This window comes from Rhipicephalus microplus, unplaced genomic scaffold (genome assembly GCF_043290135.1).
Source record: "Rhipicephalus microplus isolate Deutch F79 unplaced genomic scaffold, USDA_Rmic scaffold_499, whole genome shotgun sequence".
NCBI classification, from domain to species: domain Eukaryota; kingdom Metazoa; phylum Arthropoda; class Arachnida; order Ixodida; family Ixodidae; genus Rhipicephalus; species Rhipicephalus microplus.
Genome location: NW_027465060.1, coordinates 1 through 63,370, shown reverse-complemented (window position 1 = coordinate 63,370; position 63,370 = coordinate 1). Strand labels below are relative to the sequence as shown.

Below are 63,370 nucleotides of genomic sequence, written 5' to 3'. Positions count from 1 at the left end.
ATGCACTGTCGACCCGCCGAACATAGTCAGTAATCTAAAACAAAGCGGAAATAAACGGTGCGTCCGCTCATTCATTTAAGGTAAGTTTCCCACCACATTCCGAATGGAACGTACCACTCATTTGTGCCTAGCACAGGCGCATTTGTTCTTTCGAAGAGAACACAGTGTTCCGCTACACCGTGTGATTATGTAAACGTCAAGCCGAGCAGTGTCGTTTGCTGGCCGGCCTGGCTATGTTTCTTTCGGCGACGCGCAAACGGAGCACTCGGTGCGAAAACGGGAAATGCCCATACCTCGTGTCGACCGCCTTTCTTTACTGGATTTCGTACTTCTTTGTGCACTATATAAATCACCTGCGTGGTACCCCTGTCATGCGTACGCACAGTTTTGTTTTTTCCTTCACTCGGGCTGTCGATACTTTGCTTTCGGACAATAATTAGCATGCAGTCCGCCGCCACGCTTTTCTGCTTCTACAGCTATTGTCACATGCGTCTATATATTTCTCCCCTATCTTTTCTTGCATCAATGCTTCCGCACATTTTTCACCGCGCCACGCACTTTAAGCTACATTCACTCCTCCTACAGTCTCGAAACGGGCCTGCCCTGCGCTCTCAAGAAATAAATGCCCCAATTTCGTAAACAAATGAATGGCGTGGCAGAGAAGGAACTCTGCGCTGTCTGATGAATGTGGCTGTACCCTTCACATCGGGCGGCAGCTATCACCACCTAGCCATAATGCTGACCTAACAAACAGCTACATTTATCTTGTTTTTTTTCTCTCTTTAAATAGTGAAGTATAGGACCGCGGTGCTTTGCAGTGAATGGTTTAGTTTTCACTCTTGCCTTGACTTTAGCCACCAATAAGATAACCACCTTCTAGTTAATTCTACCCGCCTAAAGTCTATTTTGCCCTCCCCCGTCTCTAAACCCCGGTGCTTTTGAAAAACTCTGCGCCATCATTCTAAACTATAAGGTGAAGCCCTTTACATAGCATTATCAAGTGTTCGGCAGTTTCCTTCTCTCCGCATGCACTGCATACCGTGTATACCCCTTCATATTTGGCCCGACATGTCGGAGTTGCTCGGGCAAGCGCTGACGCGAGTTTCCTATTCTATCATTTCCCAAGAGCTGAACACACTCGAGTTCATGTTACCTTTTTTTGAGAGAAGCGGCCACCTTCCCCCTGTTTTTTTTTTTTTTTTTTTAATTACCACGCTCCTGGTTTTGTTTTCCCTCCATTACCGTACTTGTGGCACTTTTCTCCGCGCACTCGGTCTTCTCTAATTTACCTGTTCAACCTCCCCGAGCACACACGTCGAGCGCGGCACACCAACGCTCCTGCTAGCGGTGTTCAACAGAGAGAAGAGGATGGATTCGGAGCCGAATCTCTCAGCACAACCCCTATGCCGACGCAGACAATTTGGGTGGCTCTGAGAAGAGCCGTTGATTTGTCGTTGCTCGCTGTGGCCCACGACGCACGCCTACTTGGAGCTGGTGTACTTGGTGACGGCTTTTGTACCCTCGGACACCGCGTGCTTGGCCAGCTCTCCGGGCAGCAGCAGGCGCACCGCGGTCTGGATCTCCCGGCTCGTGATGGTCGAGCGCTTGTTGTAGTGAGCAAGGCGTGACGACTCGGCGGCGATACGCTCGAAGATGTCGTTCACGAAGCTGTTCATGATGGACATGGCCTTGCTGGAGACACCAGTGTCGGGGTGCACCTGCTTCAGCACCTTATAGATGTAGATGGAGAAGCTCTCCTTCCTGCGGCGCTTCTTCTTCTTCTTGTCCGTGGCGCGCACATTCTTCTGCGCCTTGCCGGCCTTCTTGACGGCTTTGCCAGACGGTTGGGGAGGCATGATTTCACACAACACGCACGCGAGACCAGAGTCGAATGCGCGTGTCCCCCCGTCTCGCCGCGCTTAAATATGAGCGAGGGGTGTTGACGAGATCAGCACAACGCGCGCGCCCCATTGGTTCGCACGGCTTCTCTCTCTCACACTCTCATCCGTTCCCCGCGAGCGGCGGCGCGCGATGGTGGCAACGGAAACCATTCGAGGATTCGCTCGCAGGATTTCAAGCTGGACGGTTGTGCCCTCGCGATCTCCGACTTCAGCGTAGCTCCCGCCGACTGGTTCGCCCTCCGCGGTCTCCTGATGCCGTGTAGCTCTCGCATTGTGGCACCCCGCCCTTGGACTGCTTCGACCGGATCCCCACTTTCCTATCTCCTTCTTTTTCCTCTCGTTGGCTGTCTTCTTCTGCTTCTACTTTCCTTCTATTCTTTTTATCCCTCCTTCCCCCCACCCCTATAAGGCACTGCGCCGTGTCGCCTGAAGGCAGACAGAAATTAGGTGCCTTTTTCCTCTTCATTGTAACCACTACCACCACCACCATTCGAGCACGGCTCTCATCTCAGAAGGCAGCAGCTTTCTTGTTTTCGGCAACCGGCGTCGTACCAAGCGAAAAGCAACACCATGTCCGGACGTGGCAAGGGCGGCAAGGCGAAAGGCAAGAGCAAGACCCGTTCTAGCCGCGCGGGGCTTCAGTTCCCCGTGGGCCGTATTCACCGCCTCCTACGCAAGGGAAACTACGCCGAGCGCGTCGGAGCTGGCGCTCCGGTCTACCTGGCTGCCGTACTCGAGTACCTGGCCGCCGAGGTGCTCGAGCTGGCGGGCAACGCCGCTCGTGACAACAAGAAGACCCGGATCATCCCCCGTCACTTGCAGCTCGCCATCCGCAACGACGAGGAGCTGAACAAACTGCTTTCCGGCGTCACCATCGCGCAGGGCGGTGTGTTGCCCAACATTCAAGCCGTGCTTCTTCCAAAGAAGACGGAGAAGAAGGCGTAAGCGAGCACCCCTTCCGCGCGCTCGCCGCATTCCCCAAACGGTCCTTCTAAGGACCACCCAAACAGGTGACGCGGCCGTGTTTCGCTTCGCAGTCACGATGGCTCTGTTCGTACCCTCAAGCGTGTTTGTTTTTCTATACTTTATATATATTTCCTCGCGACATCAGTTAGCCACAAGTGCGCGACGCCAAATGCTGCAAAGAGACAACCAAATCACGCAGCTCGGCACCGAAAAAGACAGAAAAGAGCATGTAAGCGTTGTCATTTCTCATTAAAAAAAAAAAAAAAAAAGCTCCACACGTAACCGTCTATCCTTACGATGACACCTGAACGGGTCAGCACAGGGACAGAGTAAATTTAATACCTTTGAATAGAAAAACAAACGTAAGGTAAAAAAAAAAAAGAGAGAGAGAGAGAGAGAACCCGCCGTTAGCGCATTCCATTTGGTGCTTCTAACACAATTTATTTCGTCTATCTTGCTAGGCAGCGCAGCCACTATTACACAGAACACACAACACAAGCGCTTAACTTCAACTAAACGTTTATTGCAAAAAAAAAAAAAAAAATTGTCCAGAATATGGCACAAAAACTTGTTCAGCTTCAAAAGAAATGAAAGGAAATGACACGCGATGATTTCGAGTGTGTTAGTGCACTCTCTATCGCGCTCACGCGGAAAGAACTGTTTTTTGGATGGGGTGATAGAGAATAACAGACAGTAATGTGCGGGACTGGCACGTGTGCTTTTTGTTGTCTACCTTTTACTATTCTTTTTCTCTGTTCACCCCCTTTATAAACTCTGACGTTTGCAATGAAAGTTCAGTTGAAGTTAAGCGCTTGTGTTGTGAGGTCTGTGTAATAGTGGCTGCGCTTCCTAGCGAGATGGATCCTTACCAACTGGCCCGATACAATTGTTTATTTCGTCTCTCGGTAAAACTTCATCACCTCCTACGAGTGCACCCAAAAGTTGCGCCGGGGTCCAGCAGCCCAAGTCACCATGGCGTTACGCAAACAGAAGCCCTCAAAAACACCTTACAAGCGGCGGGCAAAAAGGTAAACACATAAATGAAATTGACACACCACAGGGTCGCAGCACGGCTGCTGCACACACACCGACTGAAGCTAGCCTACCTTTTCTCTGTCTACTCATAATGATACACACTTTTACCTTGAATTTGTCAAAGCTGAGCCATTTCTTCGTAATAACGACGCGCCGACGTTCCGTTCTTCCGCGCGCTAGACAACGGCAGCCACGTACGTACAAAACATGACAGCAAAAGAGGGTGCGGCCGGAGTACGTGGCCTGGAGTGGTCTCGTAGCCAAAGCAGACACGTTGGTGGTCCTGAGAAGGACCGTTTGTTGTTGCTTGCCTGTCGACCGAAGCGCAGGGAGCAGCCCAACTTAGGCGCGCTCACCGCGAATGCGCCGAGCCAGCTGGATGTCCTTTGGCATGATGGTGACGCGCTTAGCGTGGATGGCGCACAGGTTGGTGTCTTCGAAAAGACCAACGAGGTAGGCCTCGCTAGCTTCCTGTAGGGCCATCACGGCAGAACTCTGGAAACGGAGGTCCGTCTTGAAGTCCTGAGCGATTTCCCGCACCAGGCGCTGAAAGGGAAGCTTGCGGATCAGCAGTTCGGTCGACTTCTGGTATCGGCGAATTTCACGCAGGGCCACGGTTCCAGGCCTGTAACGGTGAGGTTTCTTCACCCCGCCTGTGGCAGGGGCACTCTTGCGAGCAGCCTTGGTAGCAAGCTGCTTACGCGGAGCCTTGCCTCCAGTACTCTTGCGCGCGGTTTGTTTAGTTCGGGCCATGCTGCGTGCGTCCGATCACCTCGACTGACGGAGCGAAACTGCGCTCCTGCCGGAGATCGGCAAAAGCGGCTTCGCCGCACGACCCATCTCTCTCCCTCCCATTGGCCGAAGCGTGAGAACCCGTCCGCGTGCGAGCGCGGAAGCGTACGCCAGGATGCTGGCTGGCGCTCATTTTCGGGCAACCGTGCAGTTCGCGGCTGCAAAGAGGTACACCGAAACGAAACCACTACCGCTGTACAATACAGCCTGCTGCGCATTTCTTTCGCCTTCCAGGCAACACATCAATCGACGCTGTAGCTCGTCGCTTCCCGAAGCGGCGCGACGGAGTGCGAGACGCCACCATTCACGCCAACAGCGCGCATCGCACTAGAGCGCCTCGCATCACCGAGGGCAAATGCGCACTGCCACGCCAAAAAAACTTGCTCCTTGCGTTGTCGCTTATTTGCGACCATTACGTAGATGGGCGAAGACGACGAGAGACCACCGGCAGTGTTGGTATATGCATACACGTCCGCGCAACGACAAGGAGTAAAACGCAACAAAACATTCTAACACAAACACCCCGTACATCCAACTGCCACTGAGCGCGCCTACTTGCTCAATCGCAGACAGTAACGGGACTCAATTTTATCTTCCTTTCCCTCTTAAGAATCACTCATACATACTTGCCAAACTACTAGGTGCGCTCAATGGCGGTTGGATGTACGGGGTGTTTGCGTTCGAATGTTTTGTTTCATTTTTACTCCTATTCCCTCGATATGTCGTCTCACTCTGGCTTCCCTCATGTCTCTTTCTCTACACTTTTATTCCCACCCTTTTAATCCCCCCTCACCCCCCATCCCTTGTGAGCTACCGCTGAGGTGTCGCATCCTGATGCAGACAGTTTCGGGGCTCACTTTCCTCTTCTTTTCCATCTTACACATCAGCAATCCCCCCCCCCCCCCCCAACCTCTAAGTGCTAAATATGTGGCACAAAAAGCAGGAAATGGACTCAATGAAAGGGTGAAAAATAATAATCATAATAGAAACGAAGATCAACACGCGCCTCAAAAAGCCCCATTCACTCCTCTTTCACATTTTCACGAGAAAATGAAGGTACACACATGGAGAACAATTTTTGTTATAGGTAGGCTTTGCCTGAGCAGAACCACTGTCGTGCGCCTTGGTTACACATTCGACACGCCTCGTCCTGTGCGGAGGTGGGTGGGAAACCAAGGGTGCACTTGAAAATGCAATGCTCGTGGGTTGGTGTCGCCATCTGACGGCAGGCTCACGCGAGCGCGCCTTGCTTTCGAATTTCCCGCGCTCGAACCTCTCGCGTTTACATCATGGGCTAGTCCCCCCCCCCCCCCCCCTCTCGCGTGGGCGGCGAAGCCAGCCTCCCTAGAGTGACCACCTCTGCCGGCGAAATGGAAACACTTGTTGCGTAGCTGTCCGTCCAAGTAAAGCTTTCACAACTGCAGTGTTCGCAGCACCAGTACAGTACATGAGTGCCACTTCTATCAAGTGCAGCTTCCCTCAGCACGCTGCATGGGCAGCGCTTATTGTGTACTTGCTTCTGACTTGCGCAGAAATTCTGTTTAAACATCCCCTTCCACTTTTCTTTCTTTTTTTTTGTATTTTGCAGCTCGGCAGCGCCAGGTGTGAAAAAAAAAAAACAAACAAAAATTATTAGGCGTGACAATGTACACAATGTGTTATTGAATGGGGCACTTCTGAGTGCACAGCGGGCGCGGTAAACACGACCAACCTGTCACAATCAATTTTTTCATTTGTAAGTACACATCCCTTCTTCGTCTGGGTGCCCCACGGTAGAACATAGTGCGTTTTTATTTATTTTGACACAACGTGACGCGATCGTGTAGTGGGCATTCCAAAGAAAAAAGCGAGTTCGTGCTTCCTGAGCATAGTCGTGTCTCCAAGAATGCAGTGACCAGGGTAGAACGCTGCGCTCGGCTTCTTCCTTCGCGCGATAAGGTAACTAGGCGACGTTCGCTTGACGGGCCCGTTTTAGCAGCTTGGCTTGCAGGAAGGAGAGGAAGAACTCGCAGATGCGGCGATTGATTCGTGCATGCAGACCCAGGAGAAAGACGACGACGCGAACGAAATGCGGTGAACGTGACAAGTACCCAGCGCGATCAAGCTACTACTACACGAGGTGCTGCTCACCTGAGCGATGACGCAATGATATTGCAAAGAGGGACGGACGGGTATGGCGAACCGCTGGGATCACACTGCCGAAGCATCAAGTGGGTAGCCCTGAAGAGGGCTGTTGTGTTCTCGTTGGCTGGCTGCAGGCGACGCCGCTGGCTTCTTAGCCTCCGAATCCGTACAGGGTGCGGCCCTGACGCTTGAGGGCGTACACGACGTCCATGGCTGTCACGGTCTTCCTTTTGGCGTGCTCGGTGTAAGTGACGGCATCGCGGATCACGTTCTCGAGGAACACCTTGAGAACGCCGCGAGTTTCCTCGTAGATGAGGCCAGAGATGCGCTTGACACCGCCACGGCGCGCCAGACGACGGATGGCCGGCTTGGTTATGCCCTGGATGTTGTCACGCAACACCTTTCGATGACGCTTGGCGCCACCCTTCCCCAGCCCTTTGCCACCTTTGCCACGGCCAGACATGACGGCTTCCGAAGTTTCTGCTTCTGCTTCGAAACGCGCCCGGAAAGCGAATGGTGGTGGTGGTAGTGGTTACAATGAAGAGGAAAAAGGCACCTAATTTCTGTCTGCCTTCAGGCGACACGGCGCAGTGCCTTATAGGGGTGGGGGGAAGGAGGGATAAAAAGAATAGAAGGAAAGTAGAAGCAGAAGAAGACAGCCAACGAGAGGAAAAAGAAGGAGATAGGAAAGTGGGGATCCGGTCGAAGCAGTCCAAGGGCGGGGTGCCACAATGCGAGAGCTACACGGCATCAGGAGACCGCGGAGGGCGAACCAGTCGGCGGGAGCTACGCTGAAGTCGGAGATCGCGAGGGCACAACCGTCCAGCTTGAAATCCTGCGAGCGAATCCAAGCGAATGCTCGACACGATCGAGTCGCGGTGTCGGCGCCGGCCCGCGAGACTGAGGAGGAAGGCGAACGGCGCACGCCGGTTGGTCGGCGGCCAGCTCGTCTCTCTCTCCCTCTTTTCTTCGCGAGGAGCGCGTTGGCCGCGCAGGTTGCTGCACTGACTATTTTTCTGCACTACAAGATTGAATATACACGGCAAACATGCTTTCGTTTGTTTGTTTGTTTTTAATTCTTTTCTCGTTACTGTTGCTAAGTTTCTTGCCCATTCATTCACGCACCCTTCACTGCTGCAAAATGGCGTATCAGTCGTATCAGCTGCCCCAGCGGCAAGGAGACATCAAACCGAGTAAGCGACAATTCATGTACGCGTACGTACAAGCCCAGCGGATACAACGCGTTCGCTAAAAAACGTTTCATCGTGTCCACTGAACATGACACACGCAATATTTGTCAAAACTCACAGCTGCAACAGCTCACCTGTGTGCCGCACGTAAATAAACTGCACACTTAACACTTTGCGACTACTCGTCCCCGGCGTGTGCCCCCCCCCCTCTTTTTTTTTTTTCTTTTCTATGTTCTCGCTTTCTCTCTAATCACATCAATGCCTCATTTGCACGCACGAAACCCGTTTCACGGCGTCACTTTGACGCCATCCTTGTCGCCAAACCAAGGGACTAACACACGCGGTCCGGGCACGGCCTCATGGCCGGAAATTTCTAAACAAAGCGTGCTCGCGTTGTTGTGGACGCCGGCACGTGAAATTCGGCAAAGTAACAGCACCTTTGGCTGGCTACGCGTGTCTCAAATTTTACTGTGGCAGCTCCACTACATATCGCGATACGGCAGTTTCACCGAAGCCACGCAACGCGACCGCGCTCATTTCAGCATTCACGGGGACGGCAGAGAGTGAGAGCGCACCTCCTCTCGGGCGCGCCTCTCCTCCCGTAAACACGGACTGTCAAGCGGTCCGGTCGCAGCGAAGTTTCCCCATCTCCTTGCGGGGTGGTTCAACACCTGCCCGTTTCAAGTGCACGGTTGCACTGTGAGGAACCCTGCAAGGGTCACGCAATTACAGGCAAAACAGCCCTAACTCTAAAGCGCCTTACATAGGACGAGATTGGAGCGTAAAATGCACCACCCTTTATGCATTCTTTCTTCTTTACAGCGTTGGAAGAGTGTTCGTTCGCTGCATGTTTTACGCATGCGTACTTTCGCTTACATAATACCTTCGGAGGCTGACAACCTGTTAAGTAATCTATCAACGACTATCCGGACGGCATCAGCTGTGCAAAGAAGATTTGCAGTTGGCCTTCCAGAGCCGTCCAGAGCACACAAAGTAGGTCTACACATCGTGGCAACCAATATTTCGAAAAAAGTGAATTGCGTAGTATTATAAAGAATACAACTTTCAGAATGAGCAAAACTGCTTGGTTTGACCAAAGTACAAAGAGGTGCGATTTATACCACATCGATCCATTTATTGAATTAAAAATTACGCTGGCATTAGATAGAATATCGGAAACTCTAATTGACCGATTGAGGCTAGGCACGGCATACACAAAAACATTTGTTTTTTTTTTTTCTTTGCACAGACACGGCAGAGCTGAAAGTCCCGAATGCGAATGCGGATTGATAGATGAAGACGTATGTCACCTTCTCGTAGACTGTCCACATCACGAGACGCCGTCTTAAGTCCGAACAGTTGGCATTAGACCGCAGACCGTTTAACATGAAGAAACTTCTGGGTCCGTGGCCTACTCGAGTTTTACAGTCGCACGCTTTAAAAGCATCAACACGTTCTTTACAAGACAGCGGGATTGCTGATAAGTATTAAGAAATAACGAACTTTCATTTGTAACAAATGTACTTATTATGTACAGTATCACGTGACTCTCATCATGTGTGTGTTGTGAAATGAATGACGTGTCGACAATTATGTACACACGAGCGAATGCATCTTTATACGGACCAGACGTGTGCTCTACTGTTTTGTGCTGGTGGACCGAATATTATCGAGGGACATTATATCAGAGACTTCATTCATTGACTTTCGAACATTTACTTACCATTGTGTTCTGATATGTGCGTATAAGTGTAAGTGTGTCTTTGCATATCTCTGCCCGAGTTTTCTACTTTCCATGCACTGCTTTGTACGTTTTGCTTCAAGATACGTGTTCAAGTTTAACTCAACGGCCAAGGAGTAGCCGGCGCCATAATGGTGCGCCGACATCTCCTTACATATCATATCAATAAGAAAAAAAGATGCGCGCCAATGCCCATCTATTGTATTCCCTTCTCACGTGCCCCAATACCAAACTGCGCGTGCCATTTCTGTGGTGCAAGTGTGTTTAAGTAGTCGCAGTTTCATCTTTCACAATCATGAGGGTTCCCATATTGAAAGTATTCCTTCCCCGAACTTGTGGCAGGGACGCACGATGCGAAATTACAAAATGATCGCGCTTGAAAGCTTCATACAAATGCACTGTCGACCCGCCGAACATAGTCAGTAATCTAAAACAAAGCGGAAATAAACGGTGCGTCCGCTCATTCATTTAAGGTAAGTTTCCCACCACATTCCGAATGGAACGTACCACTCATTTGTGCCTAGCACAGGCGCATTTGTTCTTTCGAAGAGAACACAGTGTTCCGCTACACCGTGTGATTATGTAAACGTCAAGCCGAGCAGTGTCGTTTGCTGGCCGGCCTGGCTATGTTTCTTTCGGCGACGCGCAAACGGAGCACTCGGTGCGAAAACGGGAAATGCCCATACCTCGTGTCGACCGCCTTTCTTTACTGGATTTCGTACTTCTTTGTGCACTATATAAATCACCTGCGTGGTACCCCTGTCATGCGTACGCACAGTTTTGTTTTTTCCTTCACTCGGGCTGTCGATACTTTGCTTTCGGACAATAATTAGCATGCAGTCCGCCGCCACGCTTTTCTGCTTCTACAGCTATTGTCACATGCGTCTATATATTTCTCCCCTATCTTTTCTTGCATCAATGCTTCCGCACATTTTTCACCGCGCCACGCACTTTAAGCTACATTCACTCCTCCTACAGTCTCGAAACGGGCCTGCCCTGCGCTCTCAAGAAATAAATGCCCCAATTTCGTAAACAAATGAATGGCGTGGCAGAGAAGGAACTCTGCGCTGTCTGATGAATGTGGCTGTACCCTTCACATCGGGCGGCAGCTATCACCACCTAGCCATAATGCTGACCTAACAAACAGCTACATTTATCTTGTTTTTTTTCTCTCTTTAAATAGTGAAGTATAGGACCGCGGTGCTTTGCAGTGAATGGTTTAGTTTTCACTCTTGCCTTGACTTTAGCCACCAATAAGATAACCACCTTCTAGTTAATTCTACCCGCCTAAAGTCTATTTTGCCCTCCCCCGTCTCTAAACCCCGGTGCTTTTGAAAAACTCTGCGCCATCATTCTAAACTATAAGGTGAAGCCCTTTACATAGCATTATCAAGTGTTCGGCAGTTTCCTTCTCTCCGCATGCACTGCATACCGTGTATACCCCTTCATATTTGGCCCGACATGTCGGAGTTGCTCGGGCAAGCGCTGACGCGAGTTTCCTATTCTATCATTTCCCAAGAGCTGAACACACTCGAGTTCATGTTACCTTTTTTTGAGAGAAGCGGCCACCTTCCCCCTGTTTTTTTTTTTTTTTAATTACCACGCTCCTGGTTTTGTTTTCCCTCCATTACCGTACTTGTGGCACTTTTCTCCGCGCACTCGGTCTTCTCTAATTTACCTGTTCAACCTCCCCGAGCACACACGTCGAGCGCGGCACACCAACGCTCCTGCTAGCGGTGTTCAACAGAGAGAAGAGGATGGATTCGGAGCCGAATCTCTCAGCACAACCCCTATGCCGACGCAGACAATTTGGGTGGCTCTGAGAAGAGCCGTTGATTTGTCGTTGCTCGCTGTGGCCCACGACGCACGCCTACTTGGAGCTGGTGTACTTGGTGACGGCTTTTGTACCCTCGGACACCGCGTGCTTGGCCAGCTCTCCGGGCAGCAGCAGGCGCACCGCGGTCTGGATCTCCCGGCTCGTGATGGTCGAGCGCTTGTTGTAGTGAGCAAGGCGTGACGACTCGGCGGCGATACGCTCGAAGATGTCGTTCACGAAGCTGTTCATGATGGACATGGCCTTGCTGGAGACACCAGTGTCGGGGTGCACCTGCTTCAGCACCTTATAGATGTAGATGGAGAAGCTCTCCTTCCTGCGGCGCTTCTTCTTCTTCTTGTCCGTGGCGCGCACATTCTTCTGCGCCTTGCCGGCCTTCTTGACAATTTGCCAGACGGTTGGGGAGGCATGATTTCACACAACACGCACGCGAGACCAGAGTCGAATGCGCGTGTCCCCCCGTCTCGCCGCGCTTAAATATGAGCGAGGGGTGTTGACGAGATCAGCACAACGCGCGCGCCCCATTGGTTCGCACGGCTTCTCTCTCTCACACTCTCATCCGTTCCCCGCGAGCGGCGGCGCGCGATGGTGGCAACGGAAACCATTCGAGGGATTCGCTCGCAGGATTTCAAGCTGGACGGTTGTGCCCTCGCGATCTCCGACTTCAGCGTAGCTCCCGCCGACTGGTTCGCCCTCCGCGGTCTCCTGACGCCGTGTAGCTCTCGCATTGTGGCACCCCGCCCTTGGACTTCTTCGACCGGATCCCCACTTTCCTATCTCCTTCTTTTTTCCTCTCGTTGGCTGTCTTCTTCTGCTTCTACTTTCCTTCTATTCTTTTTATCCCTCCTTCCCCCCACCCCTATAAGGCACTGCGCCGTGTCGCCTGAAGGCAGACAGAAATTAGGTGCCTTTTTCCTCTTCATTCTAATCACTACCACCACCACCACCATTCGAGCACGGCTCTCATCTCAGAAGGCAGCAGCTTTCTTGTTTTCGGCAACCGGCGTCGTACCAAGCGAAAAGCAACACCATGTCCGGACGTGGCAAGGGCGGCAAGGCGAAAGGCAAGAGCAAGACCCGTTCTAGCCGCGCGGGGCTTCAGTTCCCCGTGGGCCGTATTCACCGCCTCCTACGCAAGGGAAACTACGCCGAGCGCGTCGGAGCTGGCGCTCCGGTCTACCTGGCTGCCGTACTCGAGTACCTGGCCGCCGAGGTGCTCGAGCTGGCGGGCAACGCCGCTCGTGACAACAAGAAGACCCGGATCATCCCCCGTCACTTGCAGCTCGCCATCCGCAACGACGAGGAGCTGAACAAACTGCTTTCCGGCGTCACCATCGCGCAGGGCGGTGTGTTGCCCAACATTCAAGCCGTGCTTCTTCCAAAGAAGACGGAGAAGAAGGCGTAAGCGAGCACCCCTTCCGCGCGCTCGCCGCATTCCCCAAACGGTCCTTCTAAGGACCACCCAAACAGGTGACGCGGCCGTGTTTCGCTTCGCAGTCACGATGGCTCTGTTCGTACCCTCAAGCGTGTTTGTTTTTCTATACTTTATATATATTTCCTCGCGACATCAGTTAGCCACAAGTGCGCGACGCCAAATGCTGCAAAGAGACAACCAAATCACGCAGCTCGGCACCGAAAAAGACAGAAAAGAGCATGTAAGCGTTGTCATTTCTCATTAAAAAAAAAAAAAAAAAAAAGCTCCACACGTAACCGTCTATCCTTACGATGACACCTGAACGGGTCAGCACAGGGACAGAGTAAATTTAATACCTTTGAATAGAAAAACAAACGTAAGGTAAAAAAAAAAAAGAGAGAGAGAGAGAGAGAACCCGCCGTTAGCGCATTCCATTTGGTGCTTCTAACACAATTTATTTCGTCTATCTTGCTAGGCAGCGCAGCCACTATTACACAGAACACACAACACAAGCGCTTAACTTCAACTAAACGTTTATTGCAAAAAAAAAAAAAAAATTGTCCAGAATATGGCACAAAAACTTGTTCAGCTTCAAAAGAAATGAAAGGAAATGACACGCGATGATTTCGAGTGTGTTAGTGCACTCTCTATCGCGCTCACGCGGAAAGAACTGTTTTTTGGATGGGGTGATAGAGAATAACAGACAGTAATGTGCGGGACTGGCACGTGTGCTTTTTGTTGTCTACCTTTTACTATTCTTTTTCTCTGTTCACCCCCTTTATAAACTCTGACGTTTGCAATGAAAGTTCAGTTGAAGTTAAGCGCTTGTGTTGTGAGGTCTGTGTAATAGTGGCTGCGCTTCCTAGCGAGATGGATCCTTACCAACTGGCCCGATACAATTGTTTATTTCGTCTCTCGGTAAAACTTCATCACCTCCTACGAGTGCACCCAAAAGTTGCGCCGGGGTCCAGCAGCCCAAGTCACCATGGCGTTACGCAAACAGAAGCCCTCAAAAACACCTTACAAGCGGCGGGCAAAAAGGTAAACACATAAATGAAATTGACACACCACAGGGTCGCAGCACGGCTGCTGCACACACACCGACTGAAGCTAGCCTACCTTTTCTCTGTCTACTCATAATGATACACACTTTTACCTTGAATTTGTCAAAGCTGAGCCATTTCTTCGTAATAACGACGCACCGACGTTCCGTTCTTCCGCGCGCTAGACAACGGCAGCCACGTACGTACAAAACATGACAGCAAAAGAGGGTGCGGCCGGAGTACGTGGCCTGGAGTGGTCTCGTAGCCAAAGCAGACACGTTGGTGGTCCTGAGAAGGACCGTTTGTTGTTGCTTGCCTGTCGACCGAAGCGCAGGGAGCAGCCCAACTTAGGCGCGCTCACCGCGAATGCGCCGAGCCAGCTGGATGTCCTTTGGCATGATGGTGACGCGCTTAGCGTGGATGGCGCACAGGTTGGTGTCTTCGAAAAGACCAACGAGGTAGGCCTCGCTAGCTTCCTGTAGGGCCATCACGGCAGAACTCTGGAAACGGAGGTCCGTCTTGAAGTCCTGAGCGATTTCCCGCACCAGGCGCTGAAAGGGAAGCTTGCGGATCAGCAGTTCGGTCGACTTCTGGTATCGGCGAATTTCACGCAGGGCCACGGTTCCAGGCCTGTAACGGTGAGGTTTCTTCACCCCGCCTGTGGCAGGGGCACTCTTGCGAGCAGCCTTGGTAGCAAGCTGCTTACGCGGAGCCTTGCCTCCAGTACTCTTGCGCGCGGTTTGTTTAGTTCGGGCCATGCTGCGTGCGTCCGATCACCTCGACTGACGGAGCGAAACTGCGCTCCTGCCGGAGATCGGCAAAAGCGGCTTCGCCGCACGACCCATCTCTCTCCCTCCCATTGGCCGAAGCGTGAGAACCCGTCCGCGTGCGAGCGCGGAAGCGTACGCCAGGATGCTGGCTGGCGCTCATTTTCGGGCAACCGTGCAGTTCGCGGCTGCAAAGAGGTACACCGAAACGAAACCACTACCGCTGTACAATACAGCCTGCTGCGCATTTCTTTCGCCTTCCAGGCAACACATCAATCGACGCTGTAGCTCGTCGCTTCCCGAAGCGGCGCGACGGAGTGCGAGACGCCACCATTCACGCCAACAGCGCGCATCGCACTAGAGCGCCTCGCATCACCGAGGGCAAATGCGCACTGCCACGCCAAAAAAACTTGCTCCTTGCGTTGTCGCTTATTTGCGACCATTACGTAGATGGGCGAAGACGACGAGAGACCACCGGCAGTGTTGGTATATGCATACACGTCCGCGCAACGACAAGGAGTAAAACGCAACAAAACATTCTAACACAAACACCCCGTACATCCAACTGCCACTGAGCGCGCCTACTTGCTCAATCGCAGACAGTAACGGGACTCAATTTTATCTTCCTTTCCCTCTTAAGAATCACTCATACATACTTGCCAAACTACTAGGTGCGCTCAATGGCGGTTGGATGTACGGGGTGTTTGCGTTCGAATGTTTTGTTTCATTTTTACTCCTATTCCCTCGATATGTCGTCTCACTCTGGCTTCCCTCATGTCTCTTTCTCTACACTTTTATTCCCACCCTTTTAATCCCCCCTCACCCCCCATCCCTTGTGAGCTACCGCTGAGGTGTCGCATCCTGATGCAGACAGTTTCGGGGCTCACTTTCCTCTTCTTTTCCATCTTACACATCAGCAATCCCCCCCCCCCCCCCCAACCTCTAAGTGCTAAATATGTGGCACAAAAAGCAGGAAATGGACTCAATGAAAGGGTGAAAAATAATAATCATAATAGAAACGAAGATCAACACGCGCCTCAAAAAGCCCCATTCACTCCTCTTTCACATTTTCACGAGAAAATGAAGGTACACACATGGAGAACAATTTTTGTTATAGGTAGGCTTTGCCTGAGCAGAACCACTGTCGTGCGCCTTGGTTACACATTCGACACGCCTCGTCCTGTGCGGAGGTGGGTGGGAAACCAAGGGTGCACTTGAAAATGCAATGCTCGTGGGTTGGTGTCGCCATCTGACGGCAGGCTCACGCGAGCGCGCCTTGCTTTCGAATTTCCCGCGCTCGAACCTCTCGCGTTTACATCATGGGCTAGTCCCCCCCCCCCCCCCTCTCGCGTGGGCGGCGAAGCCAGCCTCCCTAGAGTGACCACCTGTGCCGGCGAAATGGAAACACTTGTTGCGTAGCTGTCCGTCCAAGTAAAGCTTTCACAACTGCAGTGTTCGCAGCACCAGTACAGTACATGAGTGCCACTTCTATCAAGTGCAGCTTCCCTCAGCACGCTGCATGGGCAGCGCTTATTGTGTACTTGCTTCTGACTTGCGCAGAAATTCTGTTTAAACATCCCCTTCCACTTTTCTTTCTTTTTTTTTGTATTTTGCAGCTCGGCAGCGCCAGGTGTGAAAAAAAAAAAACAAACAAAAATTATTAGGCGTGACAATGTACACAATGTGTTATTGAATGGGGCACTTCTGAGTGCACAGCGGGCGCGGTAAACACGACCAACCTGTCACAATCAATTTTTTCATTTGTAAGTACACATCCCTTCTTCGTCTGGGTGCCCCACGGTAGAACATAGTGCGTTTTTATTTATTTTGACACAACGTGACGCGATCGTGTAGTGGGCATTCCAAAGAAAAAAGCGAGTTCGTGCTTCCTGAGCATAGTCGTGTCTCCAAGAATGCAGTGACCAGGGTAGAACGCTGCGCTCGGCTTCTTCCTTCGCGCGATAAGGTAACTAGGCGACGTTCGCTTGACGGGCCCGTTTTAGCAGCTTGGCTTGCAGGAAGGAGAGGAAGAACTCGCAGATGCGGCGATTGATTCGTGCATGCAGACCCAGGAGAAAGACGACGACGCGAACGAAATGCGGTGAACGTGACAAGTACCCAGCGCGATCAAGCTACTACTACACGAGGTGCTGCTCACCTGAGCGATGACGCAATGATATTGCAAAGAGGGACGGACGGGTATGGCGAACCGCTGGGATCACACTGCCGAAGCATCAAGTGGGTAGCCCTGAAGAGGGCTGTTGTGTTCTCGTTGGCTGGCTGCAGGCGACGCCGCTGGCTTCTTAGCCTCCGAATCCGTACAGGGTGCGGCCCTGACGCTTGAGGGCGTACACGACGTCCATGGCTGTCACGGTCTTCCTTTTGGCGTGCTCGGTGTAAGTGACGGCATCGCGGATCACGTTCTCGAGGAACACCTTGAGAACGCCGCGAGTTTCCTCGTAGATGAGGCCAGAGATGCGCTTGACACCGCCACGGCGCGCCAGACGACGGATGGCCGGCTTGGTTATGCCCTGGATGTTGTCACGCAACACCTTTCGATGACGCTTGGCGCCACCCTTCCCCAGCCCTTTGCCACATTTGCCACGGCCAGACATGACGGCTTCCGAAGTTTCTGCTTCTGCTTCGAAACGCGCCCGGAAAGCGAATGCTCGACACGATCGAGTCGCGGTGTCGGCGCCGGCCCGCGAGACTGAGGAGGAAGGCGAACGGCGCACGCCGGTTGGTCGGCGGCCAGCTCGTCTCTCTCTCCCTCTTTTCTTCGCGAGGAGCGCGTTGGCCGCGCAGGTTGCTGCACTGACTATTTTTCTGCACTACAAGATTGAATATACACGGCAAACATGCTTTCGTTTGTTTGTTTGTTTTTAATTCTTTTCTCGTTACTGTTGCTAAGTTTCTTGCCCATTCATTCACGCACCCTTCACTGCTGCAAAATGGCGTATCAGTCGTATCAGCTGCCCCAGCGGCAAGGAGACATCAAACCGAGTAAGCGACAATTCATGTACGCGTACGTACAAGCCCAGCGGATACAACGCGTTCGCTAAAAAACGTTTCATCGTGTCCACTGAACATGACACACGCAATATTTGTCAAAACTCACAGCTGCAACAGCTCACCTGTGTGCCGCACGTAAATAAACTGCACACTTAACACTTTGCGACTACTCGTCCCCGGCGTGTGCCCCCCCCCCCTCTTTTTTTTTTTTCTTTTCTATGTTCTCGCTTTCTCTCTAATCACATCAATGCCTCATTTGCACGCACGAAACCCGTTTCACGGCGTCACTTTGACGCCATCCTTGTCGCCAAACCAAGGGACTAACACACGCGGTCCGGGCACGGCCTCATGGCCGGAAATTTCTAAACAAAGCGTGCTCGCGTTGTTGTGGACGCCGGCACGTGAAATTCGGCAAAGTAACAGCACCTTTGGCTGGCTACGCGTGTCTCAAATTTTACTGTGGCAGCTCCACTACATATCGCGATACGGCAGTTTCACCGAAGCCACGCAACGCGACCGCGCTCATTTCAGCATTCACGGGGACGGCAGAGAGTGAGAGCGCACCTCCTCTCGGGCGCGCCTCTCCTCCCGTAAACACGGACTGTCAAGCGGTCCGGTCGCAGCGAAGTTTCCCCATCTCCTTGCGGGGTGGTTCAACACCTGCCCGTTTCAAGTGCACGGTTGCACTGTGAGGAACCCTGCAAGGGTCACGCAATTACAGGCAAAACAGCCCTAACTCTAAAGCGCCTTACATAGGACGAGATTGGAGCGTAAAATGCACCACCCTTTATGCATTCTTTCTTCTTTACAGCGTTGGAAGAGTGTTCGTTCGCTGCATGTTTTACGCATGCGTACTTTCGCTTACATAATACCTTCGAAGGCTGACAACCTGTTAAGTAATCTATCAACGACTATCCGGACGGCATCAGCTGTGCAAAGAAGATTTGCAGTTGGCCTTCCAGAGCCGTCCAGAGCACACAAAGTAGGTCTACACATCGTGGCAACCAATATTTCGAAAAAAGTGAATTGCGTAGTATTATAAAGAATACAACTTTCAGAATGAGCAAAACTGCTTGGTTTGACCAAAGTACAAAGAGGTGCGATTTATACCACATCGATCCATTTATTGAATTAAAAATTACGCTGGCATTAGATAGAATATCGGAAACTCTAATTGACCGATTGAGGCTAGGCACGGCATACACAAAAACATTTGTTTTTTTTTTTTCTTTGCACAGACACGGCAGAGCTGAAAGTCCCGAATGCGAATGCGGATTGATAGATGAAGACGTATGTCACCTTCTCGTAGGCTGTCCACATCACGAGACGCCGTCTTAAGTCCGAACAGTTGGCATTAGACCGCAGACCGTTTAACATGAAGAAACTTCTGGGTCCGTGGCCTACTCGAGTTTTACAGTCGCACGCTTTAAAAGCATCAACACGTTCTTTACAAGACAGCGGGATTGCTGATAAGTATTAAGAAATAACGAACTTTCATTTGTAACAAATGTACTTATTATGTACAGTATCACGTGACTCTCATCATGTGTGTGTTGTGAAATGAATGACGTGTCGACAATTATGTACACACGAGCGAATGCATCTTTATACGGACCAGACGTGTGCTCTACTGTTTTGTGCTGGTGGACCGAATATTATCGAGGGACATTATATCAGAGACTTCATTCATTGACTTTCGAACATTTACTTACCATTGTGTTCTGATATGTGCGTATAAGTGTAAGTGTGTCTTTGCATATCTCTGCCCGAGTTTTCTACTTTCCATGCACTGCTTTGTACGTTTTGCTTCAAGATACGTGTTCAAGTTTAACTCAACGGCCAAGGAGTAGCCGGCGCCATAATGGTGCGCCGACATCTCCTTACATATCATATCAATAAGAAAAAAAGATGCGCGCCAATGCCCATCTATTGTATTCCCTTCTCACGTGCCCCAATACCAAACTGCGCGTGCCATTTCTGTGGTGCAAGTGTGTTTAAGTAGTCGCAGTTTCATCTTTCACAATCATGAGGGTTCCCATATTGAAAGTATTCCTTCCCCGAACTTGTGGCAGGGACGCACGATGCGAAATTACAAAATGATCGCGCTTGAAAGCTTCATACAAATGCACTGTCGACCCGCCGAACATAGTCAGTAATCTAAAACAAAGCGGAAATAAACGGTGCGTCCGCTCATTCATTTAAGGTAAGTTTCCCACCACATTCCGAATGGAACGTACCACTCATTTGTGCCTAGCACAGGCGCATTTGTTCTTTCGAAGAGAACACAGTGTTCCGCTACACCGTGTGATTATGTAAACGTCAAGCCGAGCAGTGTCGTTTGCTGGCCGGCCTGGCTATGTTTCTTTCGGCGACGCGCAAACGGAGCACTCGGTGCGAAAACGGGAAATGCCCATACCTCGTGTCGACCGCCTTTCTTTACTGGATTTCGTACTTCTTTGTGCACTATATAAATCACCTGCGTGGTACCCCTGTCATGCGTACGCACAGTTTTGTTTTTTCCTTCACTCGGGCTGTCGATACTTTGCTTTCGGACAATAATTAGCATGCAGTCCGCCGCCACGCTTTTCTGCTTCTACAGCTATTGTCACATGCGTCTATATATTTCTCCCCTATCTTTTCTTGCATCAATGCTTCCGCACATTTTTCACCGCGCCACGCACTTTAAGCTACATTCACTCCTCCTACAGTCTCGAAACGGGCCTGCCCTGCGCTCTCAAGAAATAAATGCCCCAATTTCGTAAACAAATGAATGGCGTGGCAGAGAAGGAACTCTGCGCTGTCTGATGAATGTGGCTGTACCCTTCACATCGGGCGGCAGCTATCACCACCTAGCCATAATGCTGACCTAACAAACAGCTACATTTATCTTGTTTTTTTTCTCTCTTTAAATAGTGAAGTATAGGACCGCGGTGCTTTGCAGTGAATGGTTTAGTTTTCACTCTTGCCTTGACTTTAGCCACCAATAAGATAACCACCTTCTAGTTAATTCTACCCGCCTAAAGTCTATTTTGCCCTCCCCCGTCTCTAAACCCCGGTGCTTTTGAAAAACTCTGCGCCATCATTCTAAACTATAAGGTGAAGCCCTTTACATAGCATTATCAAGTGTTCGGCAGTTTCCTTCTCTCCGCATGCACTGCATACCGTGTATACCCCTTCATATTTGGCCCGACATGTCGGAGTTGCTCGGGCAAGCGCTGACGCGAGTTTCCTATTCTATCATTTCCCAAGAGCTGAACACACTCGAGTTCATGTTACCTTTTTTTGAGAGAAGCGGCCACCTTCCCCCTGTTTTTTTTTTTTTTAATTACCACGCTCCTGGTTTTGTTTTCCCTCCATTACCGTACTTGTGGCACTTTTCTCCGCGCACTCGGTCTTCTCTAATTTACCTGTTCAACCTCCCCGAGCACACACGTCGAGCGCGGCACACCAACGCTCCTGCTAGCGGTGTTCAACAGAGAGAAGAGGATGGATTCGGAGCCGAATCTCTCAGCACAACCCCTATGCCGACGCAGACAATTTGGGTGGCTCTGAGAAGAGCCGTTGATTTGTCGTTGCTCGCTGTGGCCCACGACGCACGCCTACTTGGAGCTGGTGTACTTGGTGACGGCTTTTGTACCCTCGGACACCGCGTGCTTGGCCAGCTCTCCGGGCAGCAGCAGGCGCACCGCGGTCTGGATCTCCCGGCTCGTGATGGTCGAGCGCTTGTTGTAGTGAGCAAGGCGTGACGACTCGGCGGCGATACGCTCGAAGATGTCGTTCACGAAGCTGTTCATGATGGACATGGCCTTGCTGGAGACACCAGTGTCGGGGTGCACCTGCTTCAGCACCTTATAGATGTAGATGGAGAAGCTCTCCTTCCTGCGGCGCTTCTTCTTCTTCTTGTCCGTGGCGCGCACATTCTTCTGCGCCTTGCCGGCCTTCTTGACGGCTTTGCCAGACGGTTGGGGAGGCATGATTTCACACAACACGCACGCGAGACCAGAGTCGAATGCGCGTGTCCCCCCGTCTCGCCGCGCTTAAATATGAGCGAGGGGTGTTGACGAGATCAGCACAACGCGCGCGCCCCATTGGTTCGCACGGCTTCTCTCTCTCACACTCTCATCCGTTCCCCGCGAGCGGCGGCGCGCGATGGTGGCAACGGAAACCATTCGAGGATTCGCTCGCAGGATTTCAAGCTGGACGGTTGTGCCCTCGCGATCTCCGACTTCAGCGTAGCTCCCGCCGACTGGTTCGCCCTCCGCGGTCTCCTGATGCCGTGTAGCTCTCGCATTGTGGCACCCCGCCCTTGGACTGCTTCGACCGGATCCCCACTTTCCTATCTCCTTCTTTTTCCTCTCGTTGGCTGTCTTCTTCTGCTTCTACTTTCCTTCTATCCTTTTTATCCCTCCTTAACCCCACCCCTATAAGGCACTGCGCCGTGTCGCCTGAAGGCAGACAGAAATTAGGTGCCTTTTTCCTCTTCATTGTAACCACTACCACCACCAAACCATTCGAGCACGGCTCTCATCTCAGAAGGCAGCAGCTTTCTTGCGCGTTGCGACTGAAGTTGCTCCGCCGGAGGGTAGTCCCTTTGTCGGGCCTCCCTGGCTTGTATGCCGGGAGGCAGGCCGCGTCTGTTGGGCGCCTGGCGCCGAACGGTGGCCCCCTTGCCAGGGCATGGCCGTCTGCCCGAAACAAATCTTCCCCCCACACAGCCCTGGGGGGAGGGAGAGCCGGGACAGACGTAGGATGATGATGGGTTGATGAGTTAAGTGTGACTCTGGGACAAAGCGTTTCGGCGCCGCGTCTCCTTCCTATCTGACAACGGCTCTCTTGTTTTCGGCAACCGGCGTCGTACCAAGCGAAAAGCAACACCATGTCCGGACGTGGCAAGGGCGGCAAGGCGAAAGGCAAGAGCAAGACCCGTTCTAGCCGCGCGGGGCTTCAGTTCCCCGTGGGCCGTATTCACCGCCTCCTACGCAAGGGAAACTACGCCGAGCGCGTCGGAGCTGGCGCTCCGGTCTACCTGGCTGCCGTACTCGAGTACCTGGCCGCCGAGGTGCTCGAGCTGGCGGGCAACGCCGCTCGTGACAACAAGAAGACCCGGATCATCCCCCGTCACTTGCAGCTCGCCATCCGCAACGACGAGGAGCTGAACAAACTGCTTTCCGGCGTCACCATCGCGCAGGGCGGTGTGTTGCCCAACATTCAAGCCGTGCTTCTTCCAAAGAAGACGGAGAAGAAGGCGTAAGCGAGCACCCCTTCCGCGCGCTCGCCGCATTCCCCAAACGGTCCTTCTAAGGACCACCCAAACAGGTGACGCGGCCGTGTTTCGCTTCGCAGTCACGATGGCTCTGTTCGTACCCTCAAGCGTGTTTGTTTTTCTATACTTTATATATATTTCCTCGCGACATCAGTTAGCCACAAGTGCGCGACGCCAAATGCTGCAAAGAGACAACCAAATCACGCAGCTCGGCACCGAAAAAGACAGAAAAGAGCATGTAAGCGTTGTCATTTCTCATTAAAAAAAAAAAAAAAAAGCTCCACACGTAACCGTCTATCCTTACGATGACACCTGAACGGGTCAGCACAGGGACAGAGTAAATTTAATACCTTTGAATAGAAAAACAAACGTAAGGTAAAAAAAAAAAGACAGAGAGAGAGAGAGAACCCGCCGTTAGCGCATTCCATTTGGTGCTTCTAACACAATTTATTTCGTCTATCTTGCTAGGCAGCGCAGCCACTATTACACAGAACACACAACACAAGCGCTTAACTTCAACTAAACGTTTATTGCAAAAAAAAAAAAAAATTGTCCAGAATATGGCACAAAAACTTGTTCAGCTTCAAAAGAAATGAAAGGAAATGACACGCGATGATTTCGAGTGTGTTAGTGCACTCTCTATCGCGCTCACGCGGAAAGAACTGTTTTTTGGATGGGGTGATAGAGAATAACAGACAGTAATGTGCGGGACTGGCACGTGTGCTTTTTGTTGTCTACCTTTTACTATTCTTTTTCTCTGTTCACCCCCTTTATAAACTCTGACGTTTGCAATGAAAGTTCAGTTGAAGTTAAGCGCTTGTGTTGTGAGGTCTGTGTAATAGTGGCTGCGCTTCCTAGCGAGATGGATCCTTACCAACTGGCCCGATACAATTGTTTATTTCGTCTCTCGGTAAAACTTCATCACCTCCTACGAGTGCACCCAAAAGTTGCGCCGGGGTCCAGCAGCCCAAGTCACCATGGCGTTACGCAAACAGAAGCCCTCAAAAACACCTTACAAGCGGCGGGCAAAAAGGTAAACACATAAATGAAATTGACACACCACAGGGTCGCAGCACGGCTGCTGCACACACACCGACTGAAGCTAGCCTACCTTTTCTCTGTCTACTCATAATGATACACACTTTTACCTTGAATTTGTCAAAGCTGAGCCATTTCTTCGTAATAACGACGCGCCGACGTTCCGTTCTTCCGCGCGCTAGACAACGGCAGCCACGTACGTACAAAACATGACAGCAAAAGAGGGTGCGGCCGGAGTACGTGGCCTGGAGTGGTCTCGTAGCCAAAGCAGACACGTTGGTGGTCCTGAGAAGGACCGTTTGTTGTTGCTTGCCTGTCGACCGAAGCGCAGGGAGCAGCCCAACTTAGGCGCGCTCACCGCGAATGCGCCGAGCCAGCTGGATGTCCTTTGGCATGATGGTGACGCGCTTAGCGTGGATGGCGCACAGGTTGGTGTCTTCGAAAAGACCAACGAGGTAGGCCTCGCTAGCTTCCTGTAGGGCCATCACGGCAGAACTCTGGAAACGGAGGTCCGTCTTGAAGTCCTGAGCGATTTCCCGCACCAGGCGCTGAAAGGGAAGCTTGCGGATCAGCAGTTCGGTCGACTTCTGGTATCGGCGAATTTCACGCAGGGCCACGGTTCCAGGCCTGTAACGGTGAGGTTTCTTCACCCCGCCTGTGGCAGGGGCACTCTTGCGAGCAGCCTTGGTAGCAAGCTGCTTACGCGGAGCCTTGCCTCCAGTACTCTTGCGCGCGGTTTGTTTAGTTCGGGCCATGCTGCGTGCGTCCGATCACCTCGACTGACGGAGCGAAACTGCGCTCCTGCCGGAGATCGGCAAAAGCGGCTTCGCCGCACGACCCATCTCTCTCCCTCCCATTGGCCGAAGCGTGAGAACCCGTCCGCGTGCGAGCGCGGAAGCGTACGCCAGGATGCTGGCTGGCGCTCATTTTCGGGCAACCGTGCAGTTCGCGGCTGCAAAGAGGTACACCGAAACGAAACCACTACCGCTGTACAATACAGCCTGCTGCGCATTTCTTTCGCCTTCCAGGCAACACATCAATCGACGCTGTAGCTCGTCGCTTCCCGAAGCGGCGCGACGGAGTGCGAGACGCCACCATTCACGCCAACAGCGCGCATCGCACTAGAGCGCCTCGCATCACCGAGGGCAAATGCGCACTGCCACGCCAAAAAAACTTGCTCCTTGCGTTGTCGCTTATTTGCGACCATTACGTAGATGGGCGAAGACGACGAGAGACCACCGGCAGTGTTGGTATATGCATACACGTCCGCGCAACGACAAGGAGTAAAACGCAACAAAACATTCTAACACAAACACCCCGTACATCCAACTGCCACTGAGCGCGCCTACTTGCTCAATCGCAGACAGTAACGGGACTCAATTTTATCTTCCTTTCCCTCTTAAGAATCACTCATACATACTTGCCAAACTACTAGGTGCGCTCAATGGCGGTTGGATGTACGGGGTGTTTGCGTTCGAATGTTTTGTTTCATTTTTACTCCTATTCCCTCGATATGTCGTCTCACTCTGGCTTCCCTCATGTCTCTTTCTCTACACTTTTATTCCCACCCTTTTAATCCCCCCTCACCCCCCATCCCTTGTGAGCTACCGCTGAGGTGTCGCATCCTGATGCAGACAGTTTCGGGGCTCACTTTCCTCTTCTTTTCCATCTTACACATCAGCAATCCCCCCCCCCCCCCCCCAACCTCTAAGTGCTAAATATGTGGCACAAAAAGCAGGAAATGGACTCAATGAAAGGGTGAAAAATAATAATCATAATAGAAACGAAGATCAACACGCGCCTCAAAAAGCCCCATTCACTCCTCTTTCACATTTTCACGAGAAAATGAAGGTACACACATGGAGAACAATTTTTGTTATAGGTAGGCTTTGCCTGAGCAGAACCACTGTCGTGCGCCTTGGTTACACATTCGACACGCCTCGTCCTGTGCGGAGGTGGGTGGGAAACCAAGGGTGCACTTGAAAATGCAATGCTCGTGGGTTGGTGTCGCCATCTCACGGCAGGCTCACGCGAGCGCGCCTTGCTTTCGAATTTCCCGCGCTCGAACCTCTCGCGTTTACATCATGGGCTAGTCCCCCCCCCCCCCCCCCCTCTCGCGTGGGCGGCGAAGCCAGCCTCCCTAGAGTGACCACCTCTGCCGGCGAAATGGAAACACTTGTTGCGTAGCTGTCCGTCCAAGTAAAGCTTTCACAACTGCAGTGTTCGCAGCACCAGTACAGTACATGAGTGCCACTTCTATCAAGTGCAGCTTCCCTCAGCACGCTGCATGGGCAGCGCTTATTGTGTACTTGCTTCTGACTTGCGCAGAAATTCTGTTTAAACATCCCCTTCCACTTTTCTTTCTTTTTTTTTGTATTTTGCAGCTCGGCAGCGCCAGGTGTGAAAAAAAAAAAACAAACAAAAATTATTAGGCGTGACAATGTACACAATGTGTTATTAAATGGGGCACTTCTGAGTGCACAGCGGGCGCGGTAAACACGACCAACCTGTCACAATCAATTTTTTCATTTGTAAGTACACATCCCTTCTTCGTCTGGGTGCCCCACGGTAGAACATAGTGCGTTTTTATTTATTTTGACACAACGTGACGCGATCGTGTAGTGGGCATTCCAAAGAAAAAAGCGAGTTCGTGCTTCCTGAGCATAGTCGTGTCTCCAAGAATGCAGTGACCAGGGTAGAACGCTGCGCTCGGCTTCTTCCTTCGCGCGATAAGGTAACTAGGCGACGTTCGCTTGACGGGCCCGTTTTAGCAGCTTGGCTTGCAGGAAGGAGAGGAAGAACTCGCAGATGCGGCGATTGATTCGTGCATGCAGACCCAGGAGAAAGACGACGACGCGAACGAAATGCGGTGAACGTGACAAGTACCCAGCGCGATCAAGCTACTACTACACGAGGTGCTGCTCACCTGAGCGATGACGCAATGATATTGCAAAGAGGGACGGACGGGTATGGCGAACCGCTGGGATCACACTGCCGAAGCATCAAGTGGGTAGCCCTGAAGAGGGCTGTTGTGTTCTCGTTGGCTGGCTGCAGGCGACGCCGCTGGCTTCTTAGCCTCCGAATCCGTACAGGGTGCGGCCCTGACGCTTGAGGGCGTACACGACGTCCATGGCTGTCACGGTCTTCCTTTTGGCGTGCTCGGTGTAAGTGACGGCATCGCGGATCACGTTCTCGAGGAACACCTTGAGAACGCCGCGAGTTTCCTCGTAGATGAGGCCAGAGATGCGCTTGACACCGCCACGGCGCGCCAGACGACGGATGGCCGGCTTGGTTATGCCCTGGATGTTGTCACGCAACACCTTTCGATGACGCTTGGCGCCACCCTTCCCCAGCCCTTTGCCACCTTTGCCACGGCCAGACATGACGGCTTCCGAAGTTTCTGCTTCTGCTTCGAAACGCGCCCGGAAAGCGAATGCTCGACACGATCGAGTCGCGGTGTCGGCGCCGGCCCGCGAGACTGAGGAGGAAGGCGAACGGCGCACGCCGGTTGGTCGGCGGCCAGCTCGTCTCTCTCTCCCTCTTTTCTTCGCGAGGAGCGCGTTGGCCGCGCAGGTTGCTGCACTGACTATTTTTCTGCACTACAAGATTGAATATACACGGCAAACATGCTTTCGTTTGTTTGTTTGTTTTTAATTCTTTTCTCGTTACTGTTGCTAAGTTTCTTGCCCATTCATTCACGCACCCTTCACTGCTGCAAAATGGCGTATCAGTCGTATCAGCTGCCCCAGCGGCAAGGAGACATCAAACCGAGTAAGCGACAATTCATCTACGCGTACGTACAAGCCCAGCGGATACAACGCGTTCGCTAAAAAACGTTTCATCGTGTCCACTGAACATGACACACGCAATATTTGTCAAAACTCACAGCTGCAACAGCTCACCTGTGTGCCGCACGTAAATAAACTGCACACTTAACACTTTGCGACTACTCGTCCCCGGCGTGTGCCCCCCCCCCCCTCTTTTTTTTTTTCTTTTCTATGTTCTCGCTTTCTCTCTAATCACATCAATGCCTCATTTGCACGCACGAAACCCGTTTCACGGCGTCACTTTGACGCCATCCTTGTCGCCAAACCAAGGGACTAACACACGCGGTCCGGGCACGGCCTCATGGCCGGAAATTTCTAAACAAAGCGTGCTCGCGTTGTTGTGGACGCCGGCACGTGAAATTCGGCAAAGTAACAGCACCTTTGGCTGGCTACGCGTGTCTCAAATTTTACTGTGGCAGCTCCACTACATATCGCGATACGGCAGTTTCACCGAAGCCACGCAACGCGACCGCGCTCATTTCAGCATTCACGGGGACGGCAGAGAGTGAGAGCGCACCTCCTCTCGGGCGCGCCTCTCCTCCCGTAAACACGGACTGTCAAGCGGTCCGGTCGCAGCGAAGTTTCCCCATCTCCTTGCGGGGTGGTTCAACACCTGCCCGTTTCAAGTGCACGGTTGCACTGTGAGGAACCCTGCAAGGGTCACGCAATTACAGGCAAAACAGCCCTAACTCTAAAGCGCCTTACATAGGACGAGATTGGAGCGTAAAATGCACCACCCTTTATGCATTCTTTCTTCTTTACAGCGTTGGAAGAGTGTTCGTTCGCTGCATGTTTTACGCATGCGTACTTTCGCTTACATAATACCTTCGGAGGCTGACAACCTGTTAAGTAATCTATCAACGACTATCCGGACGGCATCAGCTGTGCAAAGAAGATTTGCAGTTGGCCTTCCAGAGCCGTCCAGAGCACACAAAGTAGGTCTACACATCGTGGCAACCAATATTTCGAAAAAAGTGAATTGCGTAGTATTATAAAGAATACAACTTTCAGAATGAGCAAAACTGCTTGGTTTGACCAAAGTACAAAGAGGTGCGATTTATACCACATCGATCCATTTATTGAATTAAAAATTACGCTGGCATTAGATAGAATATCGGAAACTCTAATTGACCGATTGAGGCTAGGCACGGCATACACAAAAACATTTGTTTTTTTTTTTTCTTTGCACAGACACGGCAGAGCTGAAAGTCCCGAATGCGAATGCGGATTGATAGATGAAGACGTATGTCACCTTCTCGTAGACTGTCCACATCACGAGACGCCGTCTTAAGTCCGAACAGTTGGCATTAGACCGCAGACCGTTTAACATGAAGAAACTTCTGGGTCCGTGGCCTACTCGAGTTTTACAGTCGCACGCTTTAAAAGCATCAACACGTTCTTTACAAGACAGCGGGATTGCTGATAAGTATTAAGAAATAACGAACTTTCATTTGTAACAAATGTACTTATTATGTACAGTATCACGTGACTCTCATCATGTGTGTGTTGTGAAATGAATGACGTGTCGACAATTATGTACACACGAGCGAATGCATCTTTATACGGACCAGACGTGTGCTCTACTGTTTTGTGCTGGTGGACCGAATATTATCGAGGGACATTATATCAGAGACTTCATTCATTGACTTTCGAACATTTACTTACCATTGTGTTCTGATATGTGCGTATAAGTGTAAGTGTGTCTTTGCATATCTCTGCCCGAGTTTTCTACTTTCCATGCACTGCTTTGTACGTTTTGCTTCAAGATACGTGTTCAAGTTTAACTCAACGGCCAAGGAGTAGCCGGCGCCATAATGGTGCGCCGACATCTCCTTACATATCATATCAATAAGAAAAAAAGATGCGCGCCAATGCCCATCTATTGTATTCCCTTCTCACGTGCCCCAATACCAAACTGCGCGTGCCATTTCTGTGGTGCAAGTGTGTTTAAGTAGTCGCAGTTTCATCTTTCACAATCATGAGGGTTCCCATATTGAAAGTATTCCTTCCCCGAACTTGTGGCAGGGACGCACGATGCGAAATTACAAAATGATCGCGCTTGAAAGCTTCATACAAATGCACTGTCGACCCGCCGAACATAGTCAGTAATCTAAAACAAAGCGGAAATAAACGGTGCGTCCGCTCATTCATTTAAGGTAAGTTTCCCACCACATTCCGAATGGAACGTACCACTCATTTGTGCCTAGCACAGGCGCATTTGTTCTTTCGAAGAGAACACAGTGTTCCGCTACACCGTGTGATTATGTAAACGTCAAGCCGAGCAGTGTCGTTTGCTGGCCGGCCTGGCTATGTTTCTTTCGGCGACGCGCAAACGGAGCACTCGGTGCGAAAACGGGAAATGCCCATACCTCGTGTCGACCGCCTTTCTTTACTGGATTTCGTACTTCTTTGTGCACTATATAAATCACCTGCGTGGTACCCCTGTCATGCGTACGCACAGTTTTGTTTTTTCCTTCACTCGGGCTGTCGATACTTTGCTTTCGGACAATAATTAGCATGCAGTCCGCCGCCACGCTTTTCTGCTTCTACAGCTATTGTCACATGCGTCTATATATTTCTCCCCTATCTTTTCTTGCATCAATGCTTCCGCACATTTTTCACCGCGCCACGCACTTTAAGCTACATTCACTCCTCCTACAGTCTCGAAACGGGCCTGCCCTGCGCTCTCAAGAAATAAATGCCCCAATTTCGTAAACAAATGAATGGCGTGGCAGAGAAGGAACTCTGCGCTGTCTGATGAATGTGGCTGTACCCTTCACATCGGGCGGCAGCTATCACCACCTAGCCATAATGCTGACCTAACAAACAGCTACATTTATCTTGTTTTTTTTCTCTCTTTAAATAGTGAAGTATAGGACCGCGGTGCTTTGCAGTGAATGGTTTAGTTTTCACTCTTGCCTTGACTTTAGCCACCAATAAGATAACCACCTTCTAGTTAATTCTACCCGCCTAAAGTCTATTTTGCCCTCCCCCGTCTCTAAACCCCGGTGCTTTTGAAAAACTCTGCGCCATCATTCTAAACTATAAGGTGAAGCCCTTTACATAGCATTATCAAGTGTTCGGCAGTTTCCTTCTCTCCGCATGCACTGCATACCGTGTATACCCCTTCATATTTGGCCCGACATGTCGGAGTTGCTCGGGCAAGCGCTGACGCGAGTTTCCTATTCTATCATTTCCCAAGAGCTGAACACACTCGAGTTCATGTTACCTTTTTTTGAGAGAAGCGGCCACCTTCCCCCTGTTTTTTTTTTTTTTTTTAATTACCACGCTCCTGGTTTTGTTTTCCCTCCATTACCGTACTTGTGGCACTTTTCTCCGCGCACTCGGTCTTCTCTAATTTACCTGTTCAACCTCCCCGAGCACACACGTCGAGCGCGGCACACCAACGCTCCTGCTAGCGGTGTTCAACAGAGAGAAGAGGATGGATTCGGAGCCGAATCTCTCAGCACAACCCCTATGCCGACGCAGACAATTTGGGTGGCTCTGAGAAGAGCCGTTGATTTGTCGTTGCTCGCTGTGGCCCACGACGCACGCCTACTTGGAGCTGGTGTACTTGGTGACGGCTTTTGTACCCTCGGACACCGCGTGCTTGGCCAGCTCTCCGGGCAGCAGCAGGCGCACCGCGGTCTGGATCTCCCGGCTCGTGATGGTCGAGCGCTTGTTGTAGTGAGCAAGGCGTGACGACACGGCGGCGATACGCTCGAAGATGTCGTTCACGAAGCTGTTCATGATGGACATGGCCTTGCTGGAGACACCAGTGTCGGGGTGCACCTGCTTCAGCACCTTATAGATGTAGATGGAGAAGCTCTCCTTCCTGCGGCGCTTCTTCTTCTTCTTGTCCGTGGCGCGCACATTCTTCTGCGCCTTGCCGGCCTTCTTGACGGCTTTGCCAGACGGTTGGGGAGGCATGATTTCACACAACACGCACGCGAGACCAGAGTCGAATGCGCGTGTCCCCCCGTCTGATTGGCTTTGAAAGAGGAAAAGGAAGAGAAAAGCGCTGTCCCGTTACTGCCTCTCGTGATGAGGGCACCTCCACAGGAAAGCGCAGGGAAGGGGGAATGGGAATGAAAGAGACAGAAGAGAAGAGGTAAGAATGAAGTGGTAAAAAGCATTCGATCAGTGGTCCCGCGCACGCGTGCACGAAAACAAACGCGAAAGCGCGAGGTAAAGAAAGGCCCGCGGAGAAGCCGGGGGTGAGGAGATGCGCCCGTCAAAAGTAAGGAATAGAAAAAAAAAATAAATAAATAAAATGAACTACTAGACAAATGGAAAGAAGGCAGGGCGCTCCCGAACTGATAGTGAAGGGGATAGAGTGTCTGCTGCCACAGGTGAAAAAAAAAAAAAAGGACAGAAGAGGAAAGAGAAAAAAAACAAGAAGAGGAGAAAAAAAAAAAGGGTAGTCAGGCAGCTCCGAGCAGCCCATGTAAACACGTACACGTGGAGATCGGAGCAGGAAAAAAAAAAAAAAAAAGGAAAAAAGGTGTGATGAGCAGCGCGATGTAGCAGTAGGGGAAAAAAAAAAAAAAAGGAAGAGTAAGCCTACGCGCAAAAAAAGTATGCCAGACGCAACCGTCTGGGACTTACCACCAAGAAGGCCAGTGGCACAGTGATGTGCACGATTTATAACGGACCCGAGGCGGCCCCGGATTCTTGATACCCGGGTGTGTCCTGCAGGTTAATTCCGAACTGTTGGGCACAAGCCTCAAAGGTGAAGAGGGCCCAAGAAGCCACATTTCGGTCATATCCAAGTGGTAGGGCCCTGAGCGCCCTTCCAAGTGCCTTAGCGAGGGCAATCAGGTGGTCGTTCCTTTTTTGGTCCTCAGGTTGCTGCGAGGTTGCAGCAGCAGGCTCCATCGTTGCGCTTGTGTTGACGGTGACGGGAACCGGCGGTTGCAAAAAAGCGCGCGGTGTCTGCGTCACTGTCGAGCGCTTTTGGACGACAGTTGGGGCCGGCTGAGTTGTGGCCGAGAGCGGGGCAGTCGTCGTTGTTGTGGGGACGACGGGCGCACTCGTTGCAGGACAAGGGGCGGTATCCGACGTGGTGTCGGAGGTACCGACGAGCGCATCCCGGAAGGAGCGACCCTTGATGATGGAGGGGTTGCTGCCAGGGGTCCTGGCGTGCTGCAGGGCTTGGCGGCGAGTCACCGTGCCGTCAGTTGAGGCCATGATTACCGCAGCCTTGCGATGAACTTGCCAGGCTGGACAGCGGGGCTCGGTTGCAGGGTGTTTCCCGCCGCAGTTTAAGCAACGGGGGTGTGCTGCACACGACTCTGGGGCGTGCTTGAGGCCGCAGCGCAGGCACCGTTCGTCCCGATAGCAGGTGGCAGTTGCGTGCCCGAAGCGGCCGCAACGGGAGCATTGCAGAGGCCGGGGCTGTCGGGGTCGAACTGGGCGCCTTTGCTTGTAGAGCAGGATATCCGGTGGAACAGTAGTCCCAGCGAAAGTCAGGTTGAGGCAGTTGCCTCTGCGTACACCGGACACGATGGGCACGGGTGAGGCAAGGTTGTCGGCGAGGTCCTCGAAGGGGATCGTGGGGTCCACTCCGAAAACCATGCCAACGCAGGTGTTGAGGTCGAGTAGTTTGGCTCGGACTTTCGTTGTACAAATCGTTCCGACCTGGAGTAGGGCAGTCGGATTGGAGTTGGGATGGCTGTCCACAGCAACAAGGTTGCGCCGGAAATTCACCCGCACTCGCTTGGTGGCTGGAAATCCCGAAAGGAAGGCGGCGATTGCATCCCTCGAAGCAGCCAGGAAGTTAGCCTTCTTCCCGACAGGCCGAAAGATGATGGTGGCCGCACATCCAATCGGAGGAAGGTCGTCAACAAGTTGAGGACCGTCGGAACGCAGGAGCGTGCATGGGGGCACGCCGCGCTCGCTGGAGCCAGACGCCGTTTGCTCGGCGGCCGGAGTGGTTGAAAGAGATGAGGAAGTGTTGCTGCTAGGGGGGTATCCCTTGCAGATAGCCACGGCCGTGGCAGGAGACGAGCTAGGTTCGGTATTCGCCTTCCCTTTGCTCGAAGCCGCGGAGACAGCAGCAGTTTGACGGTTGCTGGCTTTCTGCGGCAGGGGTATTTTAGAGCTGGCTGGCTTGGCTGGGGCCTGCTGCTGCTGCTGAGTTGGCATCGAGGACGATGCCGAGGCTGCCGGAACGGCATCCTGCTGCGTAGTTCTTTTCCTGGTGCCTCGCCGAGGTGCCATAAGTAGCCCTTAAAAGGGCTGCGCGCGAGGAGCGCGGAGCGAAGTTCGGGGTGAGGACGGGAGTACAAAAAAACACGTCCTCCTTGCTTGAAATCTCATCGGCTCTCGTGTCCCCCCGTCTCGCCGCGCTTAAATATGAGCGAGGGGTGTTGACGAGATCAGCACAACGCGCGCGCCCCATTGGTTCGCACGGCTTCTCTCTCTCACACTCTCATCCGTTCCCCGCGAGCGGCGGCGCGCGATGGTGGCAACGGAAACCATTCGAGCACGGCTCTCATCTCAGAAGGCAGCAGCTTTCTTGTTTTCGGCAACCGGCGTCGTACCAAGCGAAAAGCAACACCATGTCCGGACGTGGCAAGGGCGGCAAGGCGAAAGGCAAGAGCAAGACCCGTTCTAGCCGCGCGGGGCTTCAGTTCCCCGTGGGCCGTATTCACCGCCTCCTACGCAAGGGAAACTACGCCGAGCGCGTCGGAGCTGGCGCTCCGGTCTACCTGGCTGCCGTACTCGAGTACCTGGCCGCCGAGGTGCTCGAGCTGGCGGGCAACGCCGCTCGTGACAACAAGAAGACCCGGATCATCCCCCGTCACTTGCAGCTCGCCATCCGCAACGACGAGGAGCTGAACAAACTGCTTTCCGGCGTCACCATCGCGCAGGGCGGTGTGTTGCCCAACATTCAAGCCGTGCTTCTTCCAAAGAAGACGGAGAAGAAGGCGTAAGCGAGCACCCCTTCCGCGCGCTCGCCGCATTCCCCAAACGGTCCTTCTAAGGACCACCCAAACAGGTGACGCGGCCGTGTTTCGCTTCGCAGTCACGATGGCTCTGTTCGTACCCTCAAGCGTGTTTGTTTTTCTATACTTTATATATATTTCCTCGCGACATCAGTTAGCCACAAGTGCGCGACGCCAAATGCTGCAAAGAGACAACCAAATCACGCAGCTCGGCACCGAAAAAGACAGAAAAGAGCATGTAAGCGTTGTCATTTCTCATTAAAAAAAAAAAAAAAAAAAGCTCCACACGTAACCGTCTATCCTTACGATGACACCTGAACGGGTCAGCACAGGGACAGAGTAAATTTAATACCTTTGAATAGAAAAACAAACGTAAGGTAAAAAAAAAAAAGAGAGAGAGAGAGAGAGAACCCGCCGTTAGCGCATTCCATTTGGTGCTTCTAACACAATTTATTTCGTCTATCTTGCTAGGCAGCGCAGCCACTATTACACAGAACACACAACACAAGCGCTTAACTTCAACTAAACGTTTATTGCAAAAAAAAAAAAATTGTCCAGAATATGGCACAAAAACTTGTTCAGCTTCAAAAGAAATGAAAGGAAATGACACGCGATGATTTCGAGTGTGTTAGTGCACTCTCTATCGCGCTCACGCGGAAAGAACTGTTTTTTGGATGGGGTGATAGAGAATAACAGACAGTAATGTGCGGGACTGGCACGTGTGCTTTTTGTTGTCTACCTTTTACTATTCTTTTTCTCTGTTCACCCCCTTTATAAACTCTGACGTTTGCAATGAAAGTTCAGTTGAAGTTAAGCGCTTGTGTTGTGAGGTCTGTGTAATAGTGGCTGCGCTTCCTAGCGAGATGGATCCTTACCAACTGGCCCGATACAATTGTTTATTTCGTCTCTCGGTAAAACTTCATCACCTCCTACGAGTGCACCCAAAAGTTGCGCCGGGGTCCAGCAGCCCAAGTCACCATGGCGTTACGCAAACAGAAGCCCTCAAAAACACCTTACAAGCGGCGGGCAAAAAGGTAAACACATAAATGAAATTGACACACCACAGGGTCGCAGCACGGCTGCTGCACACACACCGACTGAAGCTAGCCTACCTTTTCTCTGTCTACTCATAATGATACACACTTTTACCTTGAATTTGTCAAAGCTGAGCCATTTCTTCGTAATAACGACGCGCCGACGTTCCGTTCTTCCGCGCGCTAGACAACGGCAGCCACGTACGTACAAAACATGACAGCAAAAGAGGGTGCGGCCGGAGTACGTGGCCTGGAGTGGTCTCGTAGCCAAAGCAGACACGTTGGTGGTCCTGAGAAGGACCGTTTGTTGTTGCTTGCCTGTCGACCGAAGCGCAGGGAGCAGCCCAACTTAGGCGCGCTCACCGCGAATGCGCCGAGCCAGCTGGATGTCCTTTGGCATGATGGTGACGCGCTTAGCGTGGATGGCGCACAGGTTGGTGTCTTCGAAAAGACCAACGAGGTAGGCCTCGCTAGCTTCCTGTAGGGCCATCACGGCAGAACTCTGGAAACGGAGGTCCGTCTTGAAGTCCTGAGCGATTTCCCGCACCAGGCGCTGAAAGGGAAGCTTGCGGATCAGCAGTTCGGTCGACTTCTGGTATCGGCGAATTTCACGCAGGGCCACGGTTCCAGGCCTGTAACGGTGAGGTTTCTTCACCCCGCCTGTGGCAGGGGCACTCTTGCGAGCAGCCTTGGTAGCAAGCTGCTTACGCGGAGCCTTGCCTCCAGTACTCTTGCGCGCGGTTTGTTTAGTTCGGGCCATGCTGCGTGCGTCCGATCACCTCGACTGACGGAGCGAAACTGCGCTCCTGCCGGAGATCGGCAAAAGCGGCTTCGCCGCACGACCCATCTCTCTCCCTCCCATTGGCCGAAGCGTGAGAACCCGTCCGCGTGCGAGCGCGGAAGCGTACGCCAGGATGCTGGCTGGCGCTCATTTTCGGGCAACCGTGCAGTTCGCGGCTGCAAAGAGGTACACCGAAACGAAACCACTACCGCTGTACAATACAGCCTGCTGCGCATTTCTTTCGCCTTCCAGGCAACACATCAATCGACGCTGTAGCTCGTCGCTTCCCGAAGCGGCGCGACGGAGTGCGAGACGCCACCATTCACGCCAACAGCGCGCATCGCACTAGAGCGCCTCGCATCACCGAGGGCAAATGCGCACTGCCACGCCAAAAAAACTTGCTCCTTGCGTTGTCGCTTATTTGCGACCATTACGTAGATGGGCGAAGACGACGAGAGACCACCGGCAGTGTTGGTATATGCATACACGTCCGCGCAACGACAAGGAGTAAAACGCAACAAAACATTCTAACACAAACACCCCGTACATCCAACTGCCACTGAGCGCGCCTACTTGCTCAATCGCAGACAGTAACGGGACTCAATTTTATCTTCCTTTCCCTCTTAAGAATCACTCATACATACTTGCCAAACTACTAGGTGCGCTCAATGGCGGTTGGATGTACGGGGTGTTTGCGTTCGAATGTTTTGTTTCATTTTTACTCCTATTCCCTCGATATGTCGTCTCACTCTGGCTTCCCTCATGTCTCTTTCTCTACACTTTTATTCCCACCCTTTTAATCCCCCCTCACCCCCCATCCCTTGTGAGCTACCGCTGAGGTGTCGCATCCTGATGCAGACAGTTTCGGGGCTCACTTTCCTCTTCTTTTCCATCTTACACATCAGCAATCCCCCCCCCCCCCCAACCTCTAAGTGCTAAATATGTGGCACAAAAAGCAGGAAATGGACTCAATGAAAGGGTGAAAAATAATAATCATAATAGAAACGAAGATCAACACGCGCCTCAAAAAGCCCCATTCACTCCTCTTTCACATTTTCACGAGAAAATGAAGGTACACACATGGAGAACAATTTTTGTTATAGGTAGGCTTTGCCTGAGCAGAACCACTGTCGTGCGCCTTGGTTACACATTCGACACGCCTCGTCCTGTGCGGAGGTGGGTGGGAAACCAAGGGTGCACTTGAAAATGCAATGCTCGTGGGTTGGTGTCGCCATCTGACGGCAGGCTCACGCGAGCGCGCCTTGCTTTCGAATTTCCCGCGCTCGAACCTCTCGCGTTTACATCATGGGCTAGTCCCCCCCCCCCCCCTCTCGCGTGGGCGGCGAAGCCAGCCTCCCTAGAGTGACCACCTCTGCCGGCGAAATGGAAACACTTGTTGCGTAGCTGTCCGTCCAAGTAAAGCTTTCACAACTGCAGTGTTCGCAGCACCAGTACAGTACATGAGTGCCACTTCTATCAAGTGCAGCTTCCCTCAGCACGCTGCATGGGCAGCGCTTATTGTGTACTTGCTTCTGACTTGCGCAGAAATTCTGTTTAAACATCCCCTTCCACTTTTCTTTCTTTTTTTTTTGTATTTTGCAGCTCGGCAGCGCCAGGTGTGAAAAAAAAAAAACAAACAAAAATTATTAGGCGTGACAATGTACACAATGTGTTATTGAATGGGGCACTTCTGAGTGCACAGCGGGCGCGGTAAACACGACCAACCTGTCACAATCAATTTTTTCATTTGTAAGTACACATCCCTTCTTCGTCTGGGTGCCCCACGGTAGAACATAGTGCGTTTTTATTTATTTTGACACAACGTGACGCGATCGTGTAGTGGGCATTCCAAAGAAAAAAGCGAGTTCGTGCTTCCTGAGCATAGTCGTGTCTCCAAGAATGCAGTGACCAGGGTAGAACGCTGCGCTCGGCTTCTTCCTTCGCGCGATAAGGTAACTAGGCGACGTTCGCTTGACGGGCCCGTTTTAGCAGCTTGGCTTGCAGGAAGGAGAGGAAGAACTCGCAGATGCGGCGATTGATTCGTGCATGCAGACCCAGGAGAAAGACGACGACGCGAACGAAATGCGGTGAACGTGACAAGTACCCAGCGCGATCAAGCTACTACTACACGAGGTGCTGCTCACCTGAGCGATGACGCAATGATATTGCAAAGAGGGACGGACGGGTATGGCGAACCGCTGGGATCACACTGCCGAAGCATCAAGTGGGTAGCCCTGAAGAGGGCTGTTGTGTTCTCGTTGGCTGGCTGCAGGCGACGCCGCTGGCTTCTTAGCCTCCGAATCCGTACAGGGTGCGGCCCTGACGCTTGAGGGCGTACACGACGTCCATGGCTGTCACGGTCTTCCTTTTGGCGTGCTCGGTGTAAGTGACGGCATCGCGGATCACGTTCTCGAGGAACACCTTGAGAACGCCGCGAGTTTCCTCGTAGATGAGGCCAGAGATGCGCTTGACACCGCCACGGCGCGCCAGACGACGGATGGCCGGCTTGGTTATGCCCTGGATGTTGTCACGCAACACCTTTCGATGACGCTTGGCGCCACCCTTCCCCAGCCCTTTGCCACCTTTGCCACGGCCAGACATGACGGCTTCCGAAGTTTCTGCTTCTGCTTCGAAACGCGCCCGGAAAGCGAATGGTGGTGGTAGTGGTTCATGTGGAAAAGGAAGGAGGCACCTAATTTCTGTCTGCCTACAGGCGACACGGCGCAGTGCCTTTGGGTGGGGTAAAGGGGGATGAAAGAGGATAGGAGAAATAGTGGTGGAGTGTAGAGAGGGATTTCCGGGCCGCTTCAGTGCGAGCAGCAGGCCGTCGGCAAGGGCAAGGGCAGCATGGCTCCTGGGATCAGTGGTAGGCGGCGATTCCCGACTCCTCCACAAACTCCGCCAGGCTGCGGAGTGCTGCTGGATGTGGACGAGACGGGAACAGCAGGTGTTTCAGGGTGGAGACGGGCAGACCCGGTCTCCTGTAGGCCGCGTAGGCCCTCAAGCGTTCCCGTGCTAAGCCAGGGCAGGCACAGAGGAGGTGTTCGAGGGTCTCTGGGTCTCCGCAGCGGCTGCAGGCTGGGGAGGGACAGAGGCCCTTGGCGTGGCGGCGGGCCGCCGTCCATACGCAGCCAGTCCGCAGTCGTAAGAGGGAGGCCCGTTCTCTCCTGGTGAGGCCCGTCTCTGGGAGAGGCTTTGGTCCTCGCCCGCCGGCCACCCTTGGGTCTGGGTGGAGTGTGATGAGGAGCCTCTTGAGACGGGCCTGTGAATAGTCCCTGGCCGCCACGGCACAGGAGTAGGGAGTACCAGGCTGGTGGGCAGCCTTGGCGAGGGTGTCCGCCTTCTCGTTTCCAGCGATGCCCACGTGGGAGGGCAGCCAGTGGAAGGAGACGGACACCCCGGCGTCGGTGAGGGCGCGAACCTTGGCTCTCAGGAGGCAGGCCGTCAGTCCGGCACGGCGGGAGTTGGCCAGGGTCTGCAGGGCCGCCTTGCTGTCGCATAGAACAGCGGCCGGCTGAAGGGGGATGTTCTCAGCCAGCAGGTCTACTGCGAGATGCAGTCCAGCCAGTTCCGCAGCCGTGGAGCTCGCCGGGAAGGGCAGCCTGCACTGCCGGCTGCTGGTTCTGGACGGGACTACGCATGCGGCCGCTGCGGTCCCGTCTGGCATCACAGATCCGTCCGTGAACACCTGCAGCCGTCCCTCCAGTTGTTCCTGGAGCTTGCAGAAGGCCGCCTGTTGCAGTGCGGCCGCAGGCGTTCGTCGCTTGGTTGCCCCTTCCAGGCAGAGGTGGACCTCTGGTGGCTGGTGGTGAGGCGGTGGAAAGGCAACCGGAACTGGTGGATCTGGGACCATTTGGTGGTACAGCAGGCAGAGGCCTCCCATCCGTGATCCCGGCTGGCTGCGGAGACGCTCCAGGAGGGCCCTGCCGTCGGTGGCGCGGTGAAGGCGGTCAATGTGGCCCAGCGCTCGTTGCAGCATACGTAACGACAGGGGCCACTCTCCTGCCTCTGCGAGAGTTGCTGCCACCGGCGAGCTTTTGGGAAGCCCCAGGATGGCCCTCAGTGCACCCCTGTGGAGTCCCTCCAGCAGGCGTCTCCTGGCCGGTGTCAGGCTCACTAGTGGGAAGGCGTACAGGAGGACCGAGGACGCCGCAGCCTGGTTGAGCCGGAGGGCCCACTTGGTGGAGCAGCCGCGGCCACGCAGCTGCAGCCTGCTGATGGCGCCCTGGACGCGCCTCACCTTGGTGGCAGCAGCCTTGGCAGCCGGGATCCAGGTGAGCCGGTGGTCAATGGTGAGGCCCAGGTACTTCACCACCAACCTCCAAGGCAGGCTGCGATTGTCAATCCTCAGCCGTCTCACGTGGGTGCGTGCTGCCGCCAGCGGGTGAATCAGCAGGGCCTCGGTCTTTGTGGCAGAGACCTTAAGCCCGATGCCTCCGAGGTAGGCTACCACTGCATCGAGGACCGCCTGCAGTGATCTCCGGATGGCAGGGATGGACCGCCTTGGTCCCCGGACCCAGAGTGCCACGTCATCTGCGTAGATAGAGCAGCGGGCCGGGAACCTGGTGTCTGTTGGGAGGGACGCCGGAAGTCCTGCCAGTGCGATGTTGAAGAGGAAAGGGCTCAGTACCGAACCCTGTGGGACACCAGCAGTGATGACCCTGGGTTGGCTGGTTGCCCCTCCAACGCGGACGCGGAAGGTCCTCCCGGACATGAAGGCGGTCACAAAGCCTCGGAGGCTACCGCTGATGCCGAGTCGGTCCAGGGCCGCCTCGACCGCCACGTGTGGGAGGCCGTCGAAGGCGCTCTCCACGTCCAGCAGCAGCAGCATGGCCACGTCCCCGCTGCTCCTGGCGTCCTCGAGGGTAGCGACGACGTCCGAGATGGAATCTGCCGTGCACCGGTGCCGCCTGAAGCCCGTCTGCTGCTCCGGGAAGAAGCCAAGGTGGTCGGCAATCCACTCTAGTCTCTCCAGAGCCACCCTCTCCATCACCTTGCAGGGCGCAGAGGTGAGAGACACTGGCCGGTATGAGGAGAGAGCCGTGGCCTTCCTCCGGGGCTTCAGGATTGGCGCCACCACCGCAGTTTGCCAGGACTCGGGTAAGGCTCCGGTGCACCAGACGTCATTGTAGTATTCCAGGAGTCGTTGACGGCCACCTCCATCCAGGTTGCGGAGCATTTGGAAGGTGATGCCGTCGGCCCCTGGAGCACTTCGTCGCTTGGTCCTCTCGAGGGCTGCCACCAGCTCATGTAACGCTATGGGCTGTTCGCACAGCTCCCGCACCTGCGCGGACACCCATCTGGGATGGTGACAAGAGGTAGGGCAAGGGAGGGCAGCAGGCGGTGGTGCAGCAGGCAGTAGGGCTCTATCTCTGGCAGCAAACTGGTCAGCCAGCCGTTCTGCCAGGTTCGCAGCCGTCGTTGACAGGTGAACAGCCAGGGACAGTCCCTGGTTCAAGGCCCGGGGCGCCATCAGCAGGCACTTCAGCAGGCGCCAGGCCTTCGTCCCATCCCGCGAGCTGTTGATTGAGGCGCACACGCCCTGCCAGCCCTGGTTCCGGCGCCTGCGTGCGTGGCGTCTGCAGACGGCATCGATTCGCCGGAAGACCGTCCAGAGCTCCGGTTGGCGTTTGTTCAAGGCCTGCCGCTCTGCACGTCGCCGTGCCGCCCTCAGAGCCAGGTGCCGGATGTCTGGGACGGGCTGTCCCTGCTGAACCTTGGCAGTGACCGTTGCTGCCCTCGCACTGTGGGCCACCAGTTGCAGCAGGTCCCCGCTGCCCATGTCCTGCTGGAGTAGTCGCCGGTAGACCTGCCAGTCCACCACGCGGTACTCGCGGTCCCGTGGAGCCCTACCTCTGAAGGGAGACAGCAGGATGGGCAGGTGGTCCGAGCCCCAAGTGTCCGGGAATGGCGACCAGGCATACTGGCAACCCTCCGTGGCAACGCTGAGGTCTATGGCAGTGCTGGTGACCTGCTGCCCACGACGGAGGAAGGTGTTGGCACCCGAGTTGAGTATCGCCAGCCCCAGCTGCCGGAGGACATCACGCAGCTCTCTGCCTCGAGCGTCAGTCCTGCGCCCGCCCCATGCTGGGTGTTTCGCATTGACGTCCCCGCAAAGCAGGAACTCCTTGCCCAGGCGATGTGCCAGCTGACGAAGGCATCTGGGGTCCCAGGGCTGGCCCGGCCGAACGTAGATGCTGGCCACAGTGGTGTCCTGCCCCCCGATGTGGATGCGGACGGCACAGCATTCAAAGGGGCCTCCAGCCAGGTCAGCCACCTCCACCTCTGCCTGCGGGAGCTCGCGCCTGGCGTAGATAGCACACCGGGAACGTCCTTGCTGGTGGCTGTCGTTCAGGCAGGGGGCGTCAGGGCAGGTCGCCAGAGTGCAGGCAGTCCTGCTGCTGTATCCGACGTACCCTGGCAGGCGAAGGTCCTCCGCCTGGGCATACACCTCCTGTAGTGCAAGCACGTCGTAGTCGCTCCGCAGGAGGTGCTCCGCCAGGTCGTCTCTTCGCCGCCCCAGCCAGTTTACGTTCCACTGCAGAACGCTAGGGCGTCGGCCTGGGCTCGTTCCAGGTGGGGAGCTAGCCATGCTTGGTTGTGGGGAGTGGAGAGCCTCCCGTCTGTAGGCAGATGGCTCGAAGAGGGTGGTCCAGGGGAAGAGACTCTCCCACAGACCGCAGCGTGTTCAGCAGAGTGGCGACGATTTGGTAGGCTGGGTCAGCTGGAGGCAACTCTACTGTCGCAGCAGGCAGGACCGCAGGAGCCATGGGCACAGCAGGCCGGCCTCCGGGGGCAATAGCTGCGGGCTGGGCCGCGGGAGTGGCAGCTGCAGCAGGAGGGGCCTCAGGAATAGTAGTGGCCACTGGCAGGGCCATAGGGGCAGCAGCGCTGGTGGACTGCAGTCCCTGGAGTGGCTGGCGGCGAGATTTCCGAGGCGCCGGGATGGGTCTGGCCGGGGGGAGGGGCGGCGCGGGGTGGCCCTTCACCACGCTTGCAAAGGACCGCGCCTCCCGAATCTCCTCTCGCACCGCTGCTGCCACTGTGCGCCTCGAGAGTACGGTTGGGGAGGATGCCATGATTGTGGCAATCTTCCGCTGCTCCTGCCACCGAGGGCACTCTGGGGTGTCTGCAGAGTGGGGGCCCCCGCAGTTGACACACCGGGTCTGCTTGCAGCTCTCTCCAGGGTGGGTCCGGCCGCATCTGATGCAGCTGCCTGGCCAGCTGCAGCTCTCCTTCACATGGCCGAACCGACCGCATTGCCGGCACTGCAGAGGGCGGGGTCTGGCTGGCCGCACTGGGAAACGGACCAGGAAGAGAGACACGTGCTCCGGCGGCACAGGGCCAGCGAAGCGGAGCGTCACGGTTCGCCCCTCCCTGGCAGCAGAGAGCACCGGAACGGCCGACTTGATCCCAGGCAGCAGGCTGTCCACCGCAGGCTCCCCGTCGACACCATGTAGGAACCCCGTGCTGGTCTTGTGGTCAGCGGGTTCCTTGGCAGTGACGGGGATCTCCTTTAGCTCCTTGATGTTCAGGAGCTGCTCCAGGCACTCTCGCGTGGTAGCGTCAGCAGCCACAATGTTGCGTTTGTGGTTAACGCGTATTGCAGCCACGCCGGGCCTTGTAGAGAGTGCCTGTGCGAGGGTGAGGCGTGGGGATCCACTGAAGGTACCTCCGGGGGCTGACGGCCGGAACAGAACTGTGCCAACGATGGCAGGGTCGACCGGGAGGGCCGCAGCAGCAGCAAGGTCCCTGGCACGGCGTCGGGCGCTTTTGGTGGTGACCACCTGGAAGCCCTCTGTGTCTGGGGGACTCCCCGCCACACTGCTGTGCTGCCTAGTGGTGTCCACTGCAGTGGGGGCCTTGCTGAAAGGTTGGGGAAGGTTGGCAGTTGTGCCCTCCGAAGCAGTAGCCAGGGGTCGCTTCTTGGTTGGCTTCTTCTTCCCCTTCTTTTTGCTGTTGGTATGTGTGGCCCCTGTTGACGGTGTGAGCAGAAAGTCCTTCGCTGTATAAGGGGCTTCCTTTCGGATGTTGCCCCCTGCGGCGGTACGGGTGAGAACCTCTTCAACCACCTCCATGGCAGCTGAAGCGTCGGAGGGTGGGTTTTCGGGAGATTCGGTTGTTGCAGGTGGTAGGTCGACCGTTGAGGCGGTAGTGGGGTGTTGGCGAGTGCCTGCACCATCCGAGCTCGTTGGGTCCGGGCCGTCTGTTGGGGCAGATGTTGTCATGTCCCCTATGGAGGACGCCCCTTCGGAATTCATCACAATTATGAACTCGCTCCCGGACACCTCTACTGAGCCCTGTGAAGCGTGTGCTTCCTCGTCGGGGGAGGTGTTGGCCGTTTGCTTTCGGGGAGCGTGGTCGTCCTCGTCCCCACTCTCTTCCCGCAGCCTCTTCCGTGAGTTGAGGATATCCATCGCCTCGTCGTCCTCATCTGAGCTCAGCGGTAGGGGAACACCAGCAGGCCCCTGTGTCTGCCCAGGAGCTTCGCTCTGCGAGGGGCTTTGTGGTGGCTCCTCTGCAGTTCTGGTGGTTATGATGGCAGGTGTGGCCCCGCTGGCGCACTGAGAGGCCGGTGTGGGGGCGACAGGGTTGGCCTGCAGCCACTTCTCCACTATGGCTTGGATGTTTTCGGTCGCTATCTTCTCGAAGAAGAGGTGGCGGTGTGCCTGTACCTGGTTGGTTGGGAGGCTCTCTGATCTTCGGTGAGAATAGCGACGCCTTGTGGGCTCTTCAGGAGTACGGGCAGCAACTAAAGCGCTGTCTGCCGATGGAGGGGATGCCACGATGGGCGAGCGGGCGTCGGTGTTGCGCCTAGGCGAATGCATGGTTTCACGCGCGCACGAAATGCCAGGGGTGGGCGACACCGCTCAGGAAAACAACAGTTCACAATTAGTGCAAGAGAGAGAAGAAGAAAACGGTTGCACTAAGGAGGACTGCGAAGCGTCACTGTCAATGTTCGCTTGAAAAAAAAAAAAAAAAAAAACCGCACACTGCACAGAGGTGGTTGCCCAAAAGCGTGGTCGCGCGTACTGGACACTAGTTGTTCGTTATGACTCAAGCGCCTGTGCACCGCACACACAGGGGCGGCGAAAGCGCGTCTAAGCTACGTGCAATGAGCCGTGGCCCTACACCACGACACACGCCGGTCGGCCGCGTACAACACGCGAAGTGAAAAGGAATTAATTCACTAACCGGCAGTGTGAGGTGCGGGGGGTTCCGGGCAGTCCATGGCAGGCTATTCCACAGCAGTTGCAACGGCAGATCAGTGTAGATGTCCGTCCCTGTCGCAGGAGCGCGAACGCATTGCTGCGGAGGAGCCGTACTCCTGACGAGCGCGGCCCGCGGGCGACCGCACTCAGCGGGAGTTGGGGAGCGACTGGCGTCAAGGAGAGGCAGCGAAAAAGCGCGGCGCGCACCGACACGACCGTCTCCTCTGGCTGTCCAAACTGGTCAAAGCCAGCGAATGCTCGACACGATCGAGTCGCGGTGTCGGCGCCGGCCCGCGAGACTGAGGAGGAAGGCGAACGGCGCACGCCGGTTGGTCGGCGGCCAGCTCGTCTCTCTCTCCCTCTTTTCTTCGCGAGGAGCGCGTTGGCCGCGCAGGTTGCTGCACTGACTATTTTTCTGCACTACAAGATTGAATATACACGGCAAACATGCTTTCGTTTGTTTGTTTGTTTTTAATTCTTTTCTCGTTACTGTTGCTAAGTTTCTTGCCCATTCATTCACGCACCCTTCACTGCTGCAAAATGGCGTATCAGTCGTATCAGCTGCCCCAGCGGCAAGGAGACATCAAACCGAGTAAGCGACAATTCATGTACGCGTACGTACAAGCCCAGCGGATACAACGCGTTCGCTAAAAAACGTTTCATCCTGTCCACTGAACATGACACACGCAATATTTGTCAAAACTCACAGCTGCAACAGCTCACCTGTGTGCCGCACGTAAATAAACTGCACACTTAACACTTTGCGACTACTCGTCCCCGGCGTGTGCCCCCCCCCCCCCTCTTTTTTTTTTTTCTTTTCTATGTTCTCGCTTTCTCTCTAATCACATCAATGCCTCATTTGCACGCACGAAACCCGTTTCACGGCGTCACTTTGACGCCATCCTTGTCGCCAAACCAAGGGACTAACACACGCGGTCCGGGCACGGCCTCATGGCCGGAAATTTCTAAACAAAGCGTGCTCGCGTTGTTGTGGACGCCGGCACGTGAAATTCGGCAAAGTAACAGCACCTTTGGCTGGCTACGCGTGTCTCAAATTTTACTGTGGCAGCTCCACTACATATCGCGATACGGCAGTTTCACCGAAGCCACGCAACGCGACCGCGCTCATTTCAGCATTCACGGGGACGGCAGAGAGTGAGAGCGCACCTCCTCTCGGGCGCGCCTCTCCTCCCGTAAACACGGACTGTCAAGCGGTCCGGTCGCAGCGAAGTTTCCCCATCTCCTTGCGGGGTGGTTCAACACCTGCCCGTTTCAAGTGCACGGTTGCACTGTGAGGAACCCTGCAAGGGTCACGCAATTACAGGCAAAACAGCCCTAACTCTAAAGCGCCTTACATAGGACGAGATTGGAGCGTAAAATGCACCACCCTTTATGCATTCTTTCTTCTTTACAGCGTTGGAAGAGTGTTCGTTCGCTGCATGTTTTACGCATGCGTACTTTCGCTTACATAATACCTTCGGAGGCTGACAACCTGTTAAGTAATCTATCAACGACTATCCGGACGGCATCAGCTGTGCAAAGAAGATTTGCAGTTGGCCTTCCAGAGCCGTCCAGAGCACACAAAGTAGGTCTACACATCGTGGCAACCAATATTTCGAAAAAAGTGAATTGCGTAGTATTATAAAGAATACAACTTTCAGAATGAGCAAAACTGCTTGGTTTGACCAAAGTACAAAGAGGTGCGATTTATACCACATCGATCCATTTATTGAATTAAAAATTACGCTGGCATTAGATAGAATATCGGAAACTCTAATTGACCGATTGAGGCTAGGCACGGCATACACAAAAACATTTGTTTTTTTTTTTTCTTTGCACAGACACGGCAGAGCTGAAAGTCCCGAATGCGAATGCGGATTGATAGATGAAGACGTATGTCACCTTCTCGTAGACTGTCCACATCACGAGACGCCGTCTTAAGTCCGAACAGTTGGCATTAGACCGCAGACCGTTTAACATGAAGAAACTTCTGGGTCCGTGGCCTACTCGAGTTTTACAGTCGCACGCTTTAAAAGCATCAACACGTTCTTTACAAGACAGCGGGATTGCTGATAAGTATTAAGAAATAACGAACTTTCATTTGTAACAAATGTACTTATTATGTACAGTATCACGTGACTCTCATCATGTGTGTGTTGTGAAATGAATGACGTGTCGACAATTATGTACACACGAGCGAATGCATCTTTATACGGACCAGACGTGTGCTCTACTGTTTTGTGCTGGTGGACCGAATATTATCGAGGGACATTATATCAGAGACTTCATTCATTGACTTTCGAACATTTACTTACCATTGTGTTCTGATATGTGCGTATAAGTGTAAGTGTGTCTTTGCATATCTCTGCCCGAGTTTTCTACTTTCCATGCACTGCTTTGTACGTTTTGCTTCAAGATACGTGTTCAAGTTTAACTCAACGGCCAAGGAGTAGCCGGCGCCATAATGGTGCGCCGACATCTCCTTACATATCATATCAATAAGAAAAAAAGATGCGCGCCAATGCCCATCTATTGTATTCCCTTCTCACGTGCCCCAATACCAAACTGCGCGTGCCATTTCTGTGGTGCAAGTGTGTTTAAGTAGTCGCAGTTTCATCTTTCACAATCATGAGGGTTCCCATATTGAAAGTATTCCTTCCCCGAACTTGTGGCAGGGACGCACGATGCGAAATTACAAAATGATCGCGCTTGAAAGCTTCATACAAATGCACTGTCGACCCGCCGAACATAGTCAGTAATCTAAAACAAAGCGGAAATAAACGGTGCGTCCGCTCATTCATTTAAGGTAAGTTTCCCACCACATTCCGAATGGAACGTACCACTCATTTGTGCCTAGCACAGGCGCATTTGTTCTTTCGAAGAGAACACAGTGTTCCGCTACACCGTGTGATTATGTAAACGTCAAGCCGAGCAGTGTCGTTTGCTGGCCGGCCTGGCTATGTTTCTTTCGGCGACGCGCAAACGGAGCACTCGGTGCGAAAACGGGAAATGCCCATACCTCGTGTCGACCGCCTTTCTTTACTGGATTTCGTACTTCTTTGTGCACTATATAAATCACCTGCGTGGTACCCCTGTCATGCGTACGCACAGTTTTGTTTTTTCCTTCACTCGGGCTGTCGATACTTTGCTTTCGGACAATAATTAGCATGCAGTCCGCCGCCACGCTTTTCTGCTTCTACAGCTATTGTCACATGCGTCTATATATTTCTCCCCTATCTTTTCTTGCATCAATGCTTCCGCACATTTTTCACCGCGCCACGCACTTTAAGCTACATTCACTCCTCCTACAGTCTCGAAACGGGCCTGCCCTGCGCTCTCAAGAAATAAATGCCCCAATTTCGTAAACAAATGAATGGCGTGGCAGAGAAGGAACTCTGCGCTGTCTGATGAATGTGGCTGTACCCTTCACATCGGGCGGCAGCTATCACCACCTAGCCATAATGCTGACCTAACAAACAGCTACATTTATCTTGTTTTTTTTCTCTCTTTAAATAGTGAAGTATAGGACCGCGGTGCTTTGCAGTGAATGGTTTAGTTTTCACTCTTGCCTTGACTTTAGCCACCAATAAGATAACCACCTTCTAGTTAATTCTACCCGCCTAAAGTCTATTTTGCCCTCCCCCGTCTCTAAACCCCGGTGCTTTTGAAAAACTCTGCGCCATCATTCTAAACTATAAGGTGAAGCCCTTTACATAGCATTATCAAGTGTTCGGCAGTTTCCTTCTCTCCGCATGCACTGCATACCGTGTATACCCCTTCATATTTGGCCCGACATGTCGGAGTTGCTCGGGCAAGCGCTGACGCGAGTTTCCTATTCTATCATTTCCCAAGAGCTGAACACACTCGAGTTCATGTTACCTTTTTTTGAGAGAAGCGGCCACCTTCCCCCTGTTTTTTTTTTTTTTTAATTACCACGCTCCTGGTTTTGTTTTCCCTCCATTACCGTACTTGTGGCACTTTTCTCCGCGCACTCGGTCTTCTCTAATTTACCTGTTCAACCTCCCCGAGCACACACGCCGAGCGCGGCACACCAACGCTCCTGCTAGCGGTGTTCAACAGAGAGAAGAGGATGGATTCGGAGCCGAATCTCTCAGCACAACCCCTATGCCGACGCAGACAATTTGGGTGGCTCTGAGAAGAGCCGTTGATTTGTCGTTGCTCGCTGTGGCCCACGACGCACGCCTACTTGGAGCTGGTGTACTTGGTGACGGCTTTTGTACCCTCGGACACCGCGTGCTTGGCCAGCTCTCCGGGCAGCAGCAGGCGCACCGCGGTCTGGATCTCCCGGCTCGTGATGGTCGAGCGCTTGTTGTAGTGAGCAAGGCGTGACGACTCGGCGGCGATACGCTCGAAGATGTCGTTCACGAAGCTGTTCATGATGGACATGGCCTTGCTGGAGACACCAGTGTCGGGGTGCACCTGCTTCAGCACCTTATAGATGTAGATGGAGAAGCTCTCCTTCCTGCGGCGCTTCTTCTTCTTCTTGTCCGTGGCGCGCACATTCTTCTGCGCCTTGCCGGCCTTCTTGACGGCTTTGCCAGACGGTTGGGGAGGCATGATTTCACACAACACGCACGCGAGACCAGAGTCGAATGCGCGTGTCCCCCCGTCTCGCCGCGCTTAAATATGAGCGAGGGGTGTTGACGAGATCAGCACAACGCGCGCGCCCCATTGGTTCGCACGGCTTCTCTCTCTCACACTCTCATCCGTTCCCCGCGAGCGGCGGCGCGCGATGGTGGCAACGGAAACCATTCGAGCACGGCTCTCATCTCAGAAGGCAGCAGCTTTCTTGTTTTCGGCAACCGGCGTCGTACCAAGCGAAAAGCAACACCATGTCCGGACGTGGCAAGGGCGGCAAGGCGAAAGGCAAGAGCAAGACCCGTTCTAGCCGCGCGGGGCTTCAGTTCCCCGTGGGCCGTATTCACCGCCTCCTACGCAAGGGAAACTACGCCGAGCGCGTCGGAGCTGGCGCTCCGGTCTACCTGGCTGCCGTACTCGAGTACCTGGCCGCCGAGGTGCTCGAGCTGGCGGGCAACGCCGCTCGTGACAACAAGAAGACCCGGATCATCCCCCGTCACTTGCAGCTCGCCATCCGCAACGACGAGGAGCTGAACAAACTGCTTTCCGGCGTCACCATCGCGCAGGGCGGTGTGTTGCCCAACATTCAAGCCGTGCTTCTTCCAAAGAAGACGGAGAAGAAGGCGTAAGCTAGCACCCCTTCCGCGCGCTCGCCGCATTCCCCAAACGGTCCTTCTAAGGACCACCCAAACAGGTGACGCGGCCGTGTTTCGCTTCGCAGTCACGATGGCTCTGTTCGTACCCTCAAGCGTGTTTGTTTTTCTATACTTTATATATATTTCCTCGCGACATCAGTTAGCCACAAGTGCGCGACGCCAAATGCTGCAAAGAGACAACCAAATCACGCAGCTCGGCACCGAAAAAGACAGAAAAGAGCATGTAAGCGTTGTCATTTCTCATTAAAAAAAAAAAAAAAAAAAAGCTCCACACGTAACCGTCTATCCTTACGATGACACCTGAACGGGTCAGCACAGGGACAGAGTAAATTTAATACCTTTGAATAGAAAAACAAACGTAAGGTAAAAAAAAAAAAGAGAGAGAGAGAGAGAGAACCCGCCGTTAGCGCATTCCATTTGGTGCTTCTAACACAATTTATTTCGTCTATCTTGCTAGGCAGCGCAGCCACTATTACACAGAACACACAACACAAGCGCTTAACTTCAACTAAACGTTTATTGCAAAAAAAAAAAAAAAATGTCCAGAATATGGCACAAAAACTTGTTCAGCTTCAAAAGAAATGAAAGGAAATGACACGCGATGATTTCGAGTGTGTTAGTGCACTCTCTATCGCGCTCACGCGGAAAGAACTGTTTTTTGGATGGGGTGATAGAGAATAACAGACAGGATTCGCTCGCAGGATTTCAAGCTGGACGGTTGTGCCCTCGCGATCTCCGACTTCAGCGTAGCTCCCGCCGACTGGTTCGCCCTCCGCGGTCTCCTGACGCCGTGTAGCTCTCGCATTGTGGCACCCCGCCCTTGGACTTCTTCGACCGGATCCCCACTTTCCTATCTCCTTCTTTTTTCCTCTCGTTGGCTGTCTTCTTCTGCTTCTACTTTCCTTCTATTCTTTTTATCCCTCCTTCCCCCCACCCCTATAAGGCACTGCGCCGTGTCGCCTGAAGGCAGACAGAAATTAGGTGCCTTTTTCCTCTTCATTCTAATCACTACCACAGACAGTAATGTGCGGGACTGGCACGTGTGCTTTTTGTTGTCTACCTTTTACTATTCTTTTTCTCTGTTCACCCCCTTTATAAACTCTGACGTTTGCAATGAAAGTTCAGTTGAAGTTAAGCGCTTGTGTTGTGAGGTCTGTGTAATAGTGGCTGCGCTTCCTAGCGAGATGGATCCTTACCAACTGGCCCGATACAATTGTTTATTTCGTCTCTCGGTAAAACTTCATCACCTCCTACGAGTGCACCCAAAAGTTGCGCCGGGGTCCAGCAGCCCAAGTCACCATGGCGTTACGCAAACAGAAGCCCTCAAAAACACCTTACAAGCGGCGGGCAAAAAGGTAAACACATAAATGAAATTGACACACCACAGGGTCGCAGCACGGCTGCTGCACACACACCGACTGAAGCTAGCCTACCTTTTCTCTGTCTACTCATAATGATACACACTTTTACCTTGAATTTGTCAAAGCTGAGCCATTTCTTCGTAATAACGACGCGCCGACGTTCCGTTCTTCCGCGCGCTAGACAACGGCAGCCACGTACGTACAAAACATGACAGCAAAAGAGGGTGCGGCCGGAGTACGTGGCCTGGAGTGGTCTCGTAGCCAAAGCAGACACGTTGGTGGTCCTGAGAAGGACCGTTTGTTGTTGCTTGCCTGTCGACCGAAGCGCAGGGAGCAGCCCAACTTAGGCGCGCTCACCGCGAATGCGCCGAGCCAGCTGGATGTCCTTTGGCATGATGGTGACGCGCTTAGCGTGGATGGCGCACAGGTTGGTGTCTTCGAAAAGACCAACGAGGTAGGCCTCGCTAGCTTCCTGTAGGGCCATCACGGCAGAACTCTGGAAACGGAGGTCCGTCTTGAAGTCCTGAGCGATTTCCCGCACCAGGCGCTGAAAGGGAAGCTTGCGGATCAGCAGTTCGGTCGACTTCTGGTATCGGCGAATTTCACGCAGGGCCACGGTTCCAGGCCTGTAACGGTGAGGTTTCTTCACCCCGCCTGTGGCAGGGGCACTCTTGCGAGCAGCCTTGGTAGCAAGCTGCTTACGCGGAGCCTTGCCTCCAGTACTCTTGCGCGCGGTTTGTTTAGTTCGGGCCATGCTGCGTGCGTCCGATCACCTCGACTGACGGAGCGAAACTGCGCTCCTGCCGGAGATCGGCAAAAGCGGCTTCGCCGCACGACCCATCTCTCTCCCTCCCATTGGCCGAAGCGTGAGAACCCGTCCGCGTGCGAGCGCGGAAGCGTACGCCAGGATGCTGGCTGGCGCTCATTTTCGGGCAACCGTGCAGTTCGCGGCTGCAAAGAGGTACACCGAAACGAAACCACTACCGCTGTACAATACAGCCTGCTGCGCATTTCTTTCGCCTTCCAGGCAACACATCAATCGACGCTGTAGCTCGTCGCTTCCCGAAGCGGCGCGACGGAGTGCGAGACGCCACCATTCACGCCAACAGCGCGCATCGCACTAGAGCGCCTCGCATCACCGAGGGCAAATGCGCACTGCCACGCCAAAAAAACTTGCTCCTTGCGTTGTCGCTTATTTGCGACCATTACGTAGATGGGCGAAGACGACGAGAGACCACCGGCAGTGTTGGTATATGCATACACGTCCGCGCAACGACAAGGAGTAAAACGCAACAAAACATTCTAACACAAACACCCCGTACATCCAACTGCCACTGAGCGCGCCTACTTGCTCAATCGCAGACAGTAACGGGACTCAATTTTATCTTCCTTTCCCTCTTAAGAATCACTCATACATACTTGCCAAACTACTAGGTGCGCTCAATGGCGGTTGGATGTACGGGGTGTTTGCGTTCGAATGTTTTGTTTCATTTTTACTCCTATTCCCTCGATATGTCGTCTCACTCTGGCTTCCCTCATGTCTCTTTCTCTACACTTTTATTCCCACCCTTTTAATCCCCCCTCACCCCCCATCCCTTGTGAGCTACCGCTGAGGTGTCGCATCCTGATGCAGACAGTTTCGGGGCTCACTTTCCTCTTCTTTTCCATCTTACACATCAGCAATCCCCCCCCCCCCCCCCAACCTCTAAGTGCTAAATATGTGGCACAAAAAGCAGGAAATGGACTCAATGAAAGGGTGAAAAATAATAATCATAATAGAAACGAAGATCAACACGCGCCTCAAAAAGCCCCATTCACTCCTCTTTCACATTTTCACGAGAAAATGAAGGTACACACATGGAGAACAATTTTTGTTATAGGTAGGCTTTGCCTGAGCAGAACCACTGTCGTGCGCCTTGGTTACACATTCGACACGCCTCGTCCTGTGCGGAGGTGGGTGGGAAACCAAGGGTGCACTTGAAAATGCAATGCTCGTGGGTTGGTGTCGCCATCTGACGGCAGGCTCACGCGAGCGCGCCTTGCTTTCGAATTTCCCGCGCTCGAACCTCTCGCGTTTACATCATGGGCTAGTCCCCCCCCCCCCCCCCTCTCGCGTGGGCGGCGAAGCCAGCCTCCCTAGAGTGACCACCTCTGCCGGCGAAATGGAAACACTTGTTGCGTAGCTGTCCGTCCAAGTAAAGCTTTCACAACTGCAGTGTTCGCAGCACCAGTACAGTACATGAGTGCCACTTCTATCAAGTGCAGCTTCCCTCAGCACGCTGCATGGGCAGCGCTTATTGTGTACTTGCTTCTGACTTGCGCAGAAATTCTGTTTAAACATCCCCTTCCACTTTTCTTTCTTTTTTTTTGTATTTTGCAGCTCGGCAGCGCCAGGTGTGAAAAAAAAAAACAAACAAAAATTATTAGGCGTGACAATGTACACAATGTGTTATTGAATGGGGCACTTCTGAGTGCACAGCGGGCGCGGTAAACACGACCAACCTGTCACAATCAATTTTTTCATTTGTAAGTACACATCCCTTCTTCGTCTGGGTGCCCCACGGTAGAACATAGTGCGTTTTTATTTATTTTGACACAACGTGACGCGATCGTGTAGTGGGCATTCCAAAGAAAAAAGCGAGTTCGTGCTTCCTGAGCATAGTCGTGTCTCCAAGAATGCAGTGACCAGGGTAGAACGCTGCGCTCGGCTTCTTCCTTCGCGCGATAAGGTAACTAGGCGACGTTCGCTTGACGGGCCCGTTTTAGCAGCTTGGCTTGCAGGAAGGAGAGGAAGAACTCGCAGATGCGGCGATTGATTCGTGCATGCAGACCCAGGAGAAAGACGACGACGCGAACGAAATGCGGTGAACGTGACAAGTACCCAGCGCGATCAAGCTACTACTACACGAGGTGCTGCTCACCTGAGCGATGACGCAATGATATTGCAAAGAGGGACGGACGGGTATGGCGAACCGCTGGGATCACACTGCCGAAGCATCAAGTGGGTAGCCCTGAAGAGGGCTGTTGTGTTCTCGTTGGCTGGCTGCAGGCGACGCCGCTGGCTTCTTAGCCTCCGAATCCGTACAGGGTGCGGCCCTGACGCTTGAGGGCGTACACGACGTCCATGGCTGTCACGGTCTTCCTTTTGGCGTGCTCGGTGTAAGTGACGGCATCGCGGATCACGTTCTCGAGGAACACCTTGAGAACGCCGCGAGTTTCCTCGTAGATGAGGCCAGAGATGCGCTTGACACCGCCACGGCGCGCCAGACGACGGATGGCCGGCTTGGTTATGCCCTGGATGTTGTCACGCAACACCTTTCGATGACGCTTGGCGCCACCCTTCCCCAGCCCTTTGCCACCTTTGCCACGGCCAGACATGACGGCTTCCGAAGTTTCTGCTTCTGCTTCGAAACGCGCCCGGAAAGCGAATGGTGGTGGTAGTGATTAGAATGAAGAGGAAAAAGGCACCTAATTTCTGTCTGCCTTCAGGCGACACGGCGCAGTGCCTTATAGGGGTGGGGGGAAGGAGGGATAAAAAGAATAGAAGGAAAGTAGAAGCAGAAGAAGACAGCCAACGAGAGGAAAAAGAAGGAGATAGGAAAGTGGGGATCCGGTCGAAGCAGTCCAAGGGCGGGGTGCCACAATGCGAGAGCTACACGGCGTCAGGAGACCGCGGAGGGCGAACCAGTCGGCGGGAGCTACGCTGAAGTCGGAGATCGCGAGGGCACAACCGTCCAGCTTGAAATCCTGCGAGCGAATCAAGCGAATGCTCGACACGATCGAGTCGCGGTGTCGGCGCCGGCCCGCGAGACTGAGGAGGAAGGCGAACGGCGCACGCCGGTTGGTCGGCGGCCAGCTCGTCTCTCTCTCCCTCTTTTCTTCGCGAGGAGCGCGTTGGCCGCGCAGGTTGCTGCACTGACTATTTTTCTGCACTACAAGATTGAATATACACGGCAAACATGCTTTCGTTTGTTTGTTTGTTTTTAATTCTTTTCTCGTTACTGTTGCTAAGTTTCTTGCCCATTCATTCACGCACCCTTCACTGCTGCAAAAATGGCGTATCAGTCGTATCAGCTGCCCCAGCGGCAAGGAGACATCAAACCGAGTAAGCGACAATTCATGTACGCGTACGTACAAGCCCAGCGGATACAACGCGTTCGCTAAAAAAAAAAAAAAAAAAAAAACGTTTCATCGTGTCCACTGAACATGACACATGCAATATTTGTCAAAACTCACAGCTGCAACAGCTCACCTGTGTGCCGCACGTAAATAAACTGCACACTTAACACTTTGCGACTACTCGTCCCCGGCGTGTGCCCCCCCCCCCTCTTTTTTTTTTTTTTTTTTTTTTTTTTTCTTTTCTATGTTCTCGCTTTCTCTCTAATCACATCAATGCCTCATTTGCACGCACGAAACCCGTTTCACGGCGTCACTTTGACGCCATCCTTGTCGCCAAACCAAGGGACTAACACACGCGGTCCGGGCACGGCCTCATGGCCGGAAATTTCTAAACAAAGCGTGCTCGCGTTGTTGTGGACGCCGGCACGTGAAATTCGGCAAAGTAACAGCACCTTTGGCTGGCTACGCGTGTCTCAAATTTTACTGTGGCAGCTCCACTACATATCGCGATACGGCAGTTTCACCGAAGCCACGCAACGCGACCGCGCTCATTTCAGCATTCACGGGGACGGCAGAGAGTGAGAGCGCACCTCCTCTCGGGCGCGCCTCTCCTCCCGTAAACACGGACTGTCAAGCGGTCCGGTCGCAGCGAAGTTTCCCCATCTCCTTGCGGGGTGGTTCAACACCTGCCCGTTTCAAGTGCACGGTTGCACTGTGAGGAACCCTGCAAGGGTCACGCAATTACAGGCAAAACAGCCCTAACTCTAAAGCGCCTTACATAGGACGAGATTGGAGCGTAAAATGCACCACCCTTTATGCATTCTTTCTTCTTTACAGCGTTGGAAGAGTGTTCGTTCGCTGCATGTTTTACGCATGCGTACTTTCGCTTACATAATACCTTCGGAGGCTGACAACCTGTTAAGTAATCTATCAACGACTATCCGGACGGCATCAGCTGTGCAAAGAAGATTTGCAGTTGGCCTTCCAGAGCCGTCCAGAGCACACAAAGTAGGTCTACACATCGTGGCAACCAATATTTCGAAAAAAGTGAATTGCGTAGTATTATAAAGAATACAACTTTCAGAATGAGCAAAACTGCTTGGTTTGACCAAAGTACAAAGAGGTGCGATTTATACCACATCGATCCATTTATTGAATTAAAAATTACGCTGGCATTAGATAGAATATCGGAAACTCTAATTGACCGATTGAGGCTAGGCACGGCATACACAAAAACATTTGTTTTTTTTTTTTTCTTTGCACAGACACGGCAGAGCTGAAAGTCCCGAATGCGAATGCGGATTGATAGATGAAGACGTATGTCACCTTCTCGTAGACTGTCCACATCACGAGACGCCGTCTTAAGTCCGAACAGTTGGCATTAGACCGCAGACCGTTTAACATGAAGAAACTTCTGGGTCCGTGGCCTACTCGAGTTTTACAGTCGCACGCTTTAAAAGCATCAACACGTTCTTTACAAGACAGCGGGATTGCTGATAAGTATTAAGAAATAACGAACTTTCATTTGTAACAAATGTACTTATTATGTACAGTATCACGTGACTCTCATCATGTGTGTGTTGTGAAATGAATGACGTGTCGACAATTATGTACACACGAGCGAATGCATCTTTATACGGACCAGACGTGTGCTCTACTGTTTTGTGCTGGTGGACCGAATATTATCGAGGGACATTATATCAGAGACTTCATTCATTGACTTTCGAACATTTACTTACCATTGTGTTCTGATATGTGCGTATAAGTGTAAGTGTGTCTTTGCATATCTCTGCCCGAGTTTTCTACTTTCCATGCACTGCTTTGTACGTTTTGCTTCAAGATACGTGTTCAAGTTTAACTCAACGGCCAAGGAGTAGCCGGCGCCATAATGGTGCGCCGACATCTCCTTACATATCATATCAATAAGAAAAAAAGATGCGCGCCAATGCCCATCTATTGTATTCCCTTCTCACGTGCCCCAATACCAAACTGCGCGTGCCATTTCTGTGGTGCAAGTGTGTTTAAGTAGTCGCAGTTTCATCTTTCACAATCATGAGGGTTCCCATATTGAAAGTATTCCTTCCCCGAACTTGTGGCAGGGACGCACGATGCGAAATTACAAAATGATCGCGCTTGAAAGCTTCATACAAATGCACTGTCGACCCGCCGAACATAGTCAGTAATCTAAAACAAAGCGGAAATAAACGGTGCGTCCGCTCATTCATTTAAGGTAAGTTTCCCACCACATTCCGAATGGAACGTACCACTCATTTGTGCCTAGCACAGGCGCATTTGTTCTTTCGAAGAGAACACAGTGTTCCGCTACACCGTGTGATTATGTAAACGTCAAGCCGAGCAGTGTCGTTTGCTGGCCGGCCTGGCTATGTTTCTTTCGGCGACGCGCAAACGGAGCACTCGGTGCGAAAACGGGAAATGCCCATACCTCGTGTCGACCGCCTTTCTTTACTGGATTTCGTACTTCTTTGTGCACTATATAAATCACCTGCGTGGTACCCCTGTCATGCGTACGCACAGTTTTGTTTTTTCCTTCACTCGGGCTGTCGATACTTTGCTTTCGGACAATAATTAGCATGCAGTCCGCCGCCACGCTTTTCTGCTTCTACAGCTATTGTCACATGCGTCTATATATTTCTCCCCTATCTTTTCTTGCATCAATGCTTCCGCACATTTTTCACCGCGCCACGCACTTTAAGCTACATTCACTCCTCCTACAGTCTCGAAACGGGCCTGCCCTGCGCTCTCAAGAAATAAATGCCCCAATTTCGTAAACAAATGAATGGCGTGGCAGAGAAGGAACTCTGCGCTGTCTGATGAATGTGGCTGTACCCTTCACATCGGGCGGCAGCTATCACCACCTAGCCATAATGCTGACCTAACAAACAGCTACATTTATCTTGTTTTTTTTCTCTCTTTAAATAGTGAAGTATAGGACCGCGGTGCTTTGCAGTGAATGGTTTAGTTTTCACTCTTGCCTTGACTTTAGCCACCAATAAGATAACCACCTTCTAGTTAATTCTACCCGCCTAAAGTCTATTTTGCCCTCCCCCGTCTCTAAACCCCGGTGCTTTTGAAAAACTCTGCGCCATCATTCTAAACTATAAGGTGAAGCCCTTTACATAGCATTATCAAGTGTTCGGCAGTTTCCTTCTCTCCGCATGCACTGCATACCGTGTATACCCCTTCATATTTGGCCCGACATGTCGGAGTTGCTCGGGCAAGCGCTGACGCGAGTTTCCTATTCTATCATTTCCCAAGAGCTGAACACACTCGAGTTCATGTTACCTTTTTTTGAGAGAAGCGGCCACCTTCCCCCTGTTTTTTTTTTTTTTTTTAATTACCACGCTCCTGGTTTTGTTTTCCCTCCATTACCGTACTTGTGGCACTTTTCTCCGCGCACTCGGTCTTCTCTAATTTACCTGTTCAACCTCCCCGAGCACACACGTCGAGCGCGGCACACCAACGCTCCTGCTAGCGGTGTTCAACAGAGAGAAGAGGATGGATTCGGAGCCGAATCTCTCAGCACAACCCCTATGCCGACGCAGACAATTTGGGTGGCTCTGAGAAGAGCCGTTGATTTGTCGTTGCTCGCTGTGGCCCACGACGCACGCCTACTTGGAGCTGGTGTACTTGGTGACGGCTTTTGTACCCTCGGACACCGCGTGCTTGGCCAGCTCTCCGGGCAGCAGCAGGCGCACCGCGGTCTGGATCTCCCGGCTCGTGATGGTCGAGCGCTTGTTGTAGTGAGCAAGGCGTGACGACTCGGCGGCGATACGCTCGAAGATGTCGTTCACGAAGCTGTTCATGATGGACATGGCCTTGCTGGAGACACCAGTGTCGGGGTGCACCTGCTTCAGCACCTTATAGATGTAGATGGAGAAGCTCTCCTTCCTGCGGCGCTTCTTCTTCTTCTTGTCCGTGGCGCGCACATTCTTCTGCGCCTTGCCGGCCTTCTTGACGGCTTTGCCAGACGGTTGGGGAGGCATGATTTCACACAACACGCACGCGAGACCAGAGTCGAATGCGCGTGTCCCCCCGTCTCGCCGCGCTTAAATATGAGCGAGGGGTGTTGACGAGATCAGCACAACGCGCGCGCCCCATTGGTTCGCACGGCTTCTCTCTCTCACACTCTCATCCGTTCCCCGCGAGCGGCGGCGCGCGATGGTGGCAACGGAAACCATTCGAGGATTCGCTCGCAGGATTTCAAGCTGGACGGTTGTGCCCTCGCGATCTCCGACTTCAGCGTAGCTCCCGCCGACTGGTTCGCCCTCCGCGGTCTCCTGACGCCGTGTAGCTCTCGCACTGTGGCACCCCGCCCTTGGACTGCTTCGACCGGATCCCCACTTTCCTATCTCCTTCTTTTTCCTCTCGTTGGCTGTCTTCTTCTGCTTCTACTTTCCTTCTATCCTTTTTATCCCTCCTTCACCCCACCCCTATAAGGCACTGCGCCGTGTCGCCTGAAGGCAGACAGAAATTAGGTGCCTTTTTCCTCTTCATTGTAACCACTACCACCACCACCATTCGAGCACGGCTCTCATCTCAGAAGGCAGCAGCTTTCTTGTTTTCGGCAACCGGCGTCGTACCAAGCGAAAAGCAACACCATGTCCGGACGTGGCAAGGGCGGCAAGGCGAAAGGCAAGAGCAAGACCCGTTCTAGCCGCGCGGGGCTTCAGTTCCCCGTGGGCCGTATTCACCGCCTCCTACGCAAGGGAAACTACGCCGAGCGCGTCGGAGCTGGCGCTCCGGTCTACCTGGCTGCCGTACTCGAGTACCTGGCCGCCGAGGTGCTCGAGCTGGCGGGCAACGCCGCTCGTGACAACAAGAAGACCCGGATCATCCCCCGTCACTTGCAGCTCGCCATCCGCAACGACGAGGAGCTGAACAAACTGCTTTCCGGCGTCACCATCGCGCAGGGCGGTGTGTTGCCCAACATTCAAGCCGTGCTTCTTCCAAAGAAGACGGAGAAGAAGGCGTAAGCGAGCACCCCTTCCGCGCGCTCGCCGCATTCCCCAAACGGTCCTTCTAAGGACCACCCAAACAGGTGACGCGGCCGTGTTTCGCTTCGCAGTCACGATGGCTCTGTTCGTACCCTCAAGCGTGTTTGTTTTTCTATACTTTATATATATTTCCTCGCGACATCAGTTAGCCACAAGTGCGCGACGCCAAATGCTGCAAAGAGACAACCAAATCACGCAGCTCGGCACCGAAAAAGACAGAAAAGAGCATGTAAGCGTTGTCATTTCTCATTAAAAAAAAAAAAAAAAAAGCTCCACACGTAACCGTCTATCCTTACGATGACACCTGAACGGGTCAGCACAGGGACAGAGTAAATTTAATACCTTTGAATAGAAAAACAAACGTAAGGTAAAAAAAAAAAGAGAGAGAGAGAGAGAGAACCCGCCGTTAGCGCATTCCATTTGGTGCTTCTAACACAATTTATTTCGTCTATCTTGCTAGGCAGCGCAGCCACTATTACACAGAACACACAACACAAGCGCTTAACTTCAACTAAACGTTTATTGCAAAAAAAAAAAAAAAAAATTGTCCAGAATATGGCACAAAAACTTGTTCAGCTTCAAAAGAAATGAAAGGAAATGACACGCGATGATTTCGAGTGTGTTAGTGCACTCTCTATCGCGCTCACGCGGAAAGAACTGTTTTTTGGATGGGGTGATAGAGAATAACAGACAGTAATGTGCGGGACTGGCACGTGTGCTTTTTGTTGTCTACCTTTTACTATTCTTTTTCTCTGTTCACCCCCTTTATAAACTCTGACGTTTGCAATGAAAGTTCAGTTGAAGTTAAGCGCTTGTGTTGTGAGGTCTGTGTAATAGTGGCTGCGCTTCCTAGCGAGATGGATCCTTACCAACTGGCCCGATACAATTGTTTATTTCGTCTCTCGGTAAAACTTCATCACCTCCTACGAGTGCACCCAAAAGTTGCGCCGGGGTCCAGCAGCCCAAGTCACCATGGCGTTACGCAAACAGAAGCCCTCAAAAACACCTTACAAGCGGCGGGCAAAAAGGTAAACACATAAATGAAATTGACACACCACAGGGTCGCAGCACGGCTGCTGCACACACACCGACTGAAGCTAGCCTACCTTTTCTCTGTCTACTCATAATGATACACACTTTTACCTTGAATTTGTCAAAGCTGAGCCATTTCTTCGTAATAACGACGCGCCGACGTTCCGTTCTTCCGCGCGCTAGACAACGGCAGCCACGTACGTACAAAACATGACAGCAAAAGAGGGTGCGGCCGGAGTACGTGGCCTGGAGTGGTCTCGTAGCCAAAGCAGACACGTTGGTGGTCCTGAGAAGGACCGTTTGTTGTTGCTTGCCTGTCGACCGAAGCGCAGGGAGCAGCCCAACTTAGGCGCGCTCACCGCGAATGCGCCGAGCCAGCTGGATGTCCTTTGGCATGATGGTGACGCGCTTAGCGTGGATGGCGCACAGGTTGGTGTCTTCGAAAAGACCAACGAGGTAGGCCTCGCTAGCTTCCTGTAGGGCCATCACGGCAGAACTCTGGAAACGGAGGTCCGTCTTGAAGTCCTGAGCGATTTCCCGCACCAGGCGCTGAAAGGGAAGCTTGCGGATCAGCAGTTCGGTCGACTTCTGGTATCGGCGAATTTCACGCAGGGCCACGGTTCCAGGCCTGTAACGGTGAGGTTTCTTCACCCCGCCTGTGGCA

The 63,370-nt window shown here is 53.0% G+C and overlaps 6 protein-coding genes across 6 annotated transcripts; all 6 read left to right on the top strand.

The window, feature by feature from the left end:
- The first annotated feature begins 2,029 nt into the window (after positions 1–2,029).
- On the top strand, positions 2,030–2,931 carry LOC142794777 (histone H2A-like). The gene has a single exon (XM_075885945.1). The coding sequence runs from the start codon at positions 2,472–2,474 to the stop codon at positions 2,844–2,846; it is 375 nt and encodes a 124-aa protein (XP_075742060.1). The 5' UTR covers positions 2,030–2,471; the 3' UTR covers positions 2,847–2,931.
- Positions 2,932–12,107: 9,176 nt separating this feature from the next.
- On the top strand, positions 12,108–13,073 carry LOC142794778 (histone H2A-like). The gene has a single exon (XM_075885946.1). It carries the CDS (start codon positions 12,614–12,616, stop codon positions 12,986–12,988), a length of 375 nt encoding a protein of 124 aa, XP_075742061.1. The 5' UTR covers positions 12,108–12,613; the 3' UTR covers positions 12,989–13,073.
- An 8,914-nt stretch (positions 13,074–21,987) lies between these two features.
- Positions 21,988–34,970, top strand: LOC142794776 (histone H2A-like). Its single transcript, XM_075885944.1, has 2 exons — positions 21,988–22,355; positions 34,456–34,970. Exon 2 carries the CDS (start codon positions 34,511–34,513, stop codon positions 34,883–34,885), a length of 375 nt encoding a protein of 124 aa, XP_075742059.1. The 5' UTR covers positions 21,988–22,355; positions 34,456–34,510; the 3' UTR covers positions 34,886–34,970.
- LOC142794775 (histone H2A-like) lies at positions 22,241–23,155 on the top strand. Its single transcript, XM_075885943.1, has 2 exons — positions 22,241–22,371; positions 22,622–23,155. The coding sequence occupies exon 2, from the start codon at positions 22,696–22,698 to the stop codon at positions 23,068–23,070; it is 375 nt and encodes a 124-aa protein (XP_075742058.1). The 5' UTR covers positions 22,241–22,371; positions 22,622–22,695; the 3' UTR covers positions 23,071–23,155.
- A 15,807-nt stretch (positions 34,971–50,777) lies between the features above and the next one.
- Positions 50,778–51,263, top strand: LOC142794780 (histone H2A-like). The gene has a single exon (XM_075885948.1). The coding sequence runs from the start codon at positions 50,778–50,780 to the stop codon at positions 51,150–51,152; it is 375 nt and encodes a 124-aa protein (XP_075742063.1). The 3' UTR covers positions 51,153–51,263.
- Positions 51,264–60,858: 9,595 nt separating this feature from the next.
- Positions 60,859–61,738, top strand: LOC142794779 (histone H2A-like). The gene has a single exon (XM_075885947.1). The coding sequence runs from the start codon at positions 61,279–61,281 to the stop codon at positions 61,651–61,653; it is 375 nt and encodes a 124-aa protein (XP_075742062.1). The 5' UTR covers positions 60,859–61,278; the 3' UTR covers positions 61,654–61,738.
- Positions 61,739–63,370: the final 1,632 nt, after the last annotated feature.

Bases quoted from the DNA above. Each gene is read 5' to 3' on its own strand.
- LOC142794779 (XM_075885947.1), top strand. From the start codon at position 61,279: ATGTCCGGACGTGGCAAGGGCGGCAAGGCGAAAGGCAAGAGCAAGACC.
- LOC142794777 (XM_075885945.1), top strand. From the start codon at position 2,472: ATGTCCGGACGTGGCAAGGGCGGCAAGGCGAAAGGCAAGAGCAAGACC.
- LOC142794780 (XM_075885948.1), top strand. From the start codon at position 50,778: ATGTCCGGACGTGGCAAGGGCGGCAAGGCGAAAGGCAAGAGCAAGACC.
- LOC142794776 (XM_075885944.1), top strand. From the start codon at position 34,511: ATGTCCGGACGTGGCAAGGGCGGCAAGGCGAAAGGCAAGAGCAAGACC.
- LOC142794778 (XM_075885946.1), top strand. From the start codon at position 12,614: ATGTCCGGACGTGGCAAGGGCGGCAAGGCGAAAGGCAAGAGCAAGACC.
- LOC142794775 (XM_075885943.1), top strand. From the start codon at position 22,696: ATGTCCGGACGTGGCAAGGGCGGCAAGGCGAAAGGCAAGAGCAAGACC.